At 39.1% G+C, this 72,089-nt stretch overlaps 3 protein-coding genes across 4 annotated transcripts; 2 read left to right on the forward strand and 1 right to left on the reverse strand.

Moving 5' to 3' along the window:
• Positions 1–14,287: 14,287 nt before the first annotated feature.
• Positions 14,288–21,810, forward strand: RPL7L1 (ribosomal protein L7 like 1). The gene is made up of 7 exons (XM_083367366.1): positions 14,288–14,342; positions 15,072–15,180; positions 16,424–16,587; positions 18,285–18,422; positions 19,325–19,434; positions 19,537–19,751; positions 21,337–21,810. The coding sequence occupies exons 1-6, from the start codon at positions 14,290–14,292 to the stop codon at positions 19,743–19,745; spliced, it is 783 nt and encodes a 260-aa protein (XP_083223492.1). The 5' UTR covers positions 14,288–14,289; the 3' UTR covers positions 19,746–19,751; positions 21,337–21,810.
• Positions 21,811–26,094: 4,284 nt separating this feature from the next.
• MAD2L1 (mitotic arrest deficient 2 like 1) lies at positions 26,095–30,793 on the reverse strand. The gene is made up of 5 exons (XM_083366890.1): positions 30,655–30,793; positions 29,297–29,443; positions 27,830–27,950; positions 26,894–26,997; positions 26,095–26,522 (listed from the first exon to the last, which is right to left on the reverse strand). Exons 1-5 carry the CDS (start codon positions 30,725–30,727, stop codon positions 26,350–26,352), a joined length of 618 nt encoding a protein of 205 aa, XP_083223016.1. The 5' UTR covers positions 30,728–30,793; the 3' UTR covers positions 26,095–26,349.
• Positions 30,794–34,143: 3,350 nt separating this feature from the next.
• Positions 34,144–53,671, forward strand: REC114 (REC114 meiotic recombination protein). Of its 2 annotated transcripts, none has more exons than XM_083367364.1 (9): positions 34,144–34,169; positions 37,552–37,714; positions 40,562–40,670; positions 44,683–44,911; positions 46,197–46,286; positions 47,974–48,057; positions 51,215–51,427; positions 51,938–51,991; positions 53,088–53,671. In XM_083367364.1, exons 4-9 carry the CDS (start codon positions 44,714–44,716, stop codon positions 53,247–53,249), a joined length of 801 nt encoding a protein of 266 aa, XP_083223490.1. In that variant the 5' UTR covers positions 34,144–34,169; positions 37,552–37,714; positions 40,562–40,670; positions 44,683–44,713; the 3' UTR covers positions 53,250–53,671. The 2 variants fall into 2 exon arrangements, with proteins under 2 accessions (XP_083223490.1, XP_083223491.1); XM_083367365.1 differs by lacking the exon at positions 34,144–34,169 and adding an exon at positions 34,978–35,008.
• The last annotated feature ends 18,418 nt before the right edge of the window (positions 53,672–72,089 follow it).

Genomic DNA, 72,089 nt, shown 5'->3' on the forward strand with positions numbered 1-72,089 from the left:
TTGGCTAAATTTTGTCACAAAAATCCATTTCTAATTACATAAGATAGGAACAGCCTTCTAACATTGAGGCTCATTTGTAAGATGAAAATCAAATTTGCAGTATATGGTAGAAGTTGTTTTTATACCCAAATGATATGTTATTGCAGCCCCATTTTGAAATGCTGTGTACATTACTTTATTATTTTATTCTGTATCTGTAGTGTTTAACAGGCAAATGACTACCACAAATATATATTTTGTAAAAACAGAACTTTTTTTGTCATCTCTAGAAAGATTCACTGCATGGACTGTCAGTATTATAATGTGAATAAATTCAGATAATCATTTCTTTTTCCTTTACTAAATATGCATGATGGCTACGGAAACAGGCAAGTTAAGCACATATTAGTTCAATATAGTGCAAGGCCTCATCTCTGGAGGTTTTTAAGAAGAGATTGGACAACCATTTGTCGGAAATGGTATAGAGTTTCCTGCCTGAGCAGGATGTTGGACTAGAACACGCATGCCAGAGATGGCACTCAGAGCCCTCTCTGTGGGCACATGCACCGTCACTCCAGCAGAGTTCACCAGAGTAGCGAGCACATGGTGTTTGGAAGCGATGGGGCAGGAAGTGAGTGAGCAAGCAGGGTTGCCACCCCCAGGATGCTCCGGGGATGACAAGGTACTTGCCCCTACCGCCCTGGCCCCACCCAGCAGCCTCCAAAGCACACAGATAGGAGGCGGTGAGCGCATGGGGGCCGACAGCATCAGGCAGCAGGGGCTGCATAGTCCACTGTGAATACCGGGCTGGCGCCCTCAAGCAGCAGCGCTACGGCAGCACCAGCAGCACAAGGAGTCGGGCGGACACGTGATGTGGACTGCCGGACATGCCTACTTCATCCCATCCCTTTAGTTGGAAAGCTGATCGCCACTGGTCATCTCTTCAGCCCTGAGGGTCTTGCCCTTGGCCTGCACATGGAACACATTCCCCTTGCACATCTCGGTACCTACCACGGCTGCCAGCCACTCACACAGGTCCATTAAGCCTCACCCCAGAGCTGCAGGCCCACTCAGCACAAAGGAGGCAAAGCTGTTGGCCAGGAAGCCCCACATAAAGATGGTAGATCATGCCCAGGCCCAACAGGCAAAAGGCCACCTCAATCAGGGAAAGCCGGATCTCCATTGGTGTCATGGCCACTCAGGCCAGCAGAGATGGGGGGAGGCATGCAATCCTAGCTGGAACTGGAAGGCCATGGCGCCAATTGAGATCTGGCTTTCCCCACTCGGGGTGGCCTTTGGTTTGCTGGGCGTGGTCATGCTCTACCACCTCTACTCAAGCTTGTTAGCTGGCCTTTTCACCATTGTGCTGGGTGGGGCAGGTGCTCCAGGCAGTAGCGGTAGCCTAAAGGACCTGTGCAAGCTGCTGGCGGCGGCAGCCCAAGATGGGGCCAAGGTGCATTGGGTGTGTGAGGGGAACAGGCTTCACATGGGGGCCAAGGGCTAGATCTGTGAAGGGGCCGAGGAGATGGCCAGCAGTGACCTGCTCTCCAACCGCAAGCAAAAACAGATGAGATGGAATAGGCGCGTCTGGCTGTCTGGATCATGTGTCCCTATTCCCCCTGCTGCTGGAGGGCTGACCCAGTATTGGCATGGGGCTGTGGTGCCCCAGAGTGTACCTATTGAGGGGCTGGCAGGCTGTGGCTGCTGATAGACACTGTCGGCCCTCATGTGCTCGCTGGCCTCTGTATGCAGGGGCCGATGGTGTCAGGCAGCAGCTGCCCTGGGCCCTGCCTCACCTTGCTCCACAGCAATGGCACCCCCACCCAGCTCCCTGCCTCGCCTCACCTCACCCTGCAGGATGAACCTCCTGCCCACTGCCCCACCCACCAGAGACCCCCTGCATTTCCCCAACCATGCCTGGCCTCCACAGGCATCCTCCCACAAACAATATCAAGATGGCCACGCCCACCCAGTCTGCCATTACCACTGCAGCCACACCTACCCAGTGGGCCAAGTCCCCTGGCCCCCCCTGAGGGCACCACAATGCTGATGCGGCCCTGACACTTTGTGATAAATAAGTGGGTTTTGGGTTGCAGTTTGGGCACTCAGTGTCTAAAAGGTTCGGCATCACTGTTATATAGTATAAGTCTACACCAGACATGTGAAACTCACGACATCATGTGATGTCGCGAGACGTATTGGGACTGTTTTGCCATTGCCAGCAATGGGGTGGGCGTGGCTTCTGGATGATGCGTCTGACCAGCGGGCCAGCAGTTTGACACCCCTGGTCTATACTGTAATCCAAACTTCATAGTCTTTTTTTAAAAAAATGTAGATTTAGTTTATTTTAAATGTATATTTGGTATCAATTTTTTAAATAAGAGTGTTTACCATTTATTTATATTATGATCATATTAATATGTGATCTATTTTTTGTCAGACTGTGACTCCATAATAGCTTCTTTTAAAAAACCTGAAGAGCAAAAGATAAGGTTTTACTAGAATTTAGGCTGGAGTAAAAGGAATTACCCATGTGTACTTTCATATCAGCCCTTGAACTTCTAAACTTGTCTTTGAACTTGTAAAATACAATAGAGTCTCAAATGCTTACTTACTACAGCTGGGAGCACTTGTAATTAATTCTATATTGAAATGGCAAGTATCAGCATGTTCTCCCTGCCTGTTTTCTTCGCTAATTGGAACCAAACTGCTAATGATTATTTATTTCATACAGCATAAATGTCACACTAAGAGCACAATTTGTTTTCACACCCACCTATTTCTGAACAATAATCTTTTCTATAACAGCCATTTTTCTTGAGGTTGTGTTATTCTATTTAGCCATAGTTAAACTAGTGTGCAAGAGAAAGGGAGAGAGAGACTTGATTTTTCTGCTTGGACTATGAAACTATTGGAAAAATAGAGGGATCATAACATTTTCTGCTGGAATACTATCTAAGTACTTAGAACAAATGTTTACCAAAACAACTGAGAATAAATACTACTATGTCTGCCTCTGGACTTTTTATGGGAAACAGTATCTTGTCCTTATATATATATATATTTTCAAAATGGTATTAGTATTTATATTATAACTAACTTGACAACTGAAGTGCTAAATTAGAGAACAGATAAGAAAGATCCTCAACATGGCACTTATAGATGCAAATCACTCTCACAATTAAATCTTTTTTAATATACAAAACAATTAAAATCTTGCCTGATTGCATATGTCATGACATGTAAGTATTCTTACATAAGAGTTTATTTTTTGACATTCATGTTACCTTTTTCTGTTGTGTGATATTAGGCTACCTGAAAAAGTTTGAGACTTCTGAGAAAAATTATATATGTCCTAATCTATAGTGTTTGAGTTATACAAATAAGAGTTTCTCATGTTTTTGTTACAAAATCTAATTTTTTGGCTGCAATCTGCACAATTCCTGCTACTTTAAATCTCCCTTTCCATTCTCTGATCTGTAATTGACTAACGTATCTTTTTTCCTTACACACTAAGCTTCCAATATTAATAAATTCACACTGAACTGGAAGGACAGATATTCCATACTTAAATCAATAGAATTAAAGCAGTATGATACGTTCATAAACACAACATGGATTAAAGTAACTTTTGATTTTCTGTACAGTATATCAGGCTGTTATGGAATTAAATTCCTCTTTTTCCCTATTTAAATGGGATTGCAAAATGACCACTCACAATGTAAATCAGGAAGGAAACCAGCTTTTTCTTTAGTAGTGCATGGTTTATTAATTAGGTTATTGAGTTATTTATAAAAATAATAAAGGTGGGATATAAAATAAATAAGCCAGCAGTAAAGTACTTTCTCATAAGCCAAGATGCAGTGCAATTTAATTTCTATAAAAACTAATGTCCCAAATGCAGAAATATCACAATTCCTTTTAAAGTGATATGACAGAGTAATGCAGAAGGCATTTTTCCTTATTTTGATTACATTATGTAAGATTAATACCGCTCTTTTGTTAGATTGATCTGGTAAGCTCAAATGCTAATGAGAACATGTGGTAGTTTTAAGGACAGACAGCAAGAATTGGATACCATTTGAATTCTACAATACAAATGGCAGGGAAATATTAGTGTTTAGACACAACTCTCTAATACTGTTCAAGATGCTAGTCTATAAAAAAATAAAAATGGATTAGATTCAGTAGTGGATCTTGCTAGGATTCTAGCACCTGTGAAAAACATTATCTAAAAGTTAAGAGTGTCTGCAGCATAGATTTTCTCTAGAGGGCTATATTTATGATATAAGCCAGAGGTCCCCAACCTTTTGGACATGGAGATTTTTCCATGGACTGGAAGGTGCATGGTTTTGTGTGCTGCCTGCATCCTGTGGATGGGGCTTTGCATGTTTGTGCGGACCGGTTGCTGGCATGCAGCTAGTACTGGTCCATGGACCGGGGGTTGGGGACCCCTGATATAAGCCATAAAAGCTCTTCCCCCACCGCCTTTAATAAATGGCCATCATGGGATTTTTATTGTTTTGAAATTTTTAATGTAATTATTCTATAATTTAAAAATATTAATCCTAACTTAATTTTAATGTTAATTTTTATACATTGTTTATTTATCAATTATATTGTACACCATCCTCCTTGAGGGAGATAGTCAGTTTAGAAATATGAACTATAAATAAATAAATGGTACCATATTCCAATCTTAACATTAATTATTACATTATATATTGCATAGCCACATCAAATCCTGAAGCCAATCCATAATTTTAAAGATATTACATGTTTACAAGTTTTATATATATTTTGATTATGACAGCTCATATTCATGTAATTTTTTTTTGATTGCTAACAAAGTATTAAAGGGAGACTGATACGCATTTCAAACTTATTTGTTCTCATCAGTCAGCCATACACTTCTGAGATTTGAACCTGGGCCGATTGCATCTTAGCCAATTATTCTAACCTTTAGGTGAGATGAGAACTAATAAGTTTGAAATGCATATCAGTCTCCCTTTAATTCTTTACACAAATATGAGCTGTCACTGCTGTGACTACTGCCTGTTGATGGCCTTGGTTTAGGCTGAAACAGGAAATAAGATTTGTCCCATGTTTGGGGCCTAGCAAGGTAATCTAAATACTTAACAAACATTTAACACATATCTCCCTTGCTTCTCAGCTAACAAAGCGAGAAAGAGCCAGTGGCCTAAAGGTTAGAACAATTGCCTAAGGTGCAATCAGCCCAGGTTCGAATCTCAGAAGGGTATGGCTGACTGATGAGAACAAATAAGTTTGAAATGCATATGAGTCTCCCTTTAATTCTTTGTTAGCAATCAAAAAAAATTTACACACACACACACACACACATATATATATGAATATCTGTTCAGCTGTTTAAATTTAAAAGATGACTCATGCACAAAATATGGGTTCGATATATTAATATCTGATGTGTTATTGTTTAGAGTAATTTATGATAGATCTCTTGAATGAGCAAACTTTATACAAAGTGATATTAACTGAAGAGACAATGCATCTGTGTCTATTCATTCTATTAGAAATGATAACCTTCAAAAGCTTCCACTGATTTTCAAATGAAAGGCTCTTCTATACTGAATTATACCAAAATGAGAGGGAATGAGTAGTCTAGACAAAATTAATTATGACAACTAAAACTATACATCTACCCAGAATTAGAAGCAAAACTCTCCATTTATTTAATGGAGCTAAGCTTTCTTAATTCTGTGATTGTAGCCTATGATCCTTAAAATTATTTGACAGAAACATTTAATCCCACAGTATAGAACAAATGTGGTCATAGTTATGAAACTCCAAATTTATCTCATTATAATGGGGCATTATAAGGACAATTTAAAAATAAAAATCAGTTCTAAGTTTCTGTGAGTGAGATATTGAACTTCATGCGTACTGTGGAGAAGAAATGCTTATTTAACACATTCTTATGTGTTAAGAAAATAAAGGTGGCAAAACACCTTTTCCTGATCCTGTCTTGTTAACTGTCTCTCAGTTCAAACTAATTTAAAAGATATAGCCAGGGCTTTTTTTCTCACAGAACGCTCAGAATGGAGTTCCGGCACCTTTTTTGGATGGAACCTTGTAGGGAAGGCAAGGCGGGTTGTATGACATGTGTGAGTTCCGGCACCTTTTTCTTTTACAAAAAAAGCACTGGATATAGCAATGTTTAAAATGGATCCTCCAGCAAAAGCTGACTGCTTAAATAAAGTAAATATAAACATGGAATATGCTGTCACTGGTTATCTGTAGAATTAGTGAAGAAATACACAATGTAATCAGATGTGAAGTTCCTATAAAGATACAATAGTTGTACACTTTTGACAGTTTGAACAGATTCACTTGTCTGCTTTTGTACATACGTCCTATAGTTCTTCAGCAGAATTTAAGGCATCTGTACTATGGTAACACATCTAATTCTGTTTCTAGTTACATTGCATCATAAATTTTGTGGTTTTAAAATCTGTACAGATGTCATCATATAGCTATATTATCAATAGCGCTACTCTGTATAAGATTTCTGTCTTAGAGGAAAAGTTGAACCAGCATTGAATAATAATTACATATTGTAAAATATAACTGTCCAAAAGGACACATAATACTTAGTACAATTACAGCCTGCAGTTCAGAAATATTGAATATATTATAAGCAGGCTAGATAATACTTCAATATGAATAGATTCCATCATGCAGTACATTAGTAATTGTTCCAGTCATTCAGATGGGAACAGCACATTCAAATCTGGCAATTGCATACAATTTTCATCCTATAAGATTATTTGGATAGCAATCCCAGCAGAGCAATGTAAGGAATATGTGTTTGCTTACACAATTAGACAAATCAATTCTTTCAGTTATTGTCCAAAGCATACTCAGAATGTATTTTGTTTGGAATGAATATGTCAAAATATCAATATATAAGAATAATACTCAGTTTGATTGTTATACCAGTCAAAGTTTCCTATTTTTCAGTAAACATATATTTTGTCAAAGCTGACGAAGCTGGGCATGTACTGAATATAAGCTTAGTCATAGGTATGATTTCAGAATAGGTCTATGACAGTTTCTCTAATACAGGGGTGTCAAACTCAATTTCATTGAGGGCCGCATCAGCATTGCAGTTGCCCTCAGGGGGCTGGGTGGGTATGGCCTGGGTGGGTGTGGCCTACTGGGTGGGCGTGGCTAGAGTGTGTATAGCCTACTGGGTGGGCATGGCCAGCTCTACATCGTTCGCATCAAGGGTGCCTATGGGGGCCTGGGCAGGAGTGGCAGAAGGAGGGTCTCTGGGCCAGGGCCAAGGCAGTGGGGGCCGTTCCCTCACTGTTTCCAGGATGGCTTCGTGGACCACATGAAACCACTTCGCGGGCCGGATCTGGCCCCCGGGCCTTGTGTTTGACATGTCTGCTCTAATACGTAATTTATAATATTTGTATCTGGACAAATCTACAAAATATTAGCTATGTACAGGTAGTCCTCGACTTACAACCTCAACTGAGTTAAATTTCTGTTGCTGAGACATTTGTTGTGAATTTTGGCCCATTTTATGACCTTGCCACAGTTGTTAAGTGAATCACTTTAATTTTAAGTTAGCAATATGGTTGTTAAGTGAAGGTGGCTTTCCCATTGGTTTTGCGTGTCAGAAAGTAGCAAAAGGATTAGGGTTGACTCCAGGACACTGCAATTATCATAAATATGAGTCATTTGCCAACCATCTGAATTTTGATCACATGTGACCATGGGGATGTTGCAAGGATCGCTAAGTGTGAAAAACAGTCATAAGTCACTTTTCCCACTGTTGTTGTAACTTTGAACAGTCACTAAACAAACTGTTGTAAGTTGAGGACTACCTGTATTTACTACTTTAGTAACATATATATCTATGTTAGACTGCAACTGTATAATTCTATATTTTATTTTTGCCACTCATTTTTTCTCTGCTCTCACACACATGCACATTTTAATTTGGAAAATGTCAATAGTAGTAAATTAGACAAAAGAATCCAAGGAAGATATAGTCATTTAATAATTTAATTTAATAATTTAATTTAATAATTTAATTTGTATACCGCCCTTCTCCCGAAGGACTCAGGGCGGTGAACAGGGCAATACATAATAAAAAACAGGATACAAAAATTAAAAAGTAATTAAACAACTGTGCCCGTAATAATTAGTACATATTAAAAGTTAAAACTAATTTATAAAAATCCTTCACATTTTTCCACCTGTGCCTTTTACTCTTTCCAGTTTTTTTCTTCCAATTGTCTTCAATCTCTTTTCAATCCTTGCATTCTACAACTGAGTTTTTTTTAAAATTGATTGCAGATGTCTTAACTTCAAAATGCAAACTATTTAGGAATAGTGAATGGAAATAATTGATGTATAAGATTTAGGAAAAAGAAAATGAAGAACTTGGAGCTTCTGTACAGCTAATAAAGCAATTATGCATTTTATTTTTCCTCCAGATTCACTGTCAATAAGCTTGAATAAATTAACAATCATTATAGGGATTACAGCAAGCCTAATCTCCCTAGTTGTCAGTTATTATTAAGCTTTCTGGAAATGCTCCTGAAATAATTACAAGACTGACAGATTGTTAAAAGTTATAGGTGTTGACAACAGAATAGCTCAGGGGTCCCCTGGTCCGTGGACCAGTACCGGTCTGCAGCATGCCAGCAACTGGTCCCCACAAACAAGCAAAGCCCCATCCATGGGATGCAGGCAGGACACAAAAGCATGCACTCTCCGGTACGTGGAAAAATCTCTCTCCATGGAACCGGTCCCTGGTGCCCAAAAGGTTGGGGACCTCTGGAATAGCTAAATAATTGTTTATTTTTTATTCCTATACAAACGACAAATTTAGAATGACTTGTCTGTGGAATAGAAGATGATATTTGGTATGCAACCTCTGTGCAGTTACTCAGAAGTATGAATGTATGTAGTCATTCAGTGAAATATCATGGGACCACAATAGGCTTACAACTTCACACTGTGGTGGTTAATAGAATAGAATATCTTTACTGTCATTGTGTAGCTCACAATGAAATTAAGGAAATCATTGTGAAATACACGAGTTTATGCCTTCAAGAAATGCAGCTCATTAGCAAAGCAACCTCTTTTACTTTTGCACATCCAAAGTAGTGTTTTTCAACTTCTACCAGCACAAACAGCACTATCCTGATTTAGCTAAAGACCTTCATATAGGCAAATGTTTTTATTTTACTTAGCTACTGTGCACAGTAAAGTACATCTGATCTCTAGTCCTTGGCCATTTTGTCCTGAGCTGCTGGGCAGCTTGCTATCTCTTCAAAGGACCTTGAATGGTGAATATACATTTATTTTTTGGTTCCCAATTGTTTCACCAGTGGATTTATGAAAACTGTTACTTTACTAGTAGAATAGTGAAAAGTACTTTTCTCTTTATTATAAATTTATAAGACAAAAACATGAAAAGTTAATGGCTTTTTTTTCTTTTAAAACTGGCAGAATTGACAAGGAGGCTGCCACTTTCCCATTCTAGCCCAAGGGACATGTAAAACGTGATAAAATTATGGTACAACTCTCCTGTCAGAAACCAAAGAATGCCTGGGACATCTGAGCAAGAAAATCAAAGAAGAAAGTGAGAATTTTGGTCTCTTTCTGAACATCAAAAAGACCAAGCTTATGATCACTGCAAGGAATGGAAACATCAAAATAGAAATGATGTGACCTTAGGAAAATTAATTAATTAATTTTCCTAAGGTCACAGATCTCTCAAAGCCGTGAATGCAGCCGAGAAATAAAACATTGGATTGCACCAGGTTGCACAACAATGATGAACATGAACCAAATATGGAAAAGGAAGGGCATCAGCCCGGCAACCAATTTTTATTTATTTATTTAATTAAATTTTTATACCGCCCTATTCCCAAAGGACTCAGGGCGGTTTACAGGGCAGCATAAAATACAATATAAAAATAGTATAAAATTAAAATAGATTAAATTAATTAAGCCCAACAATTAAAACAATATTAAAAGCTAAAACCCCTTCAGTCCAGGCCTGATAGATCAAAAAACTAGGTTTTCAGGTCCCGGCGAAATGAACGCAGATCGGGGGCAGTCCGAAGTTCCACTGGTAAATCATTCAAAGGGCAGGCGCGCCCACAGAGAATGCCCTCCCCTTGGGGATCACCCGCCGGCACTCCTTAACCGCCGGCACCCTGAGAAGGCCCTCCCTGTGGGAGCGCACAGGACGATGGGAAGTTGACGCCGGCAGCAGGTGTTCCCTTAGATAATCCTGACCCAAGCCATTTAGAGCTTTATAGGTCATTACCAGCACCTTGAATCTCACCCGGAGGGCAACCGGAAGCCAATGCAGCTCACGGAGGTGTTACACGGGAGTATCGGGAAACTCCCATAACAACTCGCGCGGCTGCATTCTGCACCAGTTGAAGCCTCTGCGTGGTCCTCAAGGGCAGCCCCATGTAGAGAGCGTTGCAGTAGTCTAGCCGGGAGGTCACGAGCGCATGGGTGACTGTGCGTAGGGCATTTCGGTCCAGATAGGGCTGCAACTGGCGCACCAGACGAAGCCAGGCAAAAGCCCCCCTGGTCACGGCTCCTATATGGTCTTCAAAATTGAGCCGTGAATCCAAGAGGACGCCCATGTTGCGAGCCCTATCGATGGGGGGTAACACCTCACCCCCCATCATTAATGATGGAACAACCTGGTTAACCTGAGATGCCGGTATGCACACTCAGTCTTGGCAGGATTGAGACGAAGCCTGTTTCTCCCCATCTAAACCCGGACCGCCTCCAGGCAACGGGACATCACGTCGAGTGCATCACTGGGTTGGTTCGGGGTGGAAAGAAAAAGTTGGGTATCGTCAGCGTACTGATGATACCCCACCCCGAAACCACAAATGAGCTCGCCCAGTGGTTTCATGTAGATGTTGAACAGGAGGGGAGAGAGGACCGACCCCTGAGGGACTCCACAAACGAGAGATCTCGGGGCAGACCTCTCCCCTCCCGTCAACACTGACTGCGAGCGGCCCAGGAGGTAGGAGGAGAACCACCGCAAAACAGTGCCTCCCACTCCCAAACCCCTGAGACGCCGCAGTAGGATACCATGGTCGATAGTATCAAAAGCCGCTGAGAGATCTAAAAGGACTAGGACAGAGGAACATCCCCTGACCCGAGCCCACCAGAGATCATTCACCAGTGCAACGAATGCCGTCTCCGTGCTGTACCCGGGCCTGAAACCCGATTGGTATGGGTCAAGATAATCAGTTTCCTCCAGGAACAGAGGAAGCTGATGCGCCACCACACTCTCAACAACCTTCTCTAAAAAGCGAAGGTTGGAGACCGGACGGTAGTTATGTAGGTTAGTTTGTTCTACTGATACCATATAGCCACCTATGGTTGTGAAAATAAGCAAGACATGAAGAAAATCAACGTTTGAGCTGTGGTGACCAACTTGCAAGCACCGGAGCGCATAACACCAGACATGTCACTAGAAGGAAAAATCACAAAACTGAGTCTCATTTATTTTGGTCATGTCATGCAGGGAAATTCACTGGAGAAAACAATTATGTAAAAAAAAACAGGCCACCAAAGAATACAATGGCTGGATACCATCAAAAATGACACCAGTCATAGCATAGAAAAACTCAAAGAAGCAGAGCAAAATTGGAAGATGTGGAGAGACCTGGCCCATGGAATTGCCAAGAGATGGACACAACTAAATGTCTAACATAATCCTCCTCATCAAAATTATGGTGTGCACTTTTTTTTAGTTTTTTAAAAAATAATTTATCTATGCACCCCCTAGACAGGAAGGTGTCAGGCATAGGATTGGGGGGGGGGACTCATTAGAGGGGATTCCATACAAAAGGCAATCAGTGGATACTACATGCCCTCAAAGTGCCATCTATGGAAAGGAAAGATCCTTGCTTTCCCAGCAAGGGTAGCAGAGGAATGCATCAATTTGTGGATAGGACAGATTGTCAGGCCATCAGATTGCCGGAAGTGGAGAAAGGCTGAAATCTGGGATTGGTTTTCTTAAGTCAAGTTTCATTTTCAGATAATTTACTTAAAGGGATAAAGCAACTTAAGACTGCTGTGGGGGAAAACATTTCTGATAAAAAAGACAAGAAAAAATAACTCTCAGATGTATGTTTGTTATATACTTTATTAGAGAAATATAACTTTTCAATTTTAGAAGTCCTCTCTCCCCACCATCCTTTTCTGAAAATTCTGAATTAAAAAAAGAAACTGGAAAAAATCTTTACATTTTTAAGCAGTTGTAACTGAACATGTGTCCCATCTCTGCAAAAAAAGTTCCTTATACTGTACCTTCATTCGTTCTTCATATTAAAAGAACACAGCGTTGGCTCCTTTAAGAAATAAAATATAGTATTCACAATGAAACACAAAACAACTAAGCACATGCATTCATGTTGCATTTGCCTTATTGGAACAGACAGTTTAAGTGGAATGAGCCATATTTTTGCAAATAAATTGCCATCTCTTTGGGATGTGCAGTACTAATATTGAAGGCTGGGCATAAAACTTTCCTTTCCTATCTCAGCACTGATATTGCGTTTTCGATGTTCCAGAAACCTTAAAAGCAAAACAAAATTTGAAACAAGACCTGCATTAAAATGCTAGGTGGTTTTAATCATAATAGTAAAGTTGGAAGGGACCTTGGAGGTCATATAGTCCAACCCCCTGCTCAGGCAGGAAACCCTATACCATTTCAGACAAATGGCTGTCCAGTCTCTTCTTAAAGAGTTCCAGTGTTGGAGCATTCACAGCTTCTGGAGGCAGGTTGTTCTACTGGTTAATTGTTCTGTCAGGAAGTTTCTCCTTGGTTCTAGGTTGCTTCTCTCCTTGATTAGTTTCCATCCGTTGCTTCTTGTCCTGCCTTAGGGCGCTTTGGAGAATAGCTTGACTCCCCTTCTTTGTGGTAGCCCCTGAGATATTGGAACACTGCTATCATGTCCCTCCTCGTCCTTCTCTTCATTAAACTAGACATACCCAATTCCAGCAGCTGTTCCTTATATGTTTTAGCCTCCAGACCTCTATAATCATCTTTGTTGCTCTTCTCTATACTCTTTCTAGAGTCTCAATATCTTTTTTACATCGTGGTGACCAAAACTAGATGCAGTATTCCAGGTGTGGCCTTACCAAGGCATTGTAAAGTGGTATTAGTACTTCACTTGATCTTGATTCTATCCCTCTGTTAATGCAGCCTAGAACTGTGTTGGCTTTTTGGGCAGCTGCAGCACACTGCTGGCTCATATTTAAGTAATTGTCCTCTAGGACTCCGAGATCCCTCTCACAGTTACTACTATTGAGCAAGGTACCCCCTATACCAGGGGTAGACAACCTTGGCTCTTTTATGTCTCATGGACTTCAACTCCCAGAATTCCTGAGCCAGCCATGCTGGCTCAGGAATTCTGGGAGTTGAGGTCTACGAGTCATAAAATAGCCAAAGTTGCCTACCCCTGCCCTATACTATACCTGTGCATTTGGTTTTTCTTGCCTACTTTTTCCACCATTGAATTTCATTTTGTTAGATAGCACTCAGTGTTCAAGTCTGTCCAGATCCTCCTGTATTTTAAGCCTATCTTCTGGAATGTTGGCTATTCCTGCCAGCTTGGTGTTGTCTGCAAATTTGATGAGTTCCCCATCTATCCCCTCGTCCAAAGTGTTGATGAAGATTTCGAAGAGCACTGGGCCCAGAACAAAGTTTTACAATTTCTCTCTCTACTTCCTACTGGATCTTGTTGATTGGCTCCACGATAAACCACTTGAATTGTAATTTTATCTAATCTGGACTACCTCTAGATCAGAGGTCTTCAAACTTGGCCCTGTTATGACTTGTGGACTTCAACTCCCAGAATTCCTCAGCCAGTGTGCCTGGCTGAGGAATTCTGGGAGTTGAAGTCCACAAGTCATAAAAGGGCCAAGTTTGAAAACCCCCTGCTCTAGATCTTCCGAATCGTTTTAGATTTGTATAACCCTCAGATCCGGTAGGCTGATGCTTTCTCAGCGGATTTCAATGGAGAAACGCCACTTTCTGCCTCCTCCTCCGAGTTTTCCAAAGCAATCCAGAAAAGTCCCTTTCCGCATTTTTCAGATAATTATACCAGGTATTTTTTTTAAAAAGAACTATTACTATAAATTGGACTAATTAAACCAAAAAAGGACAACCTAACGCTTCTTTCCAAGCCGAAGTTTCATGGGAGACATTTTACGACTCGAATACGAAGCGTTTCCTTCACCTTTGCGGCTGTCAGTTTGCGCATGCGCGGTACCGTCGGAGCGAATATCCGGGAAGGAGCCATGGCGGAGCTTGAGTGAGTTTTCATACGTAGGGAAATCTGTTTCCATCTGCCGGGAGGGCGCAGTTTTAGAAAGTTTGCGGGACTGTATATTCGTAAGTAGAGACTAATGAGAACGGTGGGTGAGTTTTCGCTGAATCGATAGAGAAAGACCGTTGCGGGAAAGTCTTGATTTCTTAGAAGCTGTGCCTGGATTGGGATGGGAACCTTTAATGGACCAAGATTTTGAACGGGTCGGGCAGGAAGGAGAAACAGAGTAAAGTTGTTTGACTTTAAATGCTGGTTTCTTCGGAGAGAAAAGCAGTAGATAAATCCCTGTGGCAAACTGGATCAAAGAAGTATGCGGATCCTAGTGCATTTAACTATGATTTCGATGTACCTTCCTTCCGAAAGGAGAGTTTAAATATAGAGCCTATCATACTATGTATTTTATTTATATATTTATTTTATTTTAATTCCATTTTATATCCCGTCCTTCTCCGAAGACTCAGGGATGCTTACAAGCTTAGCAGTAGCCTTCATTCTATGTATATGCCTGCTTATTAGGGCTTTCACACACACACCCCAAGCGGCATTATTACAAAGTCAGCTTACAATTCAAGTATGCACCCAATGGGCATTAGTGGGACTTCAGGGGTTCTTGCTAGGTATGAAGGTCTGTTAATAATTGTCGGTGGGTGTAAAATAGTTGCTTTAAATACAAATGCACTGAATTGCACCAAGTAATAATTGCTGTTTCTTTAGGCCTCCAAAGAAGATTCCTTTGGTACCAGAAAACATCCTAAAGAAAAGAAAGGTCTATCAGGCAATCAAGGCCAACCAGGCAAAGCAAGCTCTACTTGACAAGAGAAAGGTAAGGGTCACCTAATGTAGGCCAAGCCACGTTAATAAGACTGGTAAGATTAATAATAATAATAATAATGATGATGATGAAGAAGAAGAAGAAGGAAGAAGAAGAAGAAGGAAGAAGAAGAAGTAGTAGTAGTTGTAGTTGTTGGAAGAGTCTGGATTGCTTTTGGCAGAAATATTCTCAAATAGCAGGATTGTTTGGGACTGTGAGATTCAGGAGAAGGAAACGCCAGAGGATTTTTTAAAAAAAAAATCAAATTCAAAAGAGATGTAATATGAATCAAGATCTAAATTGTATCATGCTCTTTTTCTCAGTCGGTTTACAGGAATTGATGCCATATCTGATAGGTTGTGTAGTTTCTCTTCACCTTTTATGGCTCCCTCTCCAAGAATAGATGGTGTCTCTTGTCATTGTTGTCTCTTGCAGATTGTTGCTTGCATTTCACAAAGCTTAAATAAACACTTCCTCTTTTTATGTTCCTTATTTATAAAAACCTCGCTATAATATTTTTCATGAATCATGGTGGTTTACTGAGATCCAATTTGTTATAATTAGGATCATAGACTAGAACTGGAAGACTCTAGTTCTCACTTAAAAATGAAAGCTTGCCAGTCACTCTTCTTTCAGCCCAATTCACTTCCCAGTGTTGTGGTAGTAATGATGGTGGAGAAAGGAGTATTAGGTATGTATACCACCTTGCATTAATCAAAATAAAAGGCAGGTCAATAAAAGTCACTGCATAAATAATGTGGTTGAGTGTTATGCCTAAGTGGTGTATTTTCATAAACATACAGAATGCTTTTTAACCATGTAATTTTTGCTATAATAAAACTGTTTTGTTTCATCAAAATCCAGGCATATTTTATTTTTCACTGGCCCCATTGTACTTACTCATTTATCCCTTATCTAATTGACTGTAACTGTTAACTCTTAGATCAGAGGTCCCCAATCTTTTGGGCACCAGGGACTGGTTCTGTGGAGAAAAGTTTTTCTGTGGACCAGAGAGTCTGTGGGTTTGTGTGCTGCCTGCATCCCACGGATGGGGCTTTGCTTGTTTGTGTGGACGTTTTGCTGGCATGCCGCGGACTGGTACCGGTCCACGGACCAGGAGTTGGGAACCCCTGCCTTAGATCACTATCATTGGAAGCTTTTTGAAACACTTGGTTCTCTTTAAAACTGCAGCATATAAATAGCAATGCAGTGATTTAAATATATGCTTTTAAAAAAACTTATTTTTGTTCTTTAGCACCAGAGTGGAAAACAGATCAGATTCAAGCGCCTTGAAGTTTTTTTGAGAGACTCTCAGAGGAAACACAGAGATGATGTCCGTCTGCGGCGCATGGAACATAAGCCTGGGCAGATGATAATACCTGATGGACACAAACTGGCATTTGTTGTACGAATTGCAATGTAAGGAACACTTCGTTCTCTGTAGAATTATTTTAACAGCAGTTTGCTGCTACTGCTTCTAAATGAATAAAAATAACATTGTGAAGTAAGGATAGTATGTTCTCACCAATCAGGGATTGTAAATTAATTATAGGGTGGCTCCTTCCTGATGAATTTACATACTTTGGGGAAGAAAGCCCTCTCTTGATAGTTGGAGTTGTTAAGAACTGGCAAGGAATTTATTTACAGTATTAAAATTACAGATGGCTACAATCCATTGTTCCGTATGTAACAGTTCTATTATATATTTTATTATATCTGGCTTCATTGCTATAAGAAATGATTTCATTTGAACTTGTAGAGTGCAGACCCACTTGCTCGCATAAACGGCTACTTTTTATAGGAGTACTGAGTTTAGAATATTGGAGAGCATTCTGAATAGTAGAAAAGGTGACGAATGAGTAATACAGAGACAAGCATCTCACCTACCTAGCTCCAGACTGAGCATCTAATTCCTAGTGCAGCAGTATTATCTAGTGATAGCACTAAAGATTATTAACTGGGTACTTGATATTGAGTCCTCAGTTCTAAGATTTATACACATTATTTAAATATAACTTTCTGCTTTTTGGCTTTTACGATATCAGACCTTCAAGTTGGGCCATTTTATATCTAAGTTGATGCTTTCTGTGTGTCTTTTAACTACAATTTCTAAAATGCCAGATGACATGGGGAAATTCTTTGAGCTGGAGTCTCAGATCATTGTACAGTATGAATTTGAATTTGAATTTTATTGAATTTATATACTGCCCTTTCCCGTAGGACTCAGGGCGGTTTACAGGGTATATAAAACATCAATACAAAAATTAAGAACAATTAAAAAAATTAAATTAAATCCCTGAAAAAAATATAAAACCCCAATTAAAACTCAGCCTGGGCCGAAAAGCTCGACGAGCCAGGTCTTCAGGTCTTGGCGAAATGATCGAAGGTCGGGGGCAGTCCTAAGCTCCACGGGCAGCTGGTTCCAAAGGACAGGCGCCCCCACAGAAAAGGCCCTCCCCCTGGGTGTTATCCGGCAGCATTCTTTTACCGGCAGCACCCTGAGAAGGCCCTCCCTGTGGGAGCGCACAGGACGAAGGGAACTTGCACCAGCTGAAGCTTCCCGAGTGGTCCTCAAGGGCAGCCCCATGTAGAGAGCGTTGCAGTAGTCTAAACGGGAGGTCACGAGCGCATGAGTGACTGTGCATAGGGCATCTCAGTCCAGATAGGGTCGCAACTGGCGCACCAGGCGAACCTGGGCAAAAGCCCCCCTGGTCACGGCTCCTATGTGATCTTCAAAACAGCCGTGAATCCAGGAGGACACCCAAGTTGCAAGCCCTATCAACGGGGGGGGGGGTAACACCTCACCCCCCATCGTTAAAGATGGAATAGTCTGGTTAACCCGAGATGCCGGTAAGCACAGCCACTCAATCTTGGCAGGATTGAGACTAAGCCTGTTTCTCCCCATCCAGAAGTTAAGGAAAGGCTTGAAACCTGAAAACAATCACTGCATAAGTTGTATCAAGACATCTATGTCTGAGAATTAGCTATTGAATTAAAAGGAATTAGTATTGTGCACCATTGACAGATATCTGTGTTATTTTGTTGTTGTTGTTGTTGGAAAATTCACTCCAAGATGCAGATTTGCCTAATGACAACATTTACTTCTGTTGATTTAGAATTAAGGGAGTCAGTCCTCGAGTGCGACATGTGATACAGAGGCTGAGAGTAAGAAAGATTTACAGTGGCACATTTGTTAAATTGACACCAGCTTCATTAAAAATGCTGCAAACGGTGGAGCCTTATGTGGCATGGGGGTTAGTATGTAACATTTTTATTACATAGAAGTATGATTAGTAGTGATGCCTAAAATGGATCATAACATAGGTCACATTTTTCCTCACTATATATTTGTTTTTCTAAAATTAAGTTTTTGAATCATGCTGTACCTCTGTTGCCTTTGGAAAAATATGATCATCTGAAGGCTAAACACTTTGATTTAAGTTAGCCAAAATAATGAATGAAGTATAATTATACAAAGATATGAATGTTTAGTGATTATTGCCAAGCAATAAACTGGAATATGTTGTGCAAAATTTGAATACAGTTGTTTTTATTAATGTTTTAATAGTATAGTGTTCATCTTGGTATTCAAATGCTACTAATAGGCTATATTTATTATTTTTATTATATATGAATTATTTGGGATATCGCACATCTTCAAATTTGAATCATGGTAATAAATTGATGGAACAGTCCAAATTTTAGACTGCAAGTGCTATGGCATCAGAAGGTTGACATATTAAGCTGGCAGAAAGAAAATAAGAATGGAGATGATGATGTGCATGTTTTTGAAAAGGACAATTTAAGAAGAAATTCTCACAATTGTTTAGGTTGTTTATAAGATATAAAAATGTAATGTCTTAAAAACAAAAGCTAGGTAGGAAGAATATATAGTATAGTACTTTCTCTTTTGGATCAGTTTGGACAAATAATTCCATTAAGGATGTCATGATTGATTGATTGATTGATTGATTGATTGATTGATTGATTGATTGATTGATTGATTGATTGGGACTTATATGCCGCCCTATCTCCCGAAGGACTCAGGGCGGCTAACAACAGTAAAATACAAGTAAAAATACAAATATTAAAAATTAAACTATATCTATAGCCCCATTTTGTTATTTTCAAAATTATTATTATTATATTTACACAGGTATCCCAACCTCAAATCTGTTCGAGAGTTGATACTGAAACGAGGCCATGCAAAGATCCAAAATAAAAAGGTTGCTTTGACAGATAATGTTCTGATAGAGGAACATCTGGGTAAGATAACAAATGGCATGGGATATTGGGACTGTTTATTTGCAATCTGGTGAGGATTGAACGGTATTTCATTTCTAAAATGCTTTTTTCCCCTCTCCGTAGGAAACCATGGTATTATTTGTCTGGAAGATGTTATTCATGAAATTTACTCAGCTGGAAAGTACTTTAATGAAGTCAATAGATTTTTGTGGCCATTCCATCTGTCTGTCGCTCGTCATGCAGCCCGTAACAAAATGGGATTCCAGAAAGAGATTGGTAATCCTGGATATCGAGGCAATGATATTAATCAGCTCATACGTCTTTTGAACTAGATCCAGGTAGGTACTGCAATGTCTTGCCAATTTTGGGTTCTGAACTCGGCAAGTTACAGCAACACTAGATTGATATGTCAGAAATAACCTTAAAACGGCACTGGTTAACCATTTCTGCCAAGAAAATACAAATGTGTTTGTGGAGTGAAAACAGTTTGTTTTTTTTTACTCGTGGCAATGGATTCTTCCTAAAAGTACACTTGTTCAGAAAGATAGATTAGCTAAATCTCTTTCTTTGGTATGTTCCATTAGCCTTCCCCATCCTTGCTTCTTCTGTATTTTGAATTATAGTTTTAATAATACTGATTATTGGTTTTGTTTGCTGAGTCCAGGCAGATTAGATAATAAATAGCCAAATGACTCAGTAGGGTGGTCGGTTATGAAGCAGAACTCTAGAATTGTCCATGCAAGTCCCTGGTTAATGATGGCAGTTGGGACTGGAATTTCCATTGCTCAGCGTCGTCGTAAAAGTGCAACATCTCATGACCATGCTGCTTAGTGAAGGAAATTCCAGCATTCCTGGTTGCCTTTGTTAAGCAAATCACTATGGGTCATTTAAGCAAGGACATCATTTAGTTGCCATTCTAACCTACTGCCAGCTTTCACATTGACTTTGCTTTTAGGAAGGCAGCAAAGGTTGCAAATGGCAGTCACATGACTGAGACATGGCAACATATTAGTTGCGAGCTGGGCACCAAACTTCCAGATTGTAATCATGTGACTGTGGGGACACTGCAACTGAAATAAATACAAGGATTGACTCTAATCACTTGGTTCAACACCATTATATATGTCAATTCATTGAACAAGTGATCATTAAATGAGGACTGTCTTTATTCTGTTATCCTCACATGTCATGAAGATCCGAATAAGCCAAAAGCAAGAATATCATAAGATTCAAGTCAGGGCTATTCTATTGTGTTCTATTGTGTATAATTCCAGTGGTATAAATCCCCATACCTAAGGAGCTGTCTCAACCCACTTGTGCCAGCAGAAGGGGCTTGCTGTGGACCCTTTTGGCCAAGAAATTCTGGCTGACAGGGTCCAGAAGTGCCTTTATGTCTTGGCTCCCGCTCTCTGGACATTATACCTCTTGAGGCAAAAACTGCTTCCACCCTGTTAGCCTTTTGAAAGAGCCTTAAAACTTGGCTCTGTTGATTGACCTGGGGCCAGATGGGAGTATGCCACTCTGGAGGTGTTTAATGGATTAAAGAGAAGATCCCACCTCCACCCCACTGTATACTCCCCATCTTAACTAATTCTGTTAATTGTAATGCTATATTTACTGTTGTAATGTTTTATAATATTGCTTTTTTTCTGTTGTAAGCATCAGGCATGTGATAGTGATATGGACAGCATATAAATTTAATAAACTATAAAATTATGTAAGTTCCATTCAAATGAAATGTATCCAGTTTTAACAACTACTGTTCGTTCTTTAAAGTTTGCGGTATTGAGCTAAAATCACATCTCACTTGTAACCTCCTTTAAACTTGCTTTCAGTTCAGTTTTAAGATATTTTCTTAGCATTTCTTGTCAAGAAGTAAATGTCATTCAGATGCTTTTAAAAATGACCTGTACTGTTTTTCAGATAAGTGTTTACAGAGGAAATTCTGGAAGGCATCTATTTGTACTCCATGATGTACATTCATTTTCCAGAAGCTTCTCAGATAATATGTCATAGTTCTTTCATAATTGGAGGAAGAAAACAAAGGTAATGGAGCAACTAGGCTTCAAGTGAATAGATGTGATCAACAACAGCAAAGTGTGCTTATGTGTACTGAACATGGAAAAAGAATTTATAAAATCTCAAGACGTCAACAAATTTTTGATTTACAAATATGTAAAGGACAATGGAGAAAACTTAAAATATATAAACTGAGGGACAAAGAGTACAACCTGGTGTATACAGATTTCCCTACATGTGTGTAAATACAATTTATATAATATTATTTTATAAAAGCAATTATAAAATATCCTTTTGAGAGTTAAAGCTTTTATGCTTACAGCAAGGTGGGCAGCAAACAAATTCAATAAATAAAAGATAATAAAATACAGCTATTCATTTTCTTTTTAGCAGCTTCTTTCAGCTTATATTTTTGGTTTTTCCTCCCTTGCATTTTATCTACAACTCACTTCTACATGTCAAACACAAGGCCCGGGGGCCAGATCCGGCCCATGAAGTGGTTTCATGTGGCCCGCGAACCCATCCTGGAAAGTGAGGGAACGGCCCCCGCTGCCTTGGCCCCGGCCCAGGTCGGCTGGGAGCCAATGTACAATTTCGTGGTGGCCATCTATGCTGAAACGCATTCAGTCTTAGCTCCACAAGGCCATCTGGAAACAGCGAGGAACCAGCCCCTGCCGTGTCGGCCCTGCCCACTGGGCACGTATCACCCTTTGGTGAGGAGGTATCACCCTTTGTGAGGAATGAAGAAATGCACCATTGCCTGGAAGTGGCCAGCATATGACCCTGCCTACTTCGGGCAGGCTAGGGGCTGGGCTGCATTGCGTTTCTCTTCAGATTCATGTCACCTGGCTCAGCCTCTCAGCACTGAGGAGAGCACCCCGCTGCCTGCCAAAACGGGAGGCTGGGGGCTTGGCAGCATTGCGCAGGTAACATTGACTCTCATGCTGCTCATCGCATCCCCTCCCACAGAGCCCACCAAGCCAGATATGTGAAGTAGGCGAGGGCCATGTGCTGGTCACTTCCAGGCAATGGTGCATTTCTTCATTTCTCACGAAGGATGACACTTCACCAGCTGTGTTGCTTGCCTGTTTTTCTCCCTCCCTCATCTCAAATATTTTCCCACCACTCTTAGGGAGGGAGGGAGGGGAGGGTCTGAGTTAAGTCCTGCCTTAGTCCTTCCCTGCTGCCCTTTCACCATCCCCTTGCCCCCTCCTCCTAGCCCAGACATGTCAAACACAAGGCCCGGGGGCCAGATCCGGCCCGCAAAGTGGTTTCACGTGGCCCGCGAAGCCATCCTGGAAACAGTGAGGGAACGGCCCCCGCTGCCTTGGCCCTGGCCCAGAGACCCTCCTTCTGCCAGAGACCCTCAGATCTGTCCCACTCCTGCCCAGGACCCCATAGGCACCCTTGATGCGAACGATGTAGAGCTGGCCACGCCCACTCAGTAGGCCATATGCACTCTAGCCACGCCCACCCAGTAGGCCACGCCCACCCAGGCCACACCCACCCAGCCCCTTGAGGGCAACCGCAATGCTGATGTGGCCCTCAATGAAATTGAGTTTGACACCCCTGTCCTAGCCTATCCTGGGGTGTCTCCCATCCTATTGCTAAGGAACCTTTGGATACAGAGCCAGGTCTCCTCACATGGAGAGGGAGTGGGACTCCCTCTTGATTTTGCCCTCGTACCCATCGTGAGCAACCTGGCTAAGGAGAGCAAGCACAGCAGCAGCAACCTTGAGGAATAAGTGCAGCTGGACACCCCCTTGGGGAAGTGGGGCTGGGCTTAGTGCCATGGGTGTTTGAGGGCTGGGCATTTGACCTCCGTGCCACCGTCCAGGTCCCCCCCCCCCTACCGCATAGCCTGAGAGGAACAGTGAGGCTCCTCCAGTGGACCATGCCTTGACACTTGCCCTGGTCCCATCTCCTGCCAGAGACCCTCAGATCTGCCCCACTTCTGCCCAAGCCCCCAAAGGCACCCTTGACATGAATGATGTATAGCTGGTCATGCCCACCCAGTAGGCCACACACTCCAGCCACGCCCACCCTGGCCACGCCCACCCGGCCCTCTAACGGCAACCGCAATGCTGATGTGGCCCTCAATTAAATTGAGTTTGACACCCCTGGCCTAGAGCATGGGTGCCAAACTCGATCACGTCGACATATTGTGACTTTTTTGCCTTTGTGGAACGGGTGGGCGTCATGCATCTGGCCCATGGGCTGCCAGTTTGACACTCCTGGCCTAGAGTGTTTTTGTTTAATGCTTAAAAAGTTTTCTATGCGGCTTCATTTAAATCATCCTGGGTTTTTCAGAATTCAAAACAAAAGTATTTTCCCATAGAAAGGATTCTTATAATTTGTTCCAAAACCTTATTTCAAGTTAATCTGGATCTTAGATCATTTGTAACTTTCTAGAATCAAAATTCTAATCACCCTTTTGCTGTTTATTCCCAAAGATTTTTAAAAATGTTTTTAAGCTTCTTGTCAACGCTGCTAACATCGAACGTTATTGCTTGACAAGAGATGAAGTAGAACAGTTTAAAACTGTTTGCTAAGGATTGAAGGAGAGTCACCTGCTGCAGTAAAACCTGTTGATTCAAAAGTTTGGACTAATTGAAAAGCCGTTAAGCAATTTCTAAGTGATTAGAAAAGGAAATATGTCCTTTTGAAAGGTATCAGTCTTGGTTTAAGTAAAAGATGGCTTTCCCTAAGCACCCAGAGCTCTAAAATTTGTAGAAGATTGCTGTCTACTCACAAGGAGAAACTATGTGGAATATTTGTGGGTGATCTCAAGTTCTCTCTTTGTCTATTGTTTATTTCTCAATAATGAACTGCTTTCTGCATAGCCATATTCAAATTGCCAATTCTTCCCTTAAGTCCAGGATTCAGTTTTCATACATGATCTATTTATAAGGTAGATTTATACCATTCCAGTTGAAACAAATGACTACCACCTTTTGTATAGTTGTTTACATATGCTAAAACTTATTTGCTCTATTGCAGTAGTCAACACTGGAATATTTATAACATTTTTAACTTGCAGGATGTGTTTGTATCCAATATGCAAAATCAAATATAGTCATTTGAAAAAGAAAGTACACCCTCTTGAGTTCTGTGGTTTTAGGACATATAAAAATCATCTGGTCCTTAGCAGTTTTTAAAAGAAGGTAAATACAACCTTAGATGAAAAACAACACATGACATACCAGGTCATCATTTATTTTACAAAAAGAAAGCCAAAATGGAGAAGCCATGTGTCAAAAAACTTAAGCAACTGGTTTGCACAAACAAGCAAAGCCCCATCCGTAGGATGCAGGCAGTACACAAAACCATGCACTCTCAGGTCCGTGGAAAAACCTCTCTCCATGGAACCGCCCCCTGGTGCCCAAATCGGTGGGGACCTCTGCCTTAGTACGTTCAGTAACTTGTAGAACAATCTTTAGCAGTAATAATCTGAAGCGACCGTTTTTTATACGACTTTTATCAGTCTCTCACATTGTTGTGGATGAATTTTGGCCCACTCTCCTTTAAAACTGCCTCAATTCATTGAGGTTTGTGGGCATTTGTTTATGCCCAGCTCTGAGGTCCTGCCACAGCATTTCAGTTGGATTGAGGTCTGGACTTTGACTGGACCCTTGAAACATCTTTTAGCCATTCTATTGGAGATTTGCGGTGTGCTTGGGATCATTATGCTGTTGTATGACCCAATGTCGAATTAGCTTTAGCTGTCGGACAGATGGCCTCACATTTGATCCAAGGATACTTTGGTATTCAGAGGAATTCATAGTTGACTCAATGACTGTATCGTGCCCAGGTTCTGTGGCTGTAAAACAAGCCCAAATCATCACCCCTCCACCACGCTTGATGGTATGAGATGTGTTGTATTTTGTTGATATGCTGTTTGGTTTTTGCCAAACATCTGGTTTCATCTGTCCAAAGGATAGTGCTCCAAAAGTCTTATGATTTGCAAACCTCTTAAGATGTGCCAAGCTCTTTTTGGAGAGAAAAGGCTCTCTCCTGGCAACACTTCCAAATAAATCATACTTTTTCAGCCTTTTTCTAATTGTGCTGTCGTGAACTTTAAAATTTAACATACTAAGGCCTGTAGAGTCCGAGATGAAATGTTCAGATTTTTTGCAATTTCTCTGAGTATTGCATGGTCTGACATTAGGGTGAATTTGCCAAATTGTCCACTCCTGGGAAGATTGGCAACTGTCTTGAATTGTTTCCACTTGTGAATAATCTTCCTCACTATAGAACGATGGACTTTGAATTGTTTGGAAGTGGCCTTACAACCCTTCCCAGATTGATAGGTGGTGACAAGTGCTTTTCTAAGATCATTGCTGATGTCTTTTTAGACCAGCAAACTCCTAAAACTTCAGCTTTTATACTTGCTGAGGATGATCAATTGATCAAGGGCACTTGATTAGCACCTTACTACTTCGCCTCTTCATATCTAAGGAAACAGTAAGGGTATATTAGTTTTTCACAGATGGTTTCTCCAGTTTTGCTTTCTTTTTGTAAAATAAAATACGGCGTCATGTGTTGTTCATCTGAGGTTGTATTTACTTCAAGAACTGCTAAGGACCATAGAGTGTACTTTTTCACATGACCATTACCTGTAATACAGCTTTTTCACTTCAAACAAATAATTACCTCACTAATTAAGATGACGAGACCAAATAAAAATTATGTATTTATTTTTTTAAATAAAAATGACATCATACATTTTATTACATGGAAACCACTGAGAGAATTCAGTTGTAATATTGAAAGGACAGGATTCTAATCTTAGTGTGTATTTACAAAATGATGCTGCAGCTCAGATAACCAAGCTGGTATTTTGAAACAACCTTAATCACTATTGGATAAGGAATCTTACAAAAGGCTACGTATACATATACAATGCTCTTTCCTAAATCACAGCAAAGTGTCCTTTTTGTAGGCCACCATACTGCTAACTTTGTGTATTGTAGTTGTAAAAGAACGAAGTCGAACTTCTTCCGAATTAGTAATGAACTGTGGTCCTGACTCCTCCCACTTTTCTGGAACATCCAGTTCTTTGTCTGTGAATATGAGCAAGTCAAATGCACCTGGAAGCACAGATGAATAATTATTTTGCTACATTTGCACAAATCTGGAATAAACATTTAAACATGTATAGCTTACAGTAACAAAAGAACCAATTATGATTCGTTATGATCCTGATTTATGTGATCCCAGTTACATAAATCATGGGAAACCACCAAATTGTAATTCCTGAACTCTTCTATTGTCCCTTGCCCATGTATGCCACCTAGAATTACTTGTCAGATGTTACTTGTTAAATATGACAAATATTGCAGCTTTAATCAGCTTCGTATTAGCTCAGCTGGTTTCCAGGCACTTGGTTACAGGACTCATCCTTTATGGAATTTTTATGAGAATTACAATTAGTGCGTGTGAATATTACAATATTACTTACAGGTAGTTTCTAACAAAGGAAGGAATGTCACTGTAGCTGTTATTTGTCTGATAATGGATTTGATTTCATCCTGTATAGCTTTCTGAGATTTCTGCCTTGGTGCACTAAAATAGGAATTAAAAGTTCTCAATGTAAAAGAATATCAAATATAAATCAGAAGTATTATTTATTACTAATATTGATTGCAGGCACAATAAACTAACTTCATAAATGATTAACATCCTATATAAGAAGTTCAGACAAGCATTACAGTCTGTTCTTTCTGTACTTTTCCTAAATTATCTGACCCATCTGTAGCAATTATAAACTTTACAGCTAAATCTAATAACTTAATATTAAATCTAATAACTGCACATTTTGGCTACAGTATTAATTATGAATTCAATGTGTTATTTCTCTTCTGAACACTCTTTCTGTGCTATTATTGAGACAAAAACCAGGTAGTACAACTGATAACGTGTCAATATTTGTGAAATAGCTTTAAGATTCTTACTCTGGTAGTAAGACAAGATATACACCAATTAGTGAACAAGAAGGCTTTGTTGAGTGGGGATCTATGTAAGACCCAAATAATGTTGGAAACATCAGTGAAGCAAAGCCTGTAACATGGAGAAGGGCGGTATACAAATTAAATAAATAAATAAATATACTTTTGAGACAGCAAAAACTTAGAATAAGAAATAATGGGGGGCTGTTAGGCTTTTAAATGGGACATAATCTTATGCAGAATTGACTTGGGAGGCCGGCGTGTGGTGTAGTTGGTTCACATAGTGTGGTGGGATGGAGGGTTTGTTGTCACTGTGTGTTGGGGGGAGAGAACAGGGGGGGGGAGGCTCAGCTAATCTCAATGTACACATGTTGTACTTTGACAATAAAGGATTATTATTATTATTATTATTATTAAAAACAACCATTGTTGGAAACAAATATACTTACTTTTCATTTTTTGCAGTTTTGTCGCATTCAATATCAAATTGCCATCTTTCAAGAACTTCAGTGGTTTCCTTACTAGAGATCACTACCACTAGCCTCTGAACAAGGCATTCAAAGAGCCATTCTAAGAAAAGCAAGAAGTTAGTTGCCTGAATTCTACATATCAGAAAGTGTCAAATACATGGACACCTTATCTGTCAGTCTTGTATCAACCAACAAACCAGGGCTTATTTAACAAACCAGGGCTTAGTGTGCCAAGTAGCAGAGAAAATTCAAAATACAACACAAGACATTCTTATCTACCCCCTGGTATAGTTGGACCATTCTCCTATACACATACATAATATTGCATTGCTTGACTCTGGGATGAAGGGAATGGCTAAAATGGTCCATCCCAAATATCTGAGATGAGCTGGAAGATTTTCTGAGGACAACTGAAAAACATAGCTACAAGGCAGGTAAGCCTGCTATTTGTGTGTTCATACACTGGAATTCAGAGGCAACTAGATTACAATAGATGAGATTTCCTGAGCACTCTCTTCTTAGTCTTAGACCTTGGGGGCCTGCTTGATTTTCAATGAGCTTTAGCAAATGAAAAGGCTGATAAGATGCCTAGAGCAATGCAGATGGAAAGCAAAAAGCAAATGCTTTAGGTATATCCTTCAGTGATATGTCTGCCCTATGGATCAAGAAACCTTGTTTATGAGTAGTTGACAAAGTGGGCAAAGAAGCTTTCCCTTTTTTGGTTTGTATATTTTTAGTCAAAAACAGAAAAATAGTAAGTAATATAAACAAAAAGCAATGAATAGAATAGAAATAGAAAATTGGATCAATTGTGACTGGACACACGTGGAATTTATCTCCAGTGCATAAGCTCTCTGTACATAACCACCACCAAAGTGATAAATCATATATAAAATGAGGAGAAATATAGAGTACACACATACACATACATACAGATAGACATTATTCTACTTCAGACACATGCAAAGACCTAGCAAGAAGATTCTAAAGCTGGTAAGAGGGTGGAAGTAAAGAAAAGGATTAGCAGCAAGGGGATGGATGCAGTTACAACAGCAATGAGAGCACAGTTGGAGCAGCTGAAACACCAGGTTAAAGTAGATTGTTATGAAAAAATTATATCAATGCTAAGAATTGACAGTAGCTCGATGGCACATAATTAGTGGAGTAAAATGTGAACAAATGAATTGATAAGCCAACTTTGAGAAAATACAAAAGTGCTCCAAAAACAGATCCTAGGATTGAACAGATACACTACCATTTAACCTTACAATGACAATGTGGATTATATGGAAAATGCAATAGATAGGGTTAAATGACCCATATTTTAAAAATCAGCATCTAAATGTACTTAATTACTTGTGCTTTCTTATTCCTATTATATTGTAACTTCATATAAACATTGCAGAGCATCTGAAAATTGTTGACCCTTGATTAAAAAAATCATACCTTTCAGTTGTTCTACAACATTGTTCAGATAATTTTTAAGTTCAGTGTCTGCAGTAACAAGCATGGTAAGCCCATATTTTTGAACTCTTGTAAATGTTTCAGCAGGATATATCCCACGTTGATATAAAATACTGTTGATACCATAGGCTAAAAGAACAAAACATACAGGCAGTACTGTATCTTATCTAAAAAGAAGTATTATAATAAAGAATTATGTCAATTAATATTAGCAAGCTCAAAGGTATAACATTTAATACAAATGATACATGGCTGAAAAAGTTATTTATTTTGGCATTTGAGACCTTATGATGGTCTACTACTTATAACCATTGTGTTGTTTAAATACAGGGATCTACAATATGAGTCAGTTGTCAAGCATCGGATCATGTGACTGGGGATGCTGCAATGGTTGATATTTGCAGCATCCTGGAGAACATGTGATCCCCTTTTATGACCTGACAAACAGTCAATGGGGAATCCAGATTCACTTGACAGTTGTGTTACTAACTTAACTGCTGTGATTCACTTAACAAATATGGCAAGATCACAAAATGAGGCAAAATTCATTTAACTGTCTCACTTAGCAACAAATTTTGGGCTCAACTGTCATAAGTTGAGGACTACCTGTATCAAGGCATACTACACAAAATTTCAGATTCTGTATATTGCACCAAATCCTAGGGCATTCTTTCTCATGTCTAACAACTAATTATTATATTTGGAGGAAATAAAATCTGTGCCTTAGAACTCAAATGCAGCCAAGATGCAGACCCACAACTGAGTGTCCCAAATCTCCATTAGATCTGCTCTTCACATTCATTTTTGTTAAGCTTATTTCTTTCCTAGTGAGGCCGAAGTTATTGTCCCTACAATAGTCTCTCACGTTTGAGTATAAACTTCTACACAATTAAGTAGTGAACTTCTTTCAAACTGCTTTAGGCCCTCTCGGGGCACATTTTTTTTTTTGCCCTATACTGCAAATTTAAGTTCCTAGCATTTTGCGCTCATTCTGCAGAGCTAAGTCGGACGCAGTTACTAAAAAGGATAACTCGCAGCGATTGAAGGAGGAGGAAAATATAGTCAAAAAAAAAAAGAACGGACCGAGCGCAGCACCCTCGCAATGAGCCCCCACAGCAACTGGGAGTCATTCCTCCCCCCACGAGTCTGAAAGGACGAATCCGGCGCCCCCGAGCCCATTTATTCGAGAGCAAATTCCACCGGGCACAAAAGGACTGGTGGTCAAGCACCATCCCTGGGAATAAGCCTCGCAGAGCAGAAAGGAAGCAGGAACGATGCGGGTTCCGGGCTTCTCACCGAGCTGGCTCCCATTCTCACACCAGCTTGCCTCGGTTACTCACAGAAAAATTCCGCCACCGTCTCGGCGCTGCCCCGCAAAGTGATGCCCTGCTCCCGGCTTAGCTGTTTCGCCATCGGCGTCCGGAAGAGTGAGAGCGAATTCGGCTGAAACTGACAAAGAAGAAGCCCTTCTTTAAGCTACAGGCCCAAGGCAGGAAACGGGAGACGTCCCGCCACCTGTTTGAAATGTAGCTCCACCTCCCTCACTTCTCGCGGGAGTACAAGCGCTACTGCGACCGAGCAGCCGGGGAGGGGCGTATGCGCTCCTTTTTGACGTATCAAGCAAGGAATGAATTTCCACGCCTGGGTTATTTTATAGGAATTAGTGCGCAAGCGTGAAAATTTGGCACGCAGAAGGGATCGGGCTCAGCTATGTTCGCTAGTTTGGGGAGGGAGTGGGGGGGGGCTGTTTGTTCGTGTTGTGTTTTGCCTGGTGCTAACTTTCTCTCGTTAATTAGTGATTTGAGAGATTGAGAAAAGGACCTGCCTCTTTGCAGTGTTTTTGTTTAATCATTGAATGTATCACGGGACTTACTAGAAGTCCCCCAATTGATAATTTTAAGTAATGTTTACAAGTTAGGTTTGCTTTTCAATGTGGTTAGCACTTCAAGTGCTTATTTATTTTCATAATTTTCTGCTTTAATTTTAAGAAGCTGCTTTTGTAATAACTTGATTTAAGTTTATTTGGGATCCTTATTCATCATGAAGGTAGGGATTTGTTTTTAGTGTTGTTGTTAGTTGCGAAGTCGTGTCCGACCCATCGCGACCCAATGGACAACGTTCCTCCAGGCCTTCCTGTCCTTCTACCATCTTCTGGGATCCATATATAGGCTCACACCTACTGCTTCAGTGACTCCATCCAGCCACCTCATTCTCTATCGTCCCCTTCTTCTATTTACCTCAATCTTTCCCAGCATTAGGCTCATCTCCAGTGAGTCCTTCCTTCTCATTAGGTGGCCAAAGTTGAGTTTTAGCTTTAGGATCTGGCCTTCTAAAGAGCAGTCAGGGTTGATCATCTCTAGGACTGACTGGTTTGATCGCCTTGCAGTCCAAGGGACTCGCAGGAGTCTTCTCCAGCACCATAGTTCAAAGGCTTCAATTCTTTGGCGCTCAGCCTTTCTTATGGTCCAACTTTCACAGCCATACATTGCAACTGGGAAGACCATAGCCTTGACTATGTACTTTTGTTGGCAGGGTGATGTCTCTGCTTTTTAGTGTGCTATCTAGATTTGCCATGGCTTTTCTCCCCAGGAGCAAGCGTCTTTTAATTTCTTGGCTGCAGTCCCCATCTGTGGTGATCTTGGAGCCCAGGAAAATAAAATCTGTCACTACCTCCATTTCTTCCCCATCTATTTGCCAGGAATTGAGAGGGTCAGATACCATGATCTTGGTTTTCTTAATGTTTAAATTTCAACCCAACTTTTGCACTCTCCTTCTTCACTCACAACAAAAGGCTCTTTAGTTCCTCTTCACTTGTTTTTAGTGGACATTTTAGTGGACATTTCTAAAGTTTGGCATAAGAAGAATGGAAATTTGTTCCACTCAGATTGAATAAATGCCTTCATTCATAAGGGTAATGACTCTCCAGAGTTTTAGGTAGGTTCTATTGTCACATCTATTTTGAAAGGTCAGGAATTAGAAATGTGATACTTTATTTTATTCTACAAGGCAAGTGCCACTCTGCCAAACCAAAACATTAGCAAAAAGTTAGTCTACTAAATTGTATGTAGCACTGATACTGACTTAAATAAGCAGACATAAATCAAATAATTATTTGTTTCTTAAATTTAACTTGTTAGCTACCAATGTGTTGATCTGATTAATAAATGTTGGATTGCCTTGGTTAATATGCATTTATAGTTATTTATAGTTATAGTTATTTCGTATTTCTTCAGATTGATATTTTAAAGTTTCAATGAATTTTTATTTTTATATTTTTTAATCTCTCCAGATATCTGAAAAGGGTGAATCACTGGCAGATTCAGCATACATAGATACAGTGACTACTATAATCTGGGTATTGTAGTTCTAATAAATCTGGAAAGAACTTGGGGAAGGACATTAAAGAGATCTTAACTATAGCAGCTACTTTCTATTACAATGAATAAATTTAAATTTTTGTTTCCCTCACAAAGTCCAAACTTAAACTTTCAGAACGCAAAAAAAAGATCTACTGCTTAGCAAGAGATTTGAGGGAGGGTGGTAGCTTTGTACATGAATTACCACAAGATGGCAGTACTTACCTAGAAAATGTTTCTGAGATTTCATTATAGAAAATTGAAGAAAAGTTAGGGGAAAACTTTGAATTTGAGATTCCAAAATAGACTTCAAACTTCCTCAAATGTTGATACAAGATGCAAAGTAAATAATTTCAAGAAAAAAGTATTACTGTACTGTATTTTCCTGGAAATTAATTAGATTGTCCATTTGATTTAATCTTGAAATAAGTAGTATTGTTAGTCGCAGACTGCAATCTGAAACTTAATTTGAACAGCAATATATTTTATATAGTTTTTTATTTTTTTTTAATCCTCTGTTTTAAGTTACCTGATTAAAAAAATGAAGATCTTGCTTGGTTTTTAAGAAGAAATCCAGAAACTGTTGAAATATCTGGATGCAAAGGGTTTTGAATATGTCTCTGACCTTTACATACACTGCTACACCAAGAGCCTTGGTGGAGCAGTGGGCTAATGCCTCCTTAAGTAACACCAGGTGCCTGCAATTATTGCAGGTTCGCATCCCACCAGGCTCAAGGTTGACTCAGCCTTCCATCCTTCCAAGGTAGGTAAAATGAGGACCCAGATTGTTGGGGGCAATTAAGCTGACTTTGTAATAATGCCGCTTGGGGGTGTGTGTGAAAGCCCTAATAAGCAGGCATATACATAGAATGAAGGCTACTGCTAAGCTTGTAAGCCGCCCTGAGTCTTCGGAGAAGGGCGGGATATAAATGGAATTAAAATAAATAAATAAATAAAAATATCATAATATTGAAAGGGTTGTAGATACAACTGCTCATCTGTTAATTACATATGATATGCTGAAAACAATCTTAACAAAAAAGCATAAAAATACAAATTTCCTAGCCAGACATTATCTGATAATGGCCTGGTTTTAACTAGATATATCAGTTCTGAATTGCATCTTCTATAACTGAACTACGGTGAGTATGGGAAAGGACTCTTAATAGGTATATTTGCAAATTATAGATAGTTCTTCTTAATGCCAAAGGGTTAGGGTTCAACAGTAGCAAGTGCTCAAGGCATCTAGGAAAAATGCAGAATTAAAGAATTAAAATCTAAACATTATGTTTCAAAGACTACAAGCTTTAGTGACTACAGTTTGATATTTATTTTCATTCAATTGTATTTCTTTTCTCTGAAATACGTTGTTTTAATAATATTTCGTGTGGATCCCAGAATCATTGTGGAGGTTGGTGGCCTTGAAATTTAAGTAAGTAAATTCTTAATACTTTTATCATTACTTTCTTCCAGGATTTTTTTTCCAACTTCCTATGGAGGTCAGCACCTTGAATACCTACGACTATTATAAGTATCACTTTTCCCATCACTCTTGTTTGTCAGTTCTCATGCAGGCCAAGAGAGCTTGATATCAACTCTACAATGAGCCTGTTGGCAATTTCATTAATCTCCTCACAGGAACTTCATTTAGAAGTTTTGAGATTCATGTCGTATGTTTGTAATTTTTGAAGACTGCATCCTACATATTTCTTAAAAATAAAACTACAAACAAAGATATTCATATCAAGAGTGCAATATTATCTTAAAGTTCTCTGTTCTACCATATATTCTAGAAGGCTGAAATTGCATTAATCACTATAAATAGAATTCTGACATCCTCTTCAACGCTCTTTTAAATAAGACTACACCTTGAATATCAAAAAGAATGTCTGTAATGATCCAATTTGATTCATGATACACCATGTCATCTACATCTTTGCAAACATTACTTTCCACAAGTATAAGAAATTCTTGCAATCATTATCTAGTGTGATAATCAACTGACTTACAAAAGCAAAGCAGACTTCCATTACAAGTATGCCTTGTTAAAGATGAGAAGTTTTGCTGTGAAATATTACATGAATCCAATGTTCACTGAACTCACCAAGAAGGCACCAAAATAATTGTGATTACCAATGTTTTGTGTCTATCTTCCTGTCTGAAATTTAAGGACAAATAGCCAAATTCAGTTAGCTAGAAGAGTTTTCAAAGTTTAGAGAAACACACCTTAAATTAGACTCACTTTAAAAAATATAAATAAAATATGGTAAATATACAAAAAGGAGAAAAAAGTAGAATATTCAAGATTTAAGAATGATTCTTTTCACACTGGGAAAAGGTATCTGCATTAAAATAAACATGTCTAACTTATATCTGCATTGAATTAACACCTTTTTTGCAGTGACAATGTTATGGTGAAATATTCTTTGTTCTCAAGAAATTGAAATACATCTATTCTGTGGGCATTTATTTGCACATCCCAAAGTGTTGATAGTCATGTTAGATACCATTTTCATTAGCGTGTATGCTGATCTTGTTACAGCTAATTAAAGACTACATTTGCAGCATTTAAAACAGTGCTTTATTATTGTATTTAAGGAAAATTGCATAAATTTAAAGTTATTTCTTTAATTCACTTTAGGCAAATCTTAAGATTAAACTCAGAAAGCATTCTTTGTTGCATATTACCAAATAATGTGGGTAAACAATGAAGGAATATAATGCATCACTCATTTGAGATTACAGTCAATATGAGTGCACTTGGATTGTCTAACTCAAGACGTTTTAAGCAATCATCCACCTCTGTATAGGAATGTATAGGACACTGATTTTAAATAACTATTGTCATAGTCCTTTAAGTCTGAAGCAGGCGGAAACTTCTTAGGGACAAAAACACGATTAAGAATGAAATCTTCATGGTTACAAAGTTACAGTAGCCATTACAAAGTTGGCAATCATTGGTGGAATGTATCTGGTCCTTAATTTATATAATTTAATCCAAACTCAACAAGCCCTTTTCTTGTGTCTGTTAAGTTTCATATTGTACATTTCTTATACTATGTCTTCATTGGCAATGGCATATTTAATTTAGCCACATTTCTGTGCTGAGAATCACCACGAGAGTGAGAGACAACAGATGTCTGACAACAAGGAAACAATCTGGCCTTCATACCCATCTTCAGATTACTGGCTTTAATACAGCAGAATATACCAATAGGTATTCTGCTACATGTGTGGAAACAAAATCTAGTTCAGACATGGTCATCTTGAAATACTGGCCTACTCCTCAGTGGACAAATTCAGTATGAACATTAAAATCCTCCAGAAAAAGAAATTAAATAATCTAGTAATTTTGATAGTTTAGGAAATAGAATAGTCAGTATGCTAACAGTATCCCTATAGTATATAACAAACCCAAATGCAAAAGCCAGAACTTACAATGGTCATACAGTCAAATGGAACATCTGGTCAGCAAGATGGCATTGCTATAGAATAGATCCTAGGAATTCCCCCTTCTCAGGCTACTATCTCTTCCAACATAGAGTAGCCTAGTAACCAGGTTGCAATTTCCCCTCCAGGTTATTATTAAAATACTTATGTATTGCAATTTATGTATACTTATTTTTCATCAGTTAAAATCAATATTTTATAAATAAATAATGAAGTATATAAAATAAACTATTGGAACTTTTAGTGCCATGCTAAAAGCCGAGAGAGATTGACATGTATTAAGTTAACAATATACTTCATGGCTGTTAGTTCACCATAATTTGCAACTAGCATATGTGTGATTTCTGATTCATGAATATAAATTCAAAAATATTCTATAATTGAAATGTAAAGATTACATTCCTAATTTGTTATGTGCTACAGATAGAGATTGCTTATTTTTGTTTACTTTTAGGCCTTTTAAAACCAATCTTGAGATTCTGAAATCAGCACTATTTATTGTCACTTTACCCTGCTGAGAATGCCAATTCTTGATTATAAATGATCAGCAGCTGATGTTTTCCATCTTTTCTGGCCACTTGTTGTGATTCTGGAAAACGTTTCTAATCAATTTTTTCTTATTGATTCAGATACAGAAAAATTCCAGTCATTTTTTATATTTAACAAAATACATATTCAGTAAATTGAGTTTCTTGTTCTGGAAAGCATCACAAATTCTTTCAATGCATAATTGTTGAGACAATGAAGACTTGCTTTGTAATTACCACTTGTCATTTTTTTAAAATTAAACAAAACCCAAAGATTTGGGTATATAAAGCTCCATCAATCATTATTTAGACATAAGAATATTGTTAAAAATAATAATATTTATTTATTATGTCATGAAGAACAGGTAGATTGTACCAACACACTGGAACAGAAGCAAAATGTGTACAATCTGTTAGATACAGGGCAGTTGCTATTAACCCCCACTAACACTAAAGATGCCTTTGCTCTAATATTTTGGAATACAATTATGAACTAATAGAAATAACCTTTTTTAAAAAAATTCACTTACCAAGTAGTTAAAAAGGAACATGTATGGAATGCATTGCCAGGCTTCCTCAGGAAGAAAATAGTTATTGCTTACCATTATTTATTGACATGGAAAGATAATCTTATCTTTTTATCAAAATGAATTTTATGGAAATAAAATAGATGAAAAAATATAGAATGGTTACTGAAAGATACAACGTGATGCATAATAAAATCATTGTCTGGATATAGGTGATTATCATGCATGTCACTGCAGGACTCCAAGTTGTTCACTGAACAAATTAATCCTCTTTAATGGGATCCCTATACATTAGGTTGTCTTTGGCTTAGTCAAGTTTGAGAACTGGCAAAGAATCTATAAAGGAACATATTCTTTATTCACTCTCCCCTATGCAGAAACGGGCTTTTGATCAGGACTAATAAAGTGTTACGCCTGTATGAATTATTGATTATGTCCTGTGGTGCCTTTTAGTCATCTAAAGGCACTAATGTGAATATTACCTCATCAAGTCTGAGATTTTGGTGCATTGTCTCTGTTCCACATGGCCTCATCTATCAAGTATGTTCTTATTGTTTACATTACTTTTGGAAATTTAGTAGAAATCTCATGTTTGTGTGTGTGCTTTTGCAACTAATAATTCATGTATTTCTATCAGGTCCAGGTCCCAACTGTTTTTTATTTGGAATAAAACCTCCAGTGGATAGGCCTTTGAGACTGTTTTCTCATAAAATACTTACTCTTGGACCCCTTTCATGTATTTGCTTCCAAACATAGACCCTGCTAATAAATTAGCTGAATGTTGACCTTTGCTAGACTTTCTTCTTTGATTTATAAGAATTGCAATATTTTTATTCCTAAGAGTAAAGTTTTGTTTTGTGTCTGTTTTTACATCTTTAAATACCCTTACTTGGTTTTGGCTGAAGAATCTTGTTTTCCCTAATGGAAGAAACAAGCCTGGAGTGTTATGCTTCTTTTCATGTGTTTACTTTATCTAAACTGAGAAATTTCTCACTGCAAGGGTATTTAGAAAGTTTAGCAAAAAAACAAAACAAAATCCATCTGTTTTGGCATGCAACTTACTTCAATACATATGGCTCATCTCCATTACTGTTGATTATTCCCAGTAATATAGCTCATTTTTTCTCATCAGTCTTATTTTAATAATTATTTTGAAAATAAAATAAAATTTTAAAATAAGCTGTCTTACATAAAGTTAAAACATTGATCATTCTCCTGCTCAATAAGGTTTACTGTACTTTTAATAAGCATTATTATTCTAATGTCACAATACAACGAAGTTGGGCTCTTACAGAGAGAGTCTACTTTATGTATGCAGTATGAAATTAATATTTTAGAAATTCAGTAGTAAAAGCTATTTGCAAGGGATGTTTACTTGGAGGAACATAATTGCAAAGAAAATTTTTTTAAGATTAGCCTTTATGATCTTCAGCAAAATGTGAAAAAGAACCCTGTCAGAAATTTAAAAGTTCATTAAAAATCTTACATCTATTGTCTAGTTTTTATTTACACAGTAAATAATCTTCTTAATTTTTGTATCTTTGTATTTTAGTATTTATTGCCCTGTTCACTGCCCTGAGTCCTTCGGGAGAAGGGCGGTATACAAATTAAATAAAATAAATAAATAAATAAATGTCCCGAATAAGAGGGAGCAAATATTTTTGGTCTTTTTCCTCATTCTAACAGTGAGGACTACTGTATTACCAAAAAAAGTGAACAGATACAGGAACCTTTGTCTTAACAACATGTACATGCTTTTACCTAGAAAATCTAGGAAGAAATAGTGTTTTGCTGCCCTATACCTTATGCCTATTTATAAGAATCTCATTTGAAAGCAGAGTATCCTAGTGTTTAAATTGAACCTTTTCATAAATATTAAATCTGAACTCTTAGGATAGCTGTTCAGATTAGCTGACAATATTTATCTTCAAATTCAAAAGTTAATAACTAATATTCAGTATTTAAATCAGAAGTCACAACTCTTTTTCTAAACACTGTACTGTAAGTCCTCTGAGACTGCCTGATAAGTAGGGCATAATCCTTGTTTCCTGGAAATTTCTTTGATTTCTTCTTCTGTCTCCTAAGCACACTCTTTGAATAATAACTTCTGCCCAATCATGCAGTATTTTTGCAGCACAATGTGGAAAAGTAGACACTATGAGAAGAGTCACTATTTTTTGGACCCATAAATTCATCCCCTCACAGTTGCCTATTTTTTGAATTAATCATTAATTCAGTTTCTATGTATTGAATCATACACTGAATTCTGCTTTAATATATTTTAATAATCATTGTATATTAAGTTTATTATATAATCATATTTTCCTTTAAAGCTGGTTGTATGTGATTGTCACCTCACTTGTGTCTTCTGATCTTAAATCTTAATTTTTTTAAAAATTTTTTTAAAAAAATTATATAAAACAATGTTGATTTGCATGAATCTTGATTTAAAAATCATCTAGCCCTGGTCTTTTACATTTCCCAATATAAAGATTTAAATTTTACCAGTTTTGCCTATAGAACACAGTCCTGGAATTTGTTCTTTGTTTAGTTTCTGTGTGAAAACAAAATTTACATGTCAGTCATATTTTGTCCCAAACACACTTCTAAATTCTAGACCTAATTATCTGCAGTAGTTAAAGGGTATTCCTATGCCTATAACATTTTGGAATAGGCATTAGATGCATAATATAAGTACAAGTATACTTATTGTACTGTACTTGAATATACTTGTAGTTAATATATGAGATTAATGGGGTTGCCCTTGTTAAGTGATTCCATCATAAAATGTGCTGTCACATGATCACACCACTTAGCAATGACAATCCAGGCAGTCCCAATTGTAGTAACCCAAAATAAGTTGTTAAGCAGGAAACTGGGGAAGAAGTGCAGGGGTGTTGCACAGGGTGAATGGGCCTGGTACAAGGCAAGCATGAGTTGAGGCTGGGAGCACTATAGTTCAGCAAGAGAGGCAGGTGGGAGGAGCAGAAGCATCCTGTGGCTATAATTCAGGTGAATGCCTCAATTTTAATTTTTAAAATATTGATAAATACAACCACTCAAACAAAAGCTCTTTAGAAATCTTCCAACATTTTAAAAGAAAGAAGACCTGAGAGAGAGAAAAAAAGGTTTGTTTTAAATTATTCAACTTCCCCTTTTCAGTTTCTCTCACAATCAATGGTGAGGTAAAATAGCAAGGTTTCCATTGTTAAGGCATCTGCTCTTTCTTTGTTTAAAACAATTTTATAGTTGCCCATCTTATAACAAACTCCCAAGAAGCTTTTTGGCCTGAGTGGTTCATGCTGGAAACTATGTCCTGCTGCTCTGTATGTTTTTGTGTCTGTGCTTACTAGTTTTTTCATTCACCCTCTTCAATTTTGCCACTAGGGGAGACTTGTAAATGCAGCTTGTGGAAATAAAGAGACAAATCCAGACGTTGAGAGATTTGCTTGAGGGGCCGACTCACTTTCCAGGACTGTTCAGAAGGCCTCTCCAGGTCTGCACCAGCAAGCAGAGCAATGCAGCTGGCTTATCCTTTTGTGTGTGTTGTTTGTGATTCCATTGTTATTTCTGAAATTGTTGACTATTTCAATTAAACTTTATTGTTTTCTGAGTGATTTTGACTAAGGCAGTCTACAAATTTAATTTTAAAAATAGCTTGTAATAGCAGAATCCAACAATGATGATAAGAATAAATAATGTCAGTAACAATTCAATAATGTGACTTCCTAAAATTTGTATTAATTTCAGAAGGAGATATAATTGCATGGGTGGGGCCATTACTCCACTAATTAGGCATATTCAAGGCCAACTGTATTATTTAGCTACCTTGAAAGAAACAATTGCTGTGGATTTGAAACCAGCCGTTTAATTCACATATGTCCAAATAGATTTGATTATTAATTTGTTATCTTAAATATTATATCTCTAAGACTGGGACAAAATTTTGGGATACTGTAAACAAGTTACTTAAAAAGCGCAATGTTTGATAATGCCTTTGAAGAAGTTCTGTCACGAAAATATTTCAGCCAAACTAGGAAGGGAAATGGCTGGGTGGTGTTTGCATGGACATTTGAAATATTTAAGGACGGTTTATGAGGGCTCATTAGCTACTGTGTGATTGTATTATATTATATATTATATTTTTATGGAATAAAATGCCAGTTTTGTAAAATAACATTTTAATTATGAAATGTTTTTTAATGTAAAGAAATTTTGCAAACCTATATGCACCTACTTGACAGCAAGCTTAGTAGGTACTTATATTATTATATTATTATATTATATTATATTATATTATATTATATTATATTATATTATATTATATTATATTATATTATATTATATTATATTATATTATATTATATTATATTATATTATATTATATTATATTATATTATATTATATTATATTATTATATTATATTTATTATATTATATTATATTATATTATATTATATTATATTATTATATTATATTTATTATATTACTAATATACTGGTGGCCCCCAGGGGGAGGGCATTCTCAGTGGGTGCGCCAGCCCTCTGGAACACCTTACCTACCGAAATCCGGATGGCCCCTGACCTCCGTACCTTCCGTCGCGACTTAAAAACTTTTTTGTTCCAGCAGGCTGGCCTGGCATGATAGCGTTAATTGGGGTCCCAGTTTGTGTGCATTAGTGTTTCTTATTATTTTATTGTTCGGTCTGTATACCTTCCCTTCCTCTGTACACCGCCCCGAGTCCCTCGGGAGAAGGGCGGTTTATAAAAACTAATAAATAAATAAATAAATAAATTATATTATTATATTATATTATATTATTATATTATTATATTATATTATATTATATTTATTATATTATATTATATTATATTATATTATATTATATTATATTATATTATATTATATTATATTATATTATATTATATTATATTATATTATATTATATTATATTATTATAAAATGTCTGTGCAAAGAGATATGTATTTAATAATAAAAGAAATTTAGAATGGATGTTATAAAAATATATTATCACTCTGAGATCATAAGGAAATATACTTCTGGAAATACACACACACACACATACAGAATTTCACATCAGATGTAAGATTTCAGGAATTATTACTAGACCAGTTTTTCAGAATTTTCTGACACAGAGAAAAAGCTTCTTCTAACTTAAGCAAATTTGTCCCTTGATAATATTGGGCAAACTAGCTTCCCCAATATTGCCTCTCATGAATCCCCATGGATATTTGGGGTGTATTTTTAATGAATTTTAATGTTTAATATTTTGTTGAAAGAAACAATAGTCTATCTGTCTATTATCTATCTATCTATCTATCTATCGTTCATTTATCATTTAAGATTTTCCAAGAGGAATTTTTTTTATTATTCCTCAATATTTTCCATAATTAACTACAAATAGAATGAAGGATTATGGATAGATCATTTTTCCTCACCAAAATAGTAATTATGAAAAATATAAGTACAATATTTGCCACCAATTTTTAATTCCTTTTAACTAACAAATCAACTTACCTGCACCTGATCTCCATCAAACTCACGGAAATTCACCCATTGTGGATTTTTATAGTTTTCTATATGTTGCTATAATTTACAAGTGGCACCTCATTACCACTTGAAAAGGGCTCTAGTGCTTTTCAAAGACAGGCAGAGATGTGCAGAAAAAGAGAAATATGCAAAATTATGGTGAATAAGTGATAGCCATTAATCTCAATGGTTATTTGTTGTATGAGTTATCAGTGGCAGTATGAATCTGAACTTTAACTACTGGAGGATATAATGGCCATGTGCTATATTATGGGTTTATGGCTGTCTCACAGATTCCTGATTGTCCATTGTGGCAGCAAGTTGTGTTTAGGAGAGGCTTCCTATCCTAAAGACAACTAGATCTTATGAAAAAAAATGAATTTGAATCATCATACTTTATCATGCAGGTACTCTTGCTCTCAAGAAATTGATTTCTTCTGATGATTTTGTCAATTAGATTTCAAGAAGGATATATATGCATTTACCATATTTTTCGGACCATAAGACTCACCGGACCATAACACACACCTAGTTTTTAAAGCAGGAAAACAAGAAAAAAAATATTCTGAACCAAATAGTATCAGTATACTAAAACAGGGCTTTTCAACTTTTTCATCCATTGTACCACTTTTAGGACAAGGCAATGTCCGAGTACCACCAGTCGCCCAGCAAGGTGTCAAAAACTTGACCCCCCCAAAAAAGGAAAAAAAATGATAAAGTACAAGTAGTCCTCAACTTACAACAATTCGCTTAGTGACTATTCGAAGTTACAATGGTACTGAAAAAAGCGATTTATGACCATTTTTCACACTTTTGACCGTTGCAGCATCCCCAGGGTCATGTGATTTACATTCAGATGCTTGGCAATCGATTCATATTTATGATGGTCACATTGTTCCAGGGTCATGTGATTGCCTTTTGCAACCTTCTGACAAGCAAAGTTAGTGGGGAAACCAGATTCACTTAACAATCATGTTACTAATTTAATTTCTCTCTCTCCTCTTTCTCTCCCTCTCTCCCCCTCCCTCTTTCTTTCTCCCTTTCCTTCTTTCTCTTTTTCTCTTTTCCTCTATTTCTCCCTCTTTCTCTCCATTTCCTCCCTTTCTTTCTCCTTTCTCTCTCCTTCTTTCTCTCCCTCTCTATTTTTCTCTTTCCCTCTATTTCTCCCTCTCTCCCTTTCTCTCCCTCTCTTTTTCCCTCTTTCTCTCCCTCCCTATTTCTTTTTCCTTCTCTCCCTATCTTTCTTTCTCTCTCTCTCTTTCTCTCTCCCTCCCTCTCCCATTGTCACTTCCTTCCTTCCCTCTCTCCCTCTTTGTCCTTCCCTGTCTGTGTTAGAGCAGTACCCACGGAGGCGGCCCTGCAGCTCGGCTTTCTCTTGCAGAAAGCAAGCTGAAACGGAGCGAGGGAGATTGCCAGGAACGCGATCTCGCGCGGTTTCAGTTTCCCTTGCTACAAGAGAAAGCAAGCTGAAACAGAACGCATTCTGATTGCATTCCTGGCAATCTCCCTCGTTCCGTTTCAGCCTGCTTTCTCTTGTAGCAAGGGAAGCTGAAAGCAAGCGAGGGAGATTGCATGAGCATGAGATTGACGTTTCTCAGCACATGCCGATTTGTGCTCCTGGCAATCTCCCTTGCTTTCCACTTGCGGAGGTTGGGGCTGGCCATACGGATCACCTTCGGACCATAAGATGCACCCTCGTTTTCCCCTTCACTTTTTTGGGGGAAAAGTGCGTCTTATGGCCCGAAAAATACGGTATATGGGAAGAAGACTGAAATTATGGACAAAGTGAGAGTCATAGATAACACATAAGAAGAAACTAAACATACATATTGCACACATCCATGCATAGATTATCATGGGATACTTCTTTCTGCCTCAGTGCAGTAGAGTTAGTCCAAACTCATAGTTCATGGGATTTATTGGCTAAATCTTTTTTTCATACTTATTTTTCCCTTCCAGATATTAAGTGATTTTCTGTGAAGAATTTGAAATGGCAACAGGGAGTAGTAATGTTCATATACTAAATAATTGTGATTCAGCTTCATGGTCTGAAGTAGATCAGCCACTTTTAGACCAAATGACAGAACAGTCACGGGATACTTCCTGCTTGAATGCTGTAGAGTGGCCACTGCGGCGTTATGGCCGATTTATGCCTGGAGCTTTGGGCACTGCTTCAGGATCTTGGAAGGTAAACTGAATTCATTGTGTCTTGAGGCAGAAATTACATGTTACTGAATTAATATAAGAGCTGTGCCAGAAGCAAATCTTTCTTTGAAGAAGGATTCATTAGGTCTCAGAATTATATATTGTTCCTTAGAATATATAAATGTTTGTGAGTACATCATAAAATGTGCCGTTTTCATATTTTTCAGGAACTCATAGTTTCCCACATCTTACACTATATTAGACAGCACATCTTCTAGATCAGGAGGTGCAATACTAGGACCTGCTATGTATTTGATCTGCCATCATCTAGACATTCATTTGTTTCAGCTCCTAAAAATTAAAATTTCATGAATGATATTCAAATTTTGTTTGTGTGTTTCTTCTGAGACATACGTTGTGAGTTTCTTCTGAGACGTACTCCGTATTTAGCTATGTTTGCTAGATGGAAAAAAAGAGATAATATTTGTCATCTAGTAATCATCCAAAGTTTTGCATCCCTAATCTGGCATCTCTAGGTTTGTCTGAAGTGCAAAAATGAATGCTGAATTCAATTATTTCTTTGTCTCAGTATAATATTTCCTATGTTCTTAAGCTTAGTTGTCTTTTCTCTGTGTTTGACTAAATATCTAGAATTGCAGAATACTAGCAGCATTCTTTTGTAAAAAAAATCATAATACCTCTTTTAGTCCAAACAAGAGATCCAAAGTGACTTATAAAAAATAATGTATTAAAATATAGAGGAAATTTCAGAGAAAATAATCCTAGCTGAAAACAGAACAGAACAAATTCTCTACACCCTGATAAAACTAAGTATGTTAAATAATTACATTATTATTCCTTATTTCCTTGTTTATAATCATGAATACAGGGCGTTCTCTGTGGGCGCACCTGACCTATGGAACCGTTTACCGGTTGAGCTCCGGATGGCTCCCGACCTTCGCTCCTTCTGACGTGACCTAAAAACCTATCTGTTTGAGCAATCCGGTCTGGTCTGACGGGTTCTGTTGTAATTATTGTTTTAATGTAACTTATCTTCTGCATTTGGGCATTAGGGTTTAATTTGTTTTCAATTTCTGTATTTGTGCATTTTGATATTTATGTCACTGTTCACCGCCCTGAGTCCTTAGGGAGAAGGGCTATATACAAATCAAATAAATAAATAAATATTTATTTCTTGTAAATAGATATCCAACATAAACATATCTTGTATACAATTTTTAAAGAAAAAAAAATAATGCATTTATTTTATGGAAACCACTTCCTTTATATTTTCATCATGTTAAGAGACAGATTCTCTTTCTTAAAAGGTTTTGGAGTCAAATGAAGAATCTGGCTTTCTTGTTCTCAGTATAGTTATTTCAGGCCATTTCTTCATTTCCAGAGGAAAAGAAGTACTGGTAACTATTGTTATATTAACTTTTATATATTTTTGTTTCTTCAACATATCCTCTCTGATTGGTATAATGTTTTTCACTAAAGGAATATTAAAACAGTCTCCGCTAATAAGTGAATTAAGTCAGCATAGTTTGTAGGCACTGTTAGCACCTATGTGAAAAAACTTATATGAATAGAATTTATATACAAACCATAATCCAAAAACCAGTCAACAAAATATTGCACAATTGTTCATCCAGTGATGAGGTAGAATTTACCTCAAAGTTCTGTCATAATTTTATAAAAAAATTTCACAAACAACAGGGTGGCCAAACAGTTAAAATGCTGAGCTTGTTGACTGGAAGGTTGGCAGTTTGAGACCTAATTACTCTGTGATGGAGTAAGATTCCATTACTTGCCCCAGTTCCTGCCAACCTAGCAGTTTGAAAGCATGTATTCTAAATGCAAATAGGTATCACTTTGGTGGGAAGGTAACAATGTTCTGTGTGCCTTCAGTGCATAATCATGCCAGCCACATAATCACGGAAACATCTTCAGATAATGCTGACTCTTTGGGTGTAAATGAGAGATGAGCACCACACTCTGGAGCAAGGATGTCAAACTCAATTTCATTGAGGGCTGCATCAGCATTGCGGTTGCCCTCAGGGGGCCGGGTGGGTATGGCCTGGGTGGGTGTGGCCTACTGGGTGGGCGTGGCTAGAGTGCATATGGCCTACTGGGTGGGCATGGCCATCTCTACATCGTTCACATCAAGGGTGCCTATGGGGGCCTGGGCAGGAGTGGGACAGATCTGAGGGTCTCTGGCAGAAGGAGGGTCTCTGGACCAGGGCCAAGGCAGTGGGGGCCATTCCCTCACTGTTTCCAGGATGGCTTCGCGGGCCATGTGAAACCACTTTGCGGGCCAGATCTGGCCCCCGGGCCTTGTGTTTGACATGTCTGCTCTAGAGTCACAACTCACAGGGGAAACCTTTAACTTTAGCTTTAAAAGGAGAGAAAAATGAGGAGGAAAAGGAAGAGAAGTACCTTATCAAGGGTTGCTAAGATTAACAATCTATATCTGAGTATTTTCCTTTTATCTAGTTAAGCATTACCATTAACACAAATTCATTATATTTGGATGGTGTTACAAAAAAAGATGAAACTAGTAAATCAAATGATAAATATAAACCATTTTAAAAATCTCCTGTAAATATATTATTACTTGTCACTAATTCCCTGAAACTAAGCATGAAAATTGACCATTTATACATTGATGTACAAGGCAATTGCCAAAGTTATTATTCAAGCAGAGTCATTATGCATCCTGAGAATATGAACTTTCATTAAAATGTTTTGAAGCATATAGTTTTCAGTGTAAGGAATTGAAAATTGAAATAGCCTTGTGAAATAGGCAACTTGTCCATTGTCATCATCATTACTATCATCATCTTCAGCCCTTTTTTGAAAAACTATAAATAATAATAAAATATATTAAAATTGTGGTACATAATTTTGGTTTATTATAGAAAATATAATTTCACCAGGTTTTATAATTTATTTCTTCTTTTAAAGTTCATTCCTAATTTTCCTAAATTTATTACTAAATTATATATTAATAATTCCAAGGATTGCAACAGTATTATTTCGCTTAACTTATTCCTGATTTTCAGAGCTTCCCCATCTGTGTATAAATTTTGCAATTTATTTCAGGAAGGATTTTCATTAATTGGTGCTTCTCAGTGGTTAAAGGTAGTACGAAAAGCAGATTGCATGTTAGTTGGTTCAAAACTAAAGGTATGCTTATTCATATTTCAATGTTTTACTTAAAATATTTTTTCATTTATGTTTTTCATTGAATTATTCTTCTGAAAGTTGGTCTGGTTATTTTTTTCCTCATTCTGTTATTAGACTTGTTTTCAGATACTAAAATTAGTCAAGGCATATGTATGATGTAAGTACCTTAAAATTCTGAACAAGATTCTTGTATCATTGTACTGTATAGTAATAGCAAAGTTGCAATGTAGGTTTGGAGCAGAATAAGGATGTCTGGTGAGGAGAGCTTCTGTAAAAGCTTGAGATGTCCATACTATGCAGGTATATTTGGATGTACTAGAGCTTTTCCTTCTGTTTGTGTTAGTTTGCTATCTTTGGATGTAAAACCTATATTTCATACAGGTAGTCCTCAGTTAAGAATTCTAATTTGGACCAGCAACTACACCAATATGCAAAGTGGTAAATCTCATGACATGACTGTGCTTTCCACTTGGAAAGAAACAAGACTACTTAATTTCACACCTTCAACTTTTGTTTGTCTTCTAAAAGCTCTGCAGCCATTTGAAATGCTTGGGTTTCTGCTTACTGCTTTGTACATGTGGAAAGCAATGCATTTTTTGCTTTTGATGTGTAGAACAAACAATTTACTTTCTTGCAATCCCTTTCCACTCTCTCTGCTCTAGGGCAGATTGTAAAAGGGTGAGGCAAAAGAGAGATTACAGAAATTGCTTGCCTTCCCCCCCATCACACTCCACAAGTGGAAAAATTGGAGAAGAGATTTCAAAAGAGTGCTGTAACTGTTTGCATAGCATAGCTCCTAGCCCCAGCTGTTGGTGCAGCCATATTGCTTCTGATGTGTAGAAGACCAAACAGCTTACTTTCTTGCAATCGCTTCCTGTTCAATCCGTCTGTTCTCCAAGAAGGGAGGAGAAAAAGAAACAGGTCAGGTACAGAGCAATGTGTACTGACTATATTGGCATGATTGTGGAATGTTGTGAACATTATAAAGGGTGGTAAATTGGCCCTAAAGTGATTTTTTCAATACCACTGTAACTTCAAATGCTCATTAAATGAGTGGTGGGTAAGACTAACGTTCAGGCTTTGAAATTTGAAGTTTCCAGTTGCTCAATGTTTCCAAAAGACCATTGCAAAGTTTATTCTGAACAGAACCTAAAAGAAGGTAACATTGTATTTAAGAGATCAGGGCATACCAAACTGAAATTTTTATTTTCCAGTTGTAATGTAATATATAGTAAACCTCACAGTAGAGCTATCAGTCTACACCACAATGAATGAACTTTTGTTGTTGTTGTTGTTAGCTGTGAAGTCGTGTCCGACCCATCGCGCCCCATGGACAATGTTCCTCCAGGCCTTCCTGTCCTGTACCATCTTCTGGAGTCCATTTAGGCTCACACCTACTGCTTCAATGACTCCATCCACCCACCTCCTTCTCTGTTGTCCTCTTCTTCTATTGCCCTCAATCTTTCCCAGCAGTAGGCTCTTCTCCAGTGAGTCCTTTCTTCTCATTAGGTGGCCAAAGTATTTGAGTTTCAACTTCAGGATCTGGCCTTCTAAAGAGCAGTCAGGGTTGATCTCCTCTAGGACTGACCGGTTTGATCGCCTTGCAGTCCAAGGGACTCGCAGGAGTCTTCTCCAGCACCATAGTTCAAAGGCCTCAATTCTTTGGCGCTCAGCCTTTCTTATGGTCCAACTTTCACTGCCATACATTACAACTGGGAAGACCATAGCCTTGACTATATGCACTTTGAATGACCTTTAGACAGTAACAAAGAAATCCATGAAACACTGTTATTCTGGATTTTTGAAGTTCATATCTGATAGCCTTCCCTCTCAGGCATTATAGATCAATGATTCACTCTTGGATGCTCACAAGTCTCTGAAATTTAATTAATTAATATGGTGAGAACTTTCAACCTTGGCATAATTCTTTCCCAATTATGAACTATTTAGTTGTCTTACATTCTTTTTTCCCTGTTGTTTTTGGTCATTATAAAAATTCTTCTGTACATAAATGAATCATATTTTTAATAATTGTCCTTAGTTTTATGCAGTGAATACAGTAAAAAGTTTTTATGTAATTAATTACTTTTTAAAAATTCCCTTTTCTTTTAAATACTAGGATTTTTTTTTCCCAGTGGGCATTACCTTTCCTGAATCCTATTTATACCCTTTGCAACATTTGCATGTTTATCGTTCCATTTATTAAGTCTGGCTTGCAAAATCCTGAGCATTAATGAGTATGTGAAATAATTTCAACAGTTTTGTAATTGAAACAATTAGCAGTGTTAACACTTAACACTGTTCTTTGATTATATTGGAATATCTTTTCTTTTCAACTTTCTTGGCCTTTGGTATGTTTTTATATCCACTTATAAGGTATTAAAAATCTCTCTAATTACATCATCTTGTAAGATTTAAATTTATCTGACATATGTCACCAATTCCTGAAGCATTGTCATTAGTAATGTTTTCAAGAGCCCTTTTAACTTCACTTTTCAGACTATCAGACAAATAGTTCATTGATTCATTCTTTGGTTTTGCAATCTTTTTGTATAGTAGGACCTACAGATTCGCCTGACTTCTCCGCATCCACTATCTGTCAGTAAAAGTTCTTTTGATCAACCTTAATGGAGTCAAGAGTTTTACATTCCTGAGGGACCTTCTGGGGCAGGTCCTTACAAATTTGTTTTTAGATGTAATTTTACAAGGCCAGATTTTCCCACAATTCTAGATGCTTTGTTACTTTCATTTTTAACATTTCTGTCTTCTATTCTTAGTTTCATGCCTTTTTTAGTGTTCGGGGGGGAGTTGTATGGACCAGATTTTTATAATACTGTATATCATATAGGCCATCATGAGCTGCAGACATCTCATGAAGATGGAAATATTTGTTTGAACAAAATGCTACTCTAGCTATAATAGCTAAAATGTAATAAAAGCATTATGAGTAAAATCAAGGAATTACAAAATCAACAAGAAAACATTAAAAAGATAATATCTAAAAAGTGAACTATTGGTTAGAAATTCAAGTAGTTTTTTAGATTACATAGAAAAGGTTAGTTGAATAAAGCTGAAATATGTAATAGGCATTAATTTAACAAATGTTTAAGTACTAATATGCAGCAATAATGAAATTTAGTTTTTATTTTCAACTTAGAGCAAACATCGTATGTTTCGTATACAATTTACTGGAGACTCCGAAACCAAGGCAGAAGAGCATTGCCATAACTGTATGCAGAAACTAGCTGAGTATATTCCAGTTCAAGTGACAGATGCAATAAGGCAGGAACTACACCAAAGCCACTGTCTGCTTCTCACTGATGAAAGTCAAATGAAAGATACAGAACAAAATGTCCCATTACAAGATACTGTAAGCTGGTGAATGTACTCTATCTTGAAGTGATTGGGCAAAGAAATGAAAAAAATATGTGCTGCAATGTTGACACAGTCTAATAGTTTAGTATTAAAACAGCAAAATGTTTTGTTCTGAAATTATTTGTTCTCAGCCAGTCTAGGAATGAACATTTCTTGAATGCATTTTAAAATTATATTATATTTCATGTACAGTAGATACGTGTGCATGTGTCTACACACACACAAACACACACACAATTTAACAGCATGAGGTCCAAATTTCAATGAATGCCAACCTACATAATGTGTTTATTGAAAACTTTTGATAAAATTCTCTATAGTTTCTTTTAAATTCCAAATATATTTCTTTTGCTATTATATTATGGAATACAACTATTATCTCTTATTTTATTTAGTAGATATATGCATTTTATAGAAAATAAAATAAAGTAGAAATATTCCAATTGTTTAATGGCTTATGGTAGCATTTTGTATCTTTTATGAATTTATTTTGAACCCTTTCTAGGTTGCAAATATATCTCCAACACAAGGAACAATGTCTATAGCAGAGCTAGCCCAGGTATTCCTAATATTTATCTAGTAGAAATGAAAGGCTAATCTGTTACTGTAGAAAAGTATATGTTTTTAGAAGCCAAAGGTTTCTTACTTTTAAGGTATTTCATATTTGTAAGAGAAAACATTTAAAGATGGAACCAAAATTTGTAAATGAAAATCTATACAGAAATGCTCCTTTTTATTTATAGAGGTTCCATTCCAGCCAGTTAATAATGGTTAATAAAACGGTGGGTAATGAGATATTTTAACACACACTTTTAAAAATCCATCCTCCATTTTGTACAGGCCCCGTAGCCTTCAGATATTGAAAGAGAATCTCTGCAGCATCACTCAGACAGCCTGTAGTGAAGAAATAAAGCTGTGTTATCATCAGCATGTAACATACTCACCCCAAGCCATTGGATGTCCTTACCCAGTGGCTTTATATAGATTTAAATAAAAGGGAAAAGATTCCTGAACCCTGAGGCACCACATGAAGGAGAAGCCACTGGCTGAATATTTCCTTTCATTAACACCAAATGGAAGTCATCAGGAAGGAAGGAAGGAAGGAAGGAAGGAAGGAAGGAAGGAAGGAAGGAAGGAAGGAAGGAAGGAAGGAAGGAAGGAGAAGCAGCTCAATATCATGCTTCCCACCCCCCAACTCCCAGAGACAGTTCAGAAAGATACTATGATTGATGTTTTCAAAAGCCACCGCAAGGTCAAGAACCAAGTAAGAATGGATGAATCACCTCCATTCTGCTTCTGCTATGAGTGCAATCAATGCCTTCTCAGTCCCATATCCAGGCCCAAACCTTGACTAAAAGGGGTCCAGTTAATTTGGTTCTTCCAGGGTCCTCTGAACAAGCCACACACACTTTCTACCGTTAGAAACAGGATGAATATTGTCCAGAATGGTAAATTAAATATCAAGAAAAAGAAACCTTAGTGGGATTGAACACCTTAAAAATTCTTACTAATAAAAACAAGTAAATTTAGCTACAATTTATGTCTCCTAGAGAGGTAGCAAAACCATATTGATTAAATAAAATCATTAAAACATATTTTATTTTAAATTGTTAGGAATTTTAAAAGAAAATTGACTATTCTGTTCTCTTTGGCAGTGTATGCTGATACCAGATAATCAACTTCCTCTTGCATATCAAAAATCCACATGGAAGGCTGAAGATTTAAGCAGCTTTATTCGCTTGTGCTTATTGGATCAACACTTCCCAGCATTTGTGGAAGACGTAGAGAAACAGCTAAAAAAAATTGTAGATGGCTAGAAAGCAAAATATTTAAAATGTAATTGTTAAAAAAGCAACCATAGTATTGCTGTCAGTTTCTACTTCTTTCTTCTTTAATTAGCCTTAAGATTTGAATATGTACTTATCCTATCTCCTATAAGCCAAAGGGCTACATTATGCTCTGTTTTCAGTTGTAATATATATATTAGTGTCTAAGGTGCACCAAATTATTTTATATAAAAAGTAATATATTAATAATAAAACTAATGTATTATATATGATTAGTCATTCCATTTGTGATTGTGTGTGTGTGTGTGTGTGAGTGAGTGTGTGTGTACAACAATGTGCAACAGCAACTCTATTTTTCCAATCATGAATTCAATTCTACCATTATAATGGATTTAAAGTACTTCATGAAATGTGTTTGGAATTGTTCAACATAAGATTTATATTAAAAATACTTCCTATGAAAACAGTTGCATTAATTTTCCCATCTGTATTAGTTTGAATAATTTGAATGTTTAAAATATGTTAAGTTAGCAACTAAAGATAGTTTGAAACATCTTAAACTGTTGATCATATGAAGAATATATTAAAACTCAGAGTAACAAATCCAGTTTTGTCAGTTACCTTCTCTCCCTGAAAAATTCTAATTCCTCCATAGTCAATTGAATTTAATGAAACCTTGTTTATTTGTTGTAAATTAGAATATTGTAACTCAGATCAGTTGAATGTCCCATTTAGAGTCATTACAGGAAAATGAGTACAAAGGATAGAAAAATGATCAATAGCAGGTAGGAAATGTTGCATGGGTTGCAAAACCAGTTTTCATCCCAGAAATAGCTGCTTTACCTTAGCCCTGTTTTGATGTAATAAATGATGGAATCTTCTAAGTCATAAGTTACAGTCTTTCCCAATTCTTAATCATTCTAGTGGCCCAAGTAAAGATTTGGTCTTCGTGCTTAGAGTATAATTGTCTGCAGTGGTAAGTTAGCATTGCATGTGATCATTTCCATGTGAGCTGCAACATAATAGAGCAAGGCTTTTCACTGCAGACACTTACATGGTAAACAAGTATATATTCAGTTATATAATTGACAGACAGTTGCTAATTGGTGATATTGGATAGAACATGTAATAAACATTTTCTATTGAAGATGTCTCTGGCAATAGGACACAATAACTTCTTATCTGTGGGAAAAATAAAGTTTTGCTGGTCTCCACACAAAATGTGACAAATAATGAAAAAAATAATTCTAAGAAATTTCTCTTTCACAATTTGCATTGCACTTCCCAATTAAAACTAATAAAAATGCAAATTGGCACTATTTTTTGAATTAGTAACAGTTTAAAATTGCTACTAAATAAATGGGTCTTTGCAATATTCTGTTGTATAGGCCACAGGTCTGCAACCCGCGGCTCCGGAGCCACATGCGGCTCTTTCAGCCATCTCCTGTGGCTCCCAGTCCTCTGCCATGTGCAGCCCCCCCAAAAAAAGTGGGACTAAAAAAGTTCAACCAATCAATTCAAATATGCAGGGTAGGTGCATATCTTGCCTTGGCTCCACTCTTCAAACCCTGTTCTGCGCATGCGCGCATATACGCGCATGTGCGCACATTTTTTTTGCGGCTCCCAGTTTTTCCTTTTGTGAGGGAACCGGTTCCGAGTGGCTCTTTCACTGTTTCAGGTTGCTGACCCCTGGTATAGGCTTACAATCAAAATTGTAATATACAGCAAGATAACAATCTTACAAATGTACAGTTAACTGAAATTAATTTTATAAATTAATATTTTTATAAAAAGAATGTTTCATAGATCAGAGCTCACCTGACAGCTTCAGACTGAGATTTTTTTTTCCTCACTGGTAATTGCAACCAAATCCCCCATATAAAAATAGAGGCTTCTATAACAAACCATGGATTTTAGACCTCTCATTGTAGAAGTGCAAGCAATTAATATTTCTCCAAGGTTACTAGAAAGACTCAGGAGCCAAGCTACAAAGTTATCCTATGAAACACACATTTATAATTGTGATTTGCTCCATTTTTTTTAGCGTCATATTTTTATAAAAGTTTTACTTTGTTATTCTACGCCTCATGTTACCTCCCCCCCTTCCCGGCAGCAGGTGTTGAGAATACAACTTTGAAATTTCATAAGGAAAGACTTTGTTATATTGTTTTTAAGAAAAAAATGAATTGGTAGTTCAGTTTAGCTGACGTCCTGATCACAGGGGAATCAGCGGCACTCCTGGCGGAATGTCTCTGTGCAGTACTCCAATGTTTCTGTGAGGCAGGCCTAAAACTCAAGAAGGAAAAGTGCCAGATCAGTGTGGAATCCACAGAATTCCTAGTTTTCCACATCGATGCTGCCGGAATCCACCCATCTGACACAAAGCTAAAAGCAATTCAGCAAGCCCCCACACCAAAATCCAAGGGGGAGCTACAAGCATTCCTGGGCTTGCTCAATTTTTACCACTCCTTGCCACAAAAGGCAAGAACTGCTACACCGCCTACTGGACAAAAAATGCCCTGGGTCTGGTCGTGCACCCAAGACAAAGCATTTAAGGCAGTAAAATCATTGTTATCCTCAGACTCCATCCTAGTTCATTTCAACGAAAACCTACCAGTAACACTAGCCTCTGACACTTCACCATACGGCATTGGGGCAGTACTAAGCCACAGGATGCCAGATGGTAGAGAGGCCCCCATTGCATATTATTCTAGAGTTTTATCATCGGCTGAAAGAAACTATGCCCAGATAGACAAGGAAGCCCTCGCCATAGTGGCTGGCATTAAGAAGTTCTACGACTTCTTATATGGATGAACCTTCACCATCTTTATAGACCACAAACCTCTGCTTGGTCTCTTCACAGCAGACAAACAGACATCACAGATCCTGTCACCGCGAATGCTATGATGGTCCATTTTCATGGCTGCATACTCATACTGGCTAGTCTACAAGCCAGGTAAGGAAATGGGCCACGCCGATGCTCTCAGCTGACTGCCTCTACCGCAGACTGATCCGGACCCAGACCCAACTTGTCGTATTCTGGCAAGCCAGGACCTGCCTGAAGCAACCCTACATGCAGGGGATGTTGCAGCTGAAACCACCATGGACAGAACGCTTAGCCGCATTCTCAACTGGGTGTTAAGGGGATGACCAGAGACCTGGCCAGGCCCTGAGTTCCATCACTATGCTTCTTGGAAAAATAAACTGTTGGTCCACAAGGGATGTGTGCCATGGGGCAGCAGGGTCAACATTCCACCCAATCTTTGCTCCAGGGTGCTGGGTTGTTTACACAAGGGGCACCCAGGAATTGTTCGAATGAAGGCTCTAGCCAGGAGCTACTTGTGGTGGCCAGGCCTGGACAAGGACATTGAGAATCAAGTAAGACCTGCAAAGAAACCTGACCAGAGATGCCACAAGCACCAGCGCACCGCTGGGAGACCACACACGTCCCACGGTCTCACGTGCACATTGACTTTACGGGCCCTTTCAAGGGCAGGTGTTCCTAATTGTTGTAGACAGTTATTCCAAATGGTTGAAAGTGATACCGGTCTCATCAATGACAATAACCATGGTCATCCAAGAGTTGTGCTGGCTGTTCACCACACATGGTCTGCCAGATCTAATACTGTCCAACAACACGGCACAATTCACAGCAGGAAAGTTTCAATCTTTCCTCAACGCCAACATGATTTGGCACATAACATCCGCTCCATTCCACTCCACGACCAACGGTCAGGCCTAATGAATGGTCAGGACCACAAAGGAGGCACTCAAGTGGTTGATGACTGGGGACTGGAATCACCACCTGGCAAACTTCCTCCTGTGTCAACACACAACTCTAAGTGCAGCAACAGGTCGCAGCCCAGTGGAGCTGAGGTGGGGCCGCCGGCTCACCACAAAGCTTGTCCGACTTCACCCAGAGTAGAGGCAGAGATGGCTCAACCAAAGCCCCCCTGGAATTTACAGTTGGATGAATTGGTCTGGGCCAGGAACTATGGAAATAGGGCACCTTGGGTGGCAGCTAGGGTAACTAAGATAACAGGGCCCTTGTCATACGAGGGTATTCTGGAAAATGATTTGTATAGTCAGACACCACATTGATCAGTTATGGCGTTGGCAGGCTGGGCCAGTCCCAGGTGAGGATCCCAAGGTTTTATCAGACACACAAGAGAACTGTTTTCCTCTGAGTTTGCCTACATCACCCGTGGCCACCTCCAGGGAAACAGAGGTATGAAGGGCCGTATAGCTGCTGCCACTCATGGGCTACCTAAACAGCCATCACGACTGTTCAACTGGAGATGGATAATTCTCCACTTGAACAGGACTCTCCAATAACATTGCAGCGGTCCACTAAGATCTGTGGGCCCCCGGCCTATCTCAAAGACTATGAATATTGAACAGACTGAGGATGATAACTATCCTAGGGGAAAGGGGTGTTATGTATTGAATATAAAGTTGTGTTAATCCCTGATAAAGTGATACTAACTTGACTCCAACTGCTTGTGAAGTTAAAATGAAAACTAACCTTTAGATGACCCTGACTGTTAACTCCAAATGTTTTGGAGGGAAACTTTGAACATTCATATTTGGGTGCGTTTTTCAAGTATTGTGATTGGTTAAGGCTCTGTGGGTTCAGAGTATAAATTACAGGCAATTGCCTGCAGTTCTCCAGTTCTAGTTTGAGTCAATAAAAAATGTTGTAACTATGCTGGTCTGCTCCTTGCCTACCAAAGCCCACTACTCAATACCGTATATACTTGAGTATAAGCCGAATTTTTCAGCCCACTTTTTGGGCTGAAAAATTCCACTTCGGCTTATACTCCAGTCAACAAAAAAAACTTACCGAGGACTTGTGCGCGGCCGAGGCTTTGGTGCTTCCGGGATCGCCCGCACCTCTCCCAAGCCACCGCCGTCCGAGACCTGCCGAAGTTTGGGGAGGTTTGGGGAGGTGCGCGCGCACCTCCCCAAACTCCGCGCCTTGCCTGCCTGCTTCTTTCCGCAGCGGAAAGAAGCAGGCAGGCAGGGCGCGGAGGAACGGAGACTTGCCGACGTTTGGGGAGGTTTGGGCGTCTCCCCAAACCTCGGCAGGTCTCCGTTCCTCCGCGCAGACCTGCCGACGTTTGGGGAGGTTTGGGCGCCTCCCCAAACCTCCCCAAACCTCGGCAGGTCTCCGTTCCTCCTGCCGACCTTTGGGGAGGTTTGGGCGCCTCCCCAAACCTCCCCAAACCTCGGCAGGTCTCCGTTCCTCCTGCCGACCTTTGGGGAGGTTTGGGCGCCTCCCCAAACCTCCCCAAACCTCGGCAGGTCTCCGTTCCTCCTGCCGACCTTTGGGGAGGTTTGGGCGCCTCCCCAAACCTCGGCAGGTCTCCGTTCCTCCGCGCAGACCTGCCGACGTTTGGGAAGGTTTGGGCGCTTCCCCAAACCTCCCCAGGTCTCCGTTCCTGTTTGGGGAGGTTTGGGCGCCTCCCCAAACCTCCCCAAACCTCGGCAGGTCTCCGTTCCTGTTTGGGGAGGTTTGGGCGCCTCCCCAAACCTCGGCAGGTCTCCGTTCCTCCGCGCAGACCTGCCGACCTTTGGGGAGGTTTGGGCGCCTCCCCAAACGTCCCCAAACCTCGGCAGGTCTCCGTTCCTCCGCGCAGACCTGCCGACCTTTGGGGAGGTTTGGGCGCCTCCCCAAACGTCCCCAAACCTCGGCAGGTCTCCGTTCCTGTTTGGGGAGCTTTGGGCGCCTCCCCAAACCTCCCCAAACCTCGGCAGGTCTCCGTTCCTCCGCGCAGACCTGCTGACCTTTGGGGAGGTTTGGGCGCCTCCCCAAACCTCCCCAAACCTCGGCAGGTCTCCGTTCCTGTTTGGGGAGGTTTGGGCGCCTCCCCAAACCTCCCCAAACCTCGGCAGGTCTCCGTTCCTCCGCACAGACCTGCCGACCTTTGGGGAGGTTTGGGCGCCTCCCCAAACGTCCCCAAACCTCGGCAGGTCTCCGTTCCTGTTTGGGGAATTTTGGGCGCCTCCCCAAACGTCCCCAAACCTCGGCAGGTCTCCGTTCCTCCGCGCAGACCTGCCGACCTTTGGGGAGGTTTGGGCGCCTCCCCAAACGTCCCCAAACCTCGGCAGGTCTCCGTTCCTGTTTGGGGAGGTTTGGGCGCCTCCCCAAACGTCCCCAAACCTCGGCAGGTCTCCGTTCCTGTTTGGGGAGGTTTGGGCGCCTCCCCAAACCTCCCCAAACCTCGGCAGGTCTCCGTTCCTCCGCGCAGACCTGCCGACCTTTGGGGAGGTTTGGGCGCCTCCCCAAACGTCCCCAAACCTCGGCAGGTCTCCGTTCCTCCGCGCAGACCTGCCGACCTTTGGGGAGGTTTGGGCGCCTCCCCAAACGTCCCCAAACCTCGGCAGGTCTCCGTTCCTGTTTGGGGAGGTTTGGGCGCCTCCCCAAACGTCCCCAAACCTCGGCAGGTCTCCGTTCCTCCGCGCAGACCTGCCGACCTTTGGGGAGGTTTGGGCGCCTCCCCAAACGTCCCCAAACCTCGGCAGGTCTCCGTTCCTGTTTGGGGAGGTTTGGGCGCCTCCCCAAACCTCCCCAAACCTCGGCAGGTCTCCGTTCCTCCGTGCAGACCTGCCGACCTTTGGGGAGGTTTGGGCGCCTCCCCAAACGTCCCCAAACCTCGGCAGGTCTCCGTTCCTGTTTGGGGAGGTTTGGGCGCCTCCCCAAACCTCCCCAAACCTCGGCAGGTCTCCGTTCCTCCGCGCAGACCTGCCGACGTTTGGGGAGGTTTGGGCGCCTCCCCAAACCTCCCCAAACCTCGGCAGGTCTCCGTTCCTGTTTGGGGAGGTTTGGGCGCCTCCCCAAACCTCCCCAAACCTCGGCAGGTCTCCGTTCCTCCGCGCAGACCTGCCGACCTTTGGGGAGGTTTGGGCGCCTCCCCAAACCTCCCCAAACCTCGGCAGGTCTCCGTTCTTCCTGCCGACCTTTGGGGAGGTTTGGGCGCCTCCCCAAACCTCCCCAAACCTCGGCAGGTCTGCGCGGAGGAACGGAGACCTGCCGAGGTTTGGGGAGGTTTGGGGAGGCGCCCAAACCTCCCCAAACAGGAACGGAGACCTGCCGAGGTTTGGGGACGTTTGGGGAGGCGCCCAAACCTCCCCAAAGGTCGGCAGGTCTGCGCGGAGGAACGGAGACCTGCCGAGGTTTGGGGAGGTTTGGGGAGGCGCCCAAACCTCCCCAAACAGGAACGGAGACCTGCCGAGGTTTGGGGAGGTTTGGGGAGGCGCCCAAACCTCCCCAAAGGTCGGCAGGTCTGCGCGGAGGAACGGAGACCTGCCGAGGTTTGGGGAGGTTTGGGGAGGCGCCCAAACCTCCCCAAACAGGAACGGAGACCTGCCGAGGTTTGGGGACGTTTGGGGAGGCGCCCAAACCTCCCCAAAGGTCGGCAGGTCTGCGCGGAGGAACGGAGACCTGCCGAGGTTTGGGGACGTTTGGGGAGGCGCCCAAACCTCCCCAAACAGGAACGGAGACCTGCCGAGGTTTGGGGACGTTTGGGGAGGCGCCCAAACCTCCCCAAAGGTCGGCAGGTCTGCGCGGAGGAACGGAGACCTGCCGAGGTTTGGGGAGGTTTGGGGAGGCGCCCAAACCTCCCCAAACAGGAACGGAGACCTGCCGAGGTTTGGGGAGGTTTGGGGAGGCGCCCAAACCTCCCCAAAGGTCGGCAGGTCTGCGCGGAGGAACGGAGACCTGCCGAGGTTTGGGGAGGTTTGGGGAGGCGCCCAAAGCTCCCCAAACAGGAACGGAGACCTGCCGAGGTTTGGGGACGTTTGGGGAGGCGCCCAAACCTCCCCAAAGGTCGGCAGGTCTGCGCGGAGGAACGGAGACCTGCCGAGGTTTGGGGACGTTTGGGGAGGCGCCCAAACCTCCCCAAACGTCGGCAGGTCTGCGCGGAGGAACGGAGACCTGCCGAGGTTTGGGGAGGTTTGGGGAGGCGCCCAAACCTCCCCAAACAGGAACGGAGACCTGCCGAGGTTTGGGGACGTTTGGGGAGGCGCCCAAACCTCCCCAAAGGTCGGCAGGTCTGCGCGGAGGAACGGAGACCTGCCGAGGTTTGGGGACGTTTGGGGAGGCGCCCAAACCTCCCCAAACAGGAACGGAGACCTGCCGAGGTTTGGGGACGTTTGGGGAGGCGCCCAAACCTCCCCAAAGGTCGGCAGGTCTGCGCGGAGGAACGGAGACCTGCCGAGGTTTGGGGAGGTTTGGGGAGGCGCCCAAACCTCCCCAAACATGAACGGAGACCTGCCGAGGTTTGGGGACGTTTGGGGAGGCGCCCAAACCTCCCCAAAGGTCGGCAGGTCTGCGCGGAGGAACGGAGACCTGCCGAGGTTTGGGGAGGTTTGGGGAGGCGCCCAAACCTCCCCAAACAGGAACGGAGACCTGCCGAGGTTTGGGGAGGTTTGGGGAGGCGCCCAAAGCTCCCCAAACAGGAACGGAGACCTGCTGAGGTTTGGGGACGTTTGGGGAGGCGCCCAAACCTCCCCAAAGGTCGGCAGGCCTGCGCGGAGGAACGGAGACCTGCCGAGGTTTGGGGACGTTTGGGGAGGCGCCCAAACCTCCCCAAACGTCGGCAGGTCTGCGCGGAGGAACGGAGACCTGCCGAGGTTTGGGGAGGTTTGGGGAGGTTTGGGGAGGCGCCCAAACCTCCCCAAACAGGAACGGAGACCTGCCGAGGTTTGGGGACGTTTGGGGAGGCGCCCAAACCTCCCCAAAGGTCGGCAGGTCTGCGCGGAGGAACGGAGACCTGCCGAGGTTTGGGGACGTTTGGGGAGGCGCCCAAACCTCCCCAAACAGGAACGGAGACCTGCCGAGGTTTGGGGACGTTTGGGGAGGCGCCCAAACCTCCCCAAAGGTCGGCAGGTCTGTGCGGAGGAACGGAGACCTGCCGAGGTTTGGGGAGGTTTGGGGAGGCGCCCAAACCTCCCCAAACAGGAACGGAGACCTGCCGAGGTTTGGGGACGTTTGGGGAGGCGCCCAAACCTCCCCAAAGGTCGGCAGGTCTGCGCGGAGGAACGGAGACCTGCCGAGGTTTGGGGAGGTTTGGGGAGGCGCCCAAACCTCCCCAAACAGGAACGGAGACCTGCCGAGGTTTGGGGACGTTTGGGGAGGCGCCCAAACCTCCCCAAAGGTCGGCAGGTCTGCGCGGAGGAACGGAGACCTGCCGAGGTTTGGGGAGGTTTGGGGAGGCGCCCAAACCTCCCCAAACAGGAACGGAGACCTGCCGAGGTTTGGGGACGTTTGGGGAGGCGCCCAAACCTCCCCAAAGGTCGGCAGGTCTGCGCGGAGGAACGGAAACCTGCAGAGGTTTGGGGAGGTTTGGGGAGGCGCCCAAACCTCCCCAAAGGTCGGCAGGAGGAACGGAGACCTGCCGAGGTTTGGGGAGGCGCCCAAACCTCCCCAAAGGTCGGCAGGTCTGCGCGGAGGAACGGAGACCTGCCGAGGTTTGGGGAGGTTTGGGGAGGCGCCCAAACCTCCCCAAAGGTCGGCAGGAGGAACGGAGACCTGCCGAGGTTTGGGGAGGTTTGGGGAGGCGCCCAAACCTCCCCAAAGGTCGGCAGGAGGAACGGAGACCTGCCGACGAGCCGCGGCTACACAGGGTATTCCTGTGTATTCAGGCTTGCAAAATGGCGGATCGAGCCTCTGCTGGCGGCAGAGGCTTGCAGAACGGCGGATCGGCTTATACTCGAGTCAATAACTTTTTCCAGTTTTTGGGGGTGAAATTGGGGGTCTCGGCTTATACTCGAGTCGGCTTATACTCAAGTATATACGGTAATTACTATATAGAGTTGATCAAATCTACAAGAATAGAAGTAAAAAGTCTAAAGAATAAAAGGCAAAGGATGAATCCTTTCATGAATGTGGAAACCCAAAATAGTTTCCAAGAAAGCATGGAAACATATAATGAATTATAATGGTAAACTATTTTAGCAATGCTTCCTTTTCTTTCTGTTTTTTAAATTGTTTTTCCCCCTCTACATACATATGTTAGTTTTTCAAACAGTGTGTGATCTGGGTTCGTAAAACGCTAATACATAACAAGTCCTACTCTTTGGTTCTCTCTTCTAGCCATTTGTAGAATAGATTCCAGCTTTGGTAGTATTCTGTTTCTTCTTTATCTTTCAGCCTCATAGTTAATCTGTCCATCTCTGCACATTCCAGTATCTTTTTTATTACTACTTCTTCTGAAGGTATTTGTTCATTCTTCCAGCATTGTGCATAACTTATTCTTGCTGCAGTTATAATATGTAATGCCAAATATAAGTTTTGCTTATTAATCTTTTCTGGTACTATACCTAATAAAAAAATTCAGGATTAAATACTACATGTTCTCCTAATATTTTTTCTAGCCAAGCATGTATTTTTTCCCAATAGGCCTTTACTTTGGCACATGTCCACCAGATATGATAATATGTACCTAAATTGTGTTTACATTTCCAACATTTACCTGATACATTTTTAAACATTTTTGCTAATCTTGCTGGAGGCAAGTGCCATCTATAAAACATTTTATACAGATTTTCTTTATACTCAGTTGACATTGTCAATTTATAATTTCTGTCCCATAATTTTTGCTATTTTTCTAATTCTATATTATAATCAAAGTTTTTCACCCACCTTATCATTGTCTCTTTAGTTTGTTCACTTTCCATCTCTAAAATTAACAAAAAATTATACATTTTCTTAATTAATTTCTCATCAGAAGTTAATAATATCTTATCAAATACAGTTTGTTCTTTATAGAATCCATAAAGTTTCATATCTTTTTCATATCTATTTTGTATTTGTAAGCGTATCCACCATGACATGTTGATACCCTGATTTTCCAGCTCTTGTTTCGATTTTAATGTCTCGTCAATATTTAAAATATCTCTATATGTCCAAGTTTTTTCAAAATCTAACAAATTTGTGTATGAAAAAGCTTCAATTGTTGATAACCACCCTGGAATTTTTACATATATTTTCATTTTAATTTTTTTCCCATACTGTTATCAAAGCACTTCTAATACAGTGATTTTGAAAATACTTATGGATTTTGTTTTTCCCATACCACAAAAAAGCGTGCCACCCCAACTGTAAGTCATATCCCTCCAAGTATAACAACCTTTTGTTCCTAAGCATTAGCCATTCTTTCACCCATGTTAATACAGATGCTTGATAATACAAAGCCCACTCAGGTAGGCCCAAGCCCCCATTTTCCTTAGTATCTTGCAAGGATTTCATCTTTATTCTAGCTTTCTTTCCTTGCCATACAAACTTCAAAATTAATGAATTCAACTCTTGGAAAAAAATTTCCCCAAGTTTTATAGGAATAAACCAGCCAGGAAGGACATGGGTCCAATAAACATGTGGTGGAGCTCAGCCTCCCCATAATCCTGTCCACTTCCTCCGGAGTCACAGGATCGAACTCCTCCCAGATAACATCGACAAGACCACCCGTGTCCTGATCGTCAGACTCTGCCCAGTCGGAGTCCAAACTGGTCCGAATCCGAGCGATTTTGTCCGACAGATGTTGACTAAACTCCTCTAAATGTGTTGAAAAGTTAAATTTTCAAATGTTTTCTTTTCCCTTCAGTTTGCATATGGAGAGATTAATGGGAATTTTCCATTTAAGGATCTTGGACATATTTAAGCCAGTGGAAATATATTAATATAAACAAAGAAATTCAGCCATTTACTAAGGAAATATATAGGTTAGGTCTTGATCAAGGATTGGATTTGAGCATATTTTAGAGCTATTTAAGATTCTAAAACCTAGAATTTGATTGCACTATCTACTATAATTTATGATATATATTCGAGTAATATTTCTTCCATGATAGGTTTCAATGAATTACCACTTGTTTTATTGCACCCATGGAACTAGATCAGTGATAAATTACAAGGAATTGTGATTTCTACAAAGAATAAGATTTTACTTTCTAAAACAGTGTTGATGGGTATAGTGTATTTATTGGCCTGATATACATAAATTCAAGGAGAACCTCAGTTCAAATCTTTTTGTTATATATGACAGACACATTAATTGTGTGAATCACTATGTAATACAATACAGCAAATTCAATGTAATTTGAGAATGGTAAACAGAACTGCAAATTCAGTCTATATATATATATACAGACACATTCAATAAAATCTGCAATCCACCTGAATAATTATAACAATCTGAACAACCCAGACTTTAAAATTACAATGAAGTCTTCCATATACCTTGCATTTTCGCCCAAGTAATGACTATTTGCCTCCTGCACATTGCCCTTAGGATTTGTTAAGTCCAGATCAATGATTGGCTACGACATTTCATCAGGTTGCTTTCTGGAATATCCATGCTGTTCCTGTTGTTTCTAAGTCATAAAAAAGGGTTCAAGTTTAATTTTGTCTTGACAGCCCATTTACATTTGGACTTCTGGGATTACATTTGACTTCTATGTCTGACTGCCATTACACCCTGTATTAGATGTTATCTGTACTTGCCTATTTACAGATAATTTCTAGATGTCAGCAGTTGAAATAAGCTCTAATCTTCCTGACTTTTCTAGTGAATATTCTAGCAATTTGCCATATCTGCCCAATTTTCTGTATACCAGTTTTCAAAACTTTGTTTTCATTCATCATAACTCACTAAACACTAAGTTTCTTTTTCTTAAATTTTGTAATGTTCCTCTCATGTATGGAGTTTTAATAATTATACTTTTTGCTGTTTTATAACTTTATTTTTTAGAAGTATTTCAAACATTTTTATTGTTATATGCATCAAAATATTTATTTAATATTAATCACATTTCCTTGTTATGAACTGAAGTTACCAGAAATAAAGAGACTGATCTATATCTAAGAAATGTTGTGCTTTGTTTTAGATATCTATTTGTATGTAGCTAAGATTAGGAAATTTTCGTTTTCAGCTTTGAAAATAATGGCTTGGGTAGATAATTTCTAGGCAAAAGAGTTTATTAAAAATTGTCCAGTAGATGGTAGTAGCATAACATACTGTAGTATGCCCCTTTTTTTTAAAAAAAAGGATTTTGAATGTAGCAACTGCTATTACACTGTAGGTACATATGAGTAAGTGAGAAAATGATGCACCAGAAATATTTATTTCACACTTTGTAAGTAGAAGAAATGTATATAGGTTCCCAATTCTCTTTATCATTTTAACTAAATAATGAGTGGAATTAAAAACTTTAAGACTATATAGATAATACAACTTTTTTTTTAATTCTATAAGGCTATCATTCTATTTCTAGCTACTTGATTGCCCTGATACTGTTTTTCAGAAAAGCACATATGTACAGTACACAATATGTATGAGTTCTCTCTTAATACTGTCTTGAATTCATGTTCAGAAAGAAATAGTAAAGTTTTTTTATTGTACTTTCTTAAAATTATATAATATTCCTTCTTGAGAGGAAAAGCAAAATAAACATTTTTAGATAATTGTATTGGTACACTCCACTTTTCTGGTAATATAAACTGAAAATGACACAAGTAAATGGCATCTACTATTCTTTATTTCATAGTCCATAAAACAGAACTGGAATTCTTTAGAAAAAGTGAAGGGGTACATTTTTGGGGGCTCCATTTGTACTGATATTGTATTTTGAATGATAGATGAGTGTTTTTTTTCTTTTATTTAAAATAAAAATATGTCCTCAAATAGTAGTCTTTGACTAAATATAGCGACTTAGCTGGGCTGATCTTTTCAAAAATGTGACTGGTATGTTTCCTGATTCTGACAGTGTGAAGCAATTTTTAGATCACTTTGGAGGTTATTGACCAACCTGTAGTAGTGATTTTGCAATAGTCTATTTGCATAATATTTCAATCTAGTAAATTTGACTAACCCTATTTCCAAATGTTTGTGTGACTTCACTGTTATTAAATGTCTTTTACTTAATATTATTAAATGTCTTTTACTTAATAGCATTTATGTTGTTATTAAGTAAATGTCTTTTCTTTGTCTTTTTTCTTTAAAAACCCCTTTTTAATGTTTCCTTAAGTACAAACACAAAAAACTGTGATTCTCAATTTGCTGTAATATACAGGTAGAAAAACTGAGTAATACCTGAAGAACATTCTATGGATTGGGAAGTTCCTCACTTGATGGTATTTAAAAATGACTTGTTCTAAATCTTAAGTACTGTACCTGAAAAATGGAGGCTAAAACTACTGACTTAATCATACTAGGTTGATTTAATGCAACTTATAATAGAGAAAAAACAGGTCAAGCAACTGAAAGTATTTCATGGATATTAAGAAAAATAGTAACATGGCTTCTGGTTTTGCACAATAGCACAAAAATACTATCAAAATACTAAGAAATGTACTGATTTAAGGTTAATAAAAGAGAATATTATTGGAAGAAGAAAAAATCAAGGAAAGCTACTATGTGGATTATGGAATTATAGAAATTAATTGTTATTCATTGTTTGTAAATATAAACCCAGACAACATGCTGTTTACCAAATATTAAGGTGATTATGTTAAAAAATTAATAAAATATATTTTTAAAAAGAAAAATAGTAATATTAATGGATCAGTTTCCAATCTGAAGAGTCACAATGGCAGTGGCGTGAACAGTAAGATTTTTCTTCACAATTCCCTTCACAATTATTTTGATGAGTTTTGTCGTATATTCAGATGAACAAAGTGGTAATTGTTAGAGTATTTCAAAAACCTGTTGTCGTGCTGGTAAGCTTTTGAAAAGTCTGTCCAAAGAACAGAATGAAAGTAGAAATAACTCCTTCATTTTTCTGGATCATTTTTGCAACAATTGCTCTCCCAATAACTTGGTAATTTAAAAAAAGGAAACAAGACTGGAATGAGAGATTCTTCATTTCCCCAATCTTCTAAAGTTGTTTAGAACAGCATCCCCCAAACCTTTCCACTTGGCAGCCAAGGTCAGGGGGGGAGGGGGGAGGAGGAATGATTTTGTGTGAGGCACAGGTGCATGCACACCATCATTTGTGTGAGTTGCAGGCTCTTATGCCCACTGCCCATGTACAGTAAATGAATTTGCAAGTGCCGGCACCTCTGCTCATGAGAGTAGGTCTGTGTGCGTGCATGCACTGGCCCACCACTCATGTGGCCTGGTTGCGTATAGGCCATAGCCTGCTGGTTTAGAAACTTAGTCCAGGGAAAGTTATTTTATCTCTCTTCCCAGTCCATAAATTCTCTGGAAAAGCAGGCTGATTTCCAAGCAAAAGTTAAATTTTGCTCTTCTGTCTGCAATATCAGGTTGATGTACTGAGTATATTGAACTATGGATTATGAAAAAACTATTGTTCCCCTGCTATACAAATAAAATAAATTACCAACATCTCCTGCCCATGTTTCACAGAGCAGGTATTTGTAGGCATTTTTCTTGTGGTTTAAAGAAAAATCTGAGCAGTTCTTGTGATGAGAAATTTTTCAAGGAAAGATATCCCTCAACTTCTTCCTAGCCATCTTGCCACAATTTCTACAAAAAGGCAGAAATGATATTTTAAAAAGCAAAAATGAAAACATATTTTCCTTATATAGGTTAAGAGTAACTGTAATGAGAGGAGAGTTCCAATTTATTGCAGCCATAGTTTAGTTATCAACTAAGTAAAGGAACAGTTCTCCCAGTGACAGATGCACATACAACACTATACTATAATAACTCACTGATGTTTGCTATCAAGTCAAGTCTCCCTGTGTTCCAATTTAAGTTGAAAAGATTATAGTATCAGATTTTAGCTTTCAACTACATTATTCCCCAGTGAAAAAATGGAGAATCCTCAGCAGAAGGCTAAGAGACTAAATCAATGCTGCCAGATGTGAAATAAAATGTTACTGGTTATGATCCAGTTGTTACTTTCTGAGGTTGTTTTACTCTATCATGTTTGGATATTGCATATGATGTTGAACACCACTAGATGTCTATGGAGATTTTCAGTTATCCAGGTCATGGAATCCCAAAGATACTTTTTCAGGAGGCAACTGGATTTTCTTGTTTTTCTTTGAAAACATTTCGCTTGCCATCCAAGAAGCTTCTTTAGCTCTGAATTGATGGTGAGGAATGGAAGGATTTATATTCCTTGCAGACAGCTGGTCATTTGCATTTTTAGAGAGTTGTTGAGGCTATTTGGAGGTTTACTTGTGTTCTCAGGGTCACTTGAAAAGTGCAAATGTGTGTGGTGCCTTGTGCGAAATGTCTTTGGGACTGAACAATGCTGGTTTTAATTTACCTGTTGAAAGCTGAGAAAAGGGGGATAAACTTAAAGAGAGTGTCTAAAAGAATGCAAATGACCAGCTGTCTGCAAGGAATATAAATGCTTCCATTCCCCACCATCAAGTCAGAGTTGAAGCAGCTTCTTGGATAAGAAGTGAAATGTCTTCAAAGAAAATCCAGTTGCCTCCTGAAAAATCATCTTTGGGAGTGAAAACCACTAGATTAATGCTGGTTTTAATTTACCTGTTGAAAACTGAGGAAAAGGGGATAAAACTTAAAGAAAGTGTTAATTTCTGAGCATCTCACTTTTGCCTTTCTTTATATCTTGTTTAAGCCATTAAACTATATAAGAAGTGATCATAGTGTATTTTTTTTGTTTCAGATAGCTCAGTACATCAATAGATTCTGCAATGCAGACTTGACTATTTTGCCATGTCTGCAACTAAATTAAGTTAAAATTGCATATACTAATATTACATCCATTAACTTTATGACAATTATAAAGTTCAGGACACTCTCACTGAAAATGAAGCCTTCTTCAAGTTAACTTCTACATGGATATGTTTTCATGTGTAGTTTTCTTGGCAATAATACAGACACAGTTTGCCACTACTTTTTATGATTTTTTTTAAAATTTCCCAGTCTAGTCTCTACCCTTGGTATTTCCTGGTGCTTTCCTTTCCAAGAATAACTAGATTTGACTCTGTTTAGCTTTTTGAAATCAACTAAAATCAGATAGGTTCTGCTTCTTGCTAATCCTTCCATGTAGTCCTGCCATATTGTTTAACAACAGAAATAAACATAGTATATTCTGTTTTTCATAATTACTCTCTTAATTTTCTTATACAAAAATGGTAAAACCTATTGCAAAAATCTAAAAATAAAATAATGTTTCTGTAGTATTTATTCTTTTGCTCTTGAAGAGCTGTGTACTACAAATAAGCAGGAACAGATTTCTCTCTCCTTATGATAGTCTTTTACTGCCTGCTGAGAATAAGTTTTATTGAATTCAGTGGGACTACATGCATAGGATTTCCTTGCTAAAAACTGTTGTGACTTTATTATAATACAGACATTAATATGATACAAATAAAATTTCCTCTAAACATATACATTGGTACAGTTTATGAGAGAGATAATGATGTATTTAATATTTGAAAAATGTGTCATCATCAATTATGTCAAGCTTTTTATTGCTCTAATTCCACCAATCACATGAATTACCTCCCCAAACTGACCAAAAAGAGTCATTGGAGCATGATTTATCTAGGGACAAATTGAAGGAAACAATATTTTAATGTGACACTAATTAGTGCCTTTTGAGTTTATGGATTCTTAAAAATAAAAGCTGTTCTAGGAACAAAGAAAATTTACCATTTTACATCTTATTTATTCATTTATTTTTAAAATTAAATTTCAAAGCTTCTGACTTCTTAATGACTCTGGGCAACTTTTCTATTATAATTTATGTTATAATAGATAAATATTTAGATATTATACTTAGAAAAAAATAATAAGAGTCCCAAACACTACATAATGCTAGTAGAAAACCAAAAACTATAGGGACTATGCAGCCACCCTATTTAAGGCCTTTCTTCTGCCTAGGTCAGCAATACATTATGGGCTACAATTATATACATTAGAGTTGGTTTAACAAGGTATTTTTAGCTTTTTCTTAGATGATTGGAAAAATCAGTTTCTTTATACACAAGTAGAAAGAAAAATATAAATTATTTTCAAATACATTACATCACTGATAAGTGCAATTGACTGCTTCAGGTATTAAAACATGGATTCTTTTCTTTTTTAAATCTAATGTGAAATGATGTTACAACAGAAAAAATAATAAACTCAGTAGATAAAGAAAAAAAAGAATGATTATTCTACTGATTATAGAAGATATTTTTCAGCAATAAGCCAAATTGAAAAGTTCTTAGAAAAATATAATGTATAATAAATATAAAGTGTGGATCAAAACTGAAAATAGAAGAAGTACGAAATAACATTTTTATTATTTGGCATGCATGATAATATATGTTTATTTCATAAAACTTTGGTTCACCGGTATACTAAAAAAACAACTAAAATATTCATTTTCAGTGTAGGCTAAAATCAGACTATTATGCTTCAATATATTAAATTGCCTTCCAGAAAAAAAAATCTAACTATGCAGTTGCTAAGTGTCAACACTGATTTTAAGGTCATAATTATTCAATCGAAAATATTAAGTTGCTAAACTCTGTTATCAGGAAGAAAAAGTATTAGACAGTCAGTTAAGGGAATCACTTAATTTTGTTAAAAGGAATATCTACCAACAGTGTAGGCTGAAAATATACAGTTCCATATTAAACTTTTTTTGCATTGGAAACAAATATCAAAGAATTTCAAGTTATATTTGTGTATAATGACTTTTCCCATCTGAGTACTTTGTGCTGCAGGAAGCTAATTGACTTTGTATTTGCTAGTCCTAGTCCCAGTGGGATTGCATAAATGATCATTTTTGTATTGATTTATTTAAGAGCAATTAGGAGAAAATAAATCTCCCCTAATGTAGTTCTATTACCACATTATAGATTTAAAATGTAATTTGTAGTCTAGCTGAAATACAACCTCCCACCACCACCATCCACATTTGTTCAGTTTATGATAA

The sequence above is a fragment of the Vipera ursinii genome (genome assembly GCF_947247035.1).
Source record: "Vipera ursinii genome assembly, chromosome: 7".
In the NCBI taxonomy this organism is placed as follows: Eukaryota; Metazoa; Chordata; class Lepidosauria; order Squamata; family Viperidae; genus Vipera; species Vipera ursinii.

Coding starts and splice junctions, on each gene's coding strand:
- RPL7L1 (XM_083367366.1), top strand. CDS start 14,290: ATGCGCGGTACCGTCGGAGCGAATATCCGGGAAGGAGCCATGGCGGAG. Junction 15,181..16,423: donor CTCTACTTGACAAGAGAAAG/GTAAGGGTCACC, acceptor TTTGTTCTTTAG/CACCAGAGTGGAAAACAGAT. Junction 18,423..19,324: donor GAGCCTTATGTGGCATGGGG/GTTAGTATGTAA, acceptor ATATTTACACAG/GTATCCCAACCTCAAATCTG.
- MAD2L1 (XM_083366890.1), bottom strand. CDS start 30,727: ATGGCGAAACAGCTAAGCCGGGAGCAGGGCATCACTTTGCGGGGCAGC. Junction 29,444..30,654: donor GACGGTGGCGGAATTTTTCT/GTGAGTAACCGA, acceptor TTGTTCTTTTAG/CCTATGGTATCAACAGTATT. Junction 27,951..29,296: donor TGTTGTAGAACAACTGAAAG/GTATGATTTTTT, acceptor TGCTTTTCTTAG/AATGGCTCTTTGAATGCCTT.
- REC114 (XM_083367364.1), top strand. CDS start 44,714: ATGGCAACAGGGAGTAGTAATGTTCATATACTAAATAATTGTGATTCA. Junction 46,287..47,973: donor CCAGAGGAAAAGAAGTACTG/GTAACTATTGTT, acceptor AATTTATTTCAG/GAAGGATTTTCATTAATTGG. Junction 48,058..51,214: donor TAGTTGGTTCAAAACTAAAG/GTATGCTTATTC, acceptor TTTTCAACTTAG/AGCAAACATCGTATGTTTCG.